The sequence below is a fragment of the Erinaceus europaeus genome, chromosome 9, assembly GCF_950295315.1.
Source record: "Erinaceus europaeus chromosome 9, mEriEur2.1, whole genome shotgun sequence".
Lineage (NCBI taxonomy): Eukaryota > Metazoa > Chordata > Mammalia > Eulipotyphla > Erinaceidae > Erinaceus > Erinaceus europaeus.
In genome coordinates this window covers 117,637,035-117,709,123 of record NC_080170.1, presented here as the reverse complement: position 1 = coordinate 117,709,123, position 72,089 = coordinate 117,637,035, and the positions used below count along the sequence as shown (strand labels likewise).

General features: G+C 38.4%; 3 protein-coding genes across 3 annotated transcripts; 2 read left to right on the top strand and 1 right to left on the bottom strand.

Moving 5' to 3' along the window:
* Positions 1-29,908: 29,908 nt before the first annotated feature.
* Positions 29,909-41,181, top strand: LOC103123003 (uncharacterized). The gene is made up of 3 exons (XM_060197124.1): positions 29,909-30,045; positions 32,488-32,654; positions 40,592-41,181. The coding sequence occupies exons 1-3, from the start codon at positions 29,909-29,911 to the stop codon at positions 40,981-40,983; spliced, it is 696 nt and encodes a 231-aa protein (XP_060053107.1). The 3' UTR covers positions 40,984-41,181.
* A 12,085-nt stretch (positions 41,182-53,266) lies between these two features.
* Positions 53,267-55,873, top strand: LOC103123001 (keratin-associated protein 6-3-like). The gene is made up of 3 exons (XM_060197123.1): positions 53,267-53,273; positions 54,216-54,321; positions 55,188-55,873. Exons 1-3 carry the CDS (start codon positions 53,267-53,269, stop codon positions 55,549-55,551), a joined length of 477 nt encoding a protein of 158 aa, XP_060053106.1. The 3' UTR covers positions 55,552-55,873.
* A 13,889-nt stretch (positions 55,874-69,762) lies between these two features.
* Positions 69,763-70,026, bottom strand: LOC103123000 (keratin-associated protein 6-5-like). Its single transcript, XM_007533615.2, has one exon. The coding sequence runs from the start codon at positions 70,024-70,026 to the stop codon at positions 69,763-69,765; it is 264 nt and encodes an 87-aa protein (XP_007533677.2).
* Positions 70,027-72,089: the final 2,063 nt, after the last annotated feature.

The following is a 72,089-nucleotide window of genomic DNA, read 5'->3' as shown; positions in this document are numbered from 1 at the left end:
CTCCATACAATTTTTCTGTCTCTACTAATGGTTGATGTTTATTTTTTAACCCTGAGACACAAATGCAACTCCGCTCCCCAGCATCCAGAGAACCCTCCAGAGTACCCTCCTGGTGTACTGTCTCCCTTAGTCTGAATCATTTCACTTCTCTTAATCTCCTCGAGGAGTGTCTAAAATTTCTCAAAGTGTAATATTCCATTTTTTTTTTAGAGCTGAGTAGAATTCCACTGTTCATCTAGCTGACCCTTAAAAAGCATGTATTTAAGGTGCTGACCTCTCCAACACCAAAATAAAAGAGCAATCAGAACAAAACCCAAAAACTCTGTATAGCTTGTGAATTCTTCAGATCTCAACTTGTAATTATCTGCTGTTGACAGAAAGTCTTATGTGTAGTGGTAACTTAAACAGTAAATCAATATACAATATGCAATTTATGGACCATCTGTTTATAATAAGGTTAGCTAGGAGGAAGAAAAAATATTAAGAAAATTATAGGGAAGAGAATACATTTACAGTAGTAAACTGAAGTACAGTCTAATTTTACAGGAAAACTCATGAAGAAGTAGACCAACGAAGTTCCAACCTGTGTTATGCAAAGATCAACGAGAGATATCACTTCTTCATCCACTCATTCATCTATTAATGGTCATTCAGGCTGTTCCATATCTTGACTACTCTGAATCCTGATGCAGTGAACACAAAGGTATATGGACGTTTTGATTTAAGCTTTTCATTTTGCTATTTGTTTATTTATCTATTTATTTATTTTTACCAGCACACTGCTTAACTCTGGCTTATGGTGATGCCAGGGATTGAACCTGGGAACTTTGGTGTCTCAGACATAAAATCCTGTTGCTCTGCCTGATAACACTATATTCTCATCCAAAACAGCATTTATTTTTCTTTTTAGATAAACCTCCAGAAGAGGAATAAGTAGATCATATGGTATCTTTATGCTTAATAATTGTGAATAATCATACTATTTTCCACAGTGCTGCATAAATTTATCTTCCCACCAATAGTTTGTAACTGTTCTTTTTTCTCCACATTCTTGCCAAATACCACAAAAGGCTCTCTAGTCATCATTCAGTGACACACACTTAGATCACTTCTATTTTTTGACTATTTTAAATAGTGCTGCAGTAAACACAGGAATCAAGAGAGAAGAGGGAGACGGAGTGAAAGACACCTGCAGCTCTGCTTCACTACATGTGAAGCTTACTTCCCCCTCTATGCTTCAGGTTCAGGCCAGGAGCTTGAACCTAGGTCCTTGCATTTTTTAATTTTTACCTCCAGGGTTATTGCTAAGACTCGGTGCCAGCACTGCGAATCCACTGCTCCTGGAAATTATCCTCCCCCCATTTTTATTGCCCATGTTTTTATTATTGTTGTTATTAATGCCGTTGTTGTTGGATAGGACAGAGAGAAATGGAGAGAGGAAGGGAAGCCAGAGAGGGGGAGAGAAAGATACCTGCAGACCTCCTTCACCGTCTGTGAAGCGACTCCCTACAAGTGGAGAGCCGGGGGCTTGAACCGGGATCCTTACGCAGGTCCTTGCTTTTAACCCACTGCGCTATTGCCCGACTCGGAGGTCCTTGCATTTTACTGGGTGTTCTACTGGGAGCTCTCCCCTCTTCATTTATTTATTTTTTAAACATTTATTTATTTTCCCTTTTGTTGCCCTTGTTGTTTTATTGTTGTAGTTACTATTGTTGTTATTGATGTCATTGTAGTTGGATAGGACAGAGAGAAATGGAGAGAGGAGGGGAAGACAGAGAGGGGGAGAGAAAGCCAAGACACCTGCAGGCCTGCTTCACCACCTGTGAAACGACTCCCCTGCAGGTGGGAAGCCAGGGCCCGAACCAGGATCCTTCCACTTTGCACCATGTGTGCTTAACCCGCTGTGCTACCGCCCAACTCCCGCTCTCCCCTCTTTAAAGTCTTTGTGTTTGGAGAAAAGGGTGGTGGGGACTGGAGGTAGAAGTATGAGTATTTACTCTTGTCTGGTTTAATGTTAGAAGCCCCATGCTCTACCAAGTGGGCTTTTCATCAACATTTGGCCTGGATTTCTCATTTCTTTTTGCTATCCAGGGCCTCATTTCTTGCTAGATGTAAACTCAATGATTAATCAACACCTTTCTATGCCTGTGTATATTCTGTTCTTCTTGCCTGGTATTTTCTTTGCTTCTTTAATATAACCAGGAATCAGTTCAGATGTTATCTCTTATAAGGACATATGTAGTCTCTCCTTTTTTCTACCATCCTTGTTTTTGGATGTGGAATGATCCTTTGAATCCTTGCTTCACCACTCCACTACCTGTCAGGTTGTAGAATATTTTTGAGAGAACATGTCTCTGCTGGCTTATATGTGGTCACATTTGTAATGCTAAGGTCTAGTGAGAAATCTTAATATTATCTATTCAATAATTCTGGCTCATGAGTTTTTCTTTTCAGCTAAGCACTGCTCTATTTTGGTTCATCATGATGTTGGGGATTGAATCAGTTTCCTCAGAGCCTTGAAACTTGTTTGCACTAAAAGGTGATCTTATATAGTATATTTATTTCATAAATAACTATTGGCTAGCTGATATAAAACAGCTAAAACTGGCCATGTTAAATAAGTAAGTTGAATGGAAAACTGAACCTGTAGCATCTTATTCATTAAACAAACTAAAATGGAATTTACCTGATATAAAATCATGAAAAAAATAATATCAATTTGAAAGAGAAATGTGGTTAACCTAAAACCATGATGTGGATGTATGTGAACTTAAGAATATATCCTGGCTGATGATTAGAATTACTCGTTAACAATTCATAGTGAGTATAACCACAGCAGTAAATAATACATTCTCACAAGACAGTAGACTTAGTGGCAGATACTTTTCAGTTGATGCAAGGGAACTAATATCTAGGCAATAATTAAGTCAATAGTAAAACTCATACTTATCATAGTCATAGCTAAATCTAATAGCATCAAAGATTCTTTTTTTAAAAAAGGATTTTATTTATTTATTAATGAGAAAGATAGGAGAGAGAGAGAGAGAGAAAGAAAGAACCAAACATCACTCTGTTACATGTGCTGCCAGGGATTGAACTCAGGACCTCATGCTTGAGAGTCTAGTGCCTTTGCCACTGTGCCACCTCCTGGGCCACTGTATCAAAGATTCTAATGACACCAAACCACAGGGAAGAAAAATATCCATAGTCATAGTCCGAGTCTCTGTGGTACTTGCAATAGTCAGTAGTATATTATGTCAGGGTATATATCTTTAGTCTAAGACAAAACCCATAATTTGAATACATAAAACATTAAATACTTTCTTTGTTATTGCATTTTAATCATGGTCCAGTGAAATCACTCACTTGGATCGTGTGTTTCTTTGCCATGTCCACGATGCAGGTTCGAGCCTGGTTCTCACCAGAAAGAAGGAAGAAGATTTGGTGCTTTGATCTCTTTCACTTCCTCTTCCTGCCTTCCCTGTCTCTATTAAAAAAAATAATCACATTTCTTTGGGGGCTGGGTGGTGGTGCACCTGGTTGAGTGCACATGTTACAATGTGCAAGCACCCAGGTATGAGCCTCCAGTCCCCACCTGCAGGGGAAACCTGTGTGAATGGTAAAGCAGGGCTGCAGGTGTCTGTCTTTGTATCATCCCCTTCCCTCTCTATTTCTGACTGTCTCTATTCAATAAATAAATCAATAAAGATAATACAAAAATTAAAGAAATCAAAGAAGTTCTTTAAAAAAATCACGTTTCCTTAATTCAATCAAAGACTCTACCAAGTTGAAATTGTTTCCTTGGCATGTTAATATCTTCCTGAACAACTGATATACTTTAAATGAAATAGCAAAAGGAAAAAAAAAGCTATATTTAATGGTCTTGCTCACAAATTTACCCTTTATAGCATGTATGGCATCACGTGGAGCAGGTAATGGCTTCTCCCTCCAGTGATTTTGCTAATGATACCCTTCATCTTCTATGTAAATTTAATCAACACAGCTGTGATGTTATCTATATACATCACAGGAGCAAACTATCTTTTATACAAACCACCACTCAAGCCCAATCTCACTTCATTCTGTGTTTTTTGTATTGCTGTGTCATTTGTGTCTTATGTCTATCACCCAGCCCTACCCCATCAAGTCCCCATGACTCAAAAACTTTTTTTTAGTTGATTCTTCTGTGCCTGTGACAGGCGATTGAATGTCTTTACATAAAGAAAAAAAAGTTTGAATATTATTTTACTCCAAAACTATAGAAATCTAGAGAGCATAGCTATTTTGAAAGTTTTAAAATTTGATTTTACAATATTATGTTTTTTTTCAGACTTACACTCGTGTGTGTGTGTGTGTGTATGTGTGTTTTCAGTCTTACACTCGTGTGTGTGTGTGTGTGTGTGTGTGTGTGTGTGTGTATGTGTGTATGTGTGTAACTCACTGAAATTTCCACCAAAGTTTCTGAATAATCATGCCAGTGGTGACCTTCCACCTGTCACCTCTACCCCTTCTAACCTTCCTCTGATGATCACCATAGCTTTTGGAGAGTCTTAGAATCCACTTGCCTACTACCATGGTTTTGCGTCTTCATTTTAGTTATCTATATTCTCCATGAATGAAGCCCTCTGGTTGTTGTCTTTCAGTTTATTCATTTCAGTGATTCCAGTTCTAGTCTACACATATGCTATTCTAAATGGGTAAGTAATAGTCCATTATGGAAGGGGTATGTGTATCCCCAAACTCATAGCTTCATTGGTCACAACAGTTAACATGCTTCCAACCTAGATGTCTACAAATAGATGCCTAGGAGAAGTTGTGGGCACAGCTGTTTTGCCATGTGTGTGACTCAGGTTTAAGGATGGCCTCCACCACATTGGAGAAGACTTTGGTGCTGTGGTCTTTGACCCTCTCTCTTTCATTTTCTCTAATTCTATTTGAAAATAACGCCTGGGAGCCAGGCGATGGCACATCTTATTATGTGCACATATTAAAATGCACAAGGACCCAGGTTCAAGCCCCAAGTCCCCACCTGTATGGGGGAAGCTTCATAAGTGGTGAAGCAGTGCTGCAGACTCCTCCCCCCTATAGATATCCTTATTTCTCAATTTCTCTCTGTCTCTGTACAATAATAAATAAATATAGCCTGGAGTAGTTAAGCCCTAGTTATAAACCAATTAAGGATATATATTCAATTTGAGAAAGAGGGGATTAAATCAGAAGAGTGGAGATCATGAGCTCTATAAATGGTGTCCATTAAGATATAAAGTCATCTTCAAACTGTGATTCTATAAGTTTCTCACTCCCATTCTCTTCTCTATTCATAATCTAGAAATTAATCTAAGTCATATTTAAATGTTCTAGTGCTTGATGACTCTAGTATTTTCTGTGCAGGTAATGCAAATCTTGATTAGTCATTAGTCATTAGGTGGCCAGTTGCCCTAACATTCTCTAACTGATGCAAGAAAATATATTGATTTTCAGTTTGTTTAGGTTTGCTTTGTCAAGATAGGATTGACTACTTTTTTATGTATAAAATGGAAATATTGACAAGACTATAGGTTAAGAGGGGTATACTTCCACACAATGACCACATCCAGAGCTCCAATGATTCATAAACTAAACCAAACTAATCACCAAACAGAACTCTGCTGCCTCTTTCCCCCGCGGCAGCGCCAAGAACTCTCTCTAACTCTGTAACTCTGGAACCCTCTCTCGAACTCTGCAACTCTCCAACTCTCCCGGGGTTCCTAGGGGCAGGGCCAAGCAGGCCCGCTAAACTAACAGGACTGATCCAATTCTCTTGGCGGGGGAGAGCTAGAACAAACCAATGTAAAGCATACAACAGTATTGACTACTTCTAAGATGTTTATATCCTGGAGACAAAATTGACTGTTGCTTATTTGAACAGAAGGATACGTTCTAGTTAAAGAACTAACTTTCTGGACCAGAGCAAATGACTGTGGCAGGGAGGAGTAAGAAGGGGTGAGAGAAAGTAGAGGATTTTGTGCAAAATGGTAAAACAGGTTCTAAGTTGGGTATGAGAGTGTTTTGCAGGCACATATCATGGGAAGGTGAGAGGTTATACCATATGGCAACAACTACTGCCCCAATCAAATGATTTGGAAAAAGGAGACAAGTTATCTAAAAAATAGCCTGCATGAATTATGAAAAAAAAGAAAGCACGTCATTATAAACATGGTTTAAGGATATGCATACAAAAATTTACTAAAATTAAAATCAGTTCGTTGATTCTGAAAAGGAGAGTTTACCTTCAAAGTATTTTTCATAAGAGGTATTGAAAGTAGGAATGTGTAGCTTTGCAGCATCAGAGTCATTGCTAGAGGTAAACATGTTCAATACTTATGTATCCAAGACTTTTGTAATATATCTGCAATGGTGTATGTAAGTCAGCATGAACTCGTGAGAATACTTGAAGAACATTTGAGTCTACAAGGACAAGCACTGAATGCCCTTATTGTCCCTAAAGTATAATAATTAACTAGGTAATTTAATCTTTTTGTATTGAATGCTGAAGCACATTTATTTTATATAGACCCAGGAAAAGCATTTTGTGGTATATGTCTATTGTTGAATTGTTTCTTTCTAACTGGATATATATTTTCAAATCCCAGTGGAATGCCAGCCACCTTGATGGTCTATGAAAATTAATCAAACAATACATATCATTACAGAATAGTTATTTCTAAGTCTATTTCAAGGAAAGTACAGGAAAATTGACATCTCTTGTGTTTGGTAGCACAATTAGGGAGATAGATAAAGGTTTTAAAAAGCTATAGTCATTGTTCTGTTTCTGAAAGACAGAAAAATTGTAAATTCAGTATTCCTGAGAGAGAGGAAGGAGAGGTCCAGTTTGCCTTGACCTCATTCTCTAACATGGCAGTACAGAACATGTGTTTAGAGAATTTTGTGGACAAGAAGGGCAGACAACCTACTCTGCCTGAAGTGACAAGATAAGGGGTAGGTTTTAAATGCTTTGCCTTTTTAGCTGAAAGGAGTAGATATGACATATGTGAATCATTCAGCTGGAAAACTAGAATGCCATTACCAATCTAAGGGGAGGCAAAAAAAAATCTATAGCTTGAGACACCCAGAAAGTTCAAAGATAAAAGAATGGTCTATGGTTTTTTATTTTTTTAAATTTATTTTTATTTAAGAAAGGATTCATTGACAAAACCATAAGGTAGGAGGGGTACAACTCCACACAATTCCCACCACCCCATCTCCATAACCCACCCCCTCCCCTGATAGCTTTCCCATTCTCTATCCCTCTGGGAGCATGAACCCAGGGTCATTGTGGGTTGCAGAAGGTAGAAGTCTATGGTTTTTACAAATGATGAATTTTAACCTTACAAGATATGGATAAAGCAGAAGTTGTATATGCACAAGAATCTAGAACAACAACATAATTTATAATAGTTATGTAAAAAAATAGGTAATGCAGCAATTTCAGACACTCTCAAATGCACAATATAAACAAACAGACAAGTGGTAGGTATAAATCAATGTAAATGACAGATTGTACTGTTTATAGGAAAATTGATTAAAATATAATTTTATTTTTTAATTAATTTCATCAATTATCTTTATTTATTGGATAGAGAAAGCCAGAAGTCGAGAGGGAAGGAGGTGGTAGAGAAGGAGAGAGAGACAGAGAGAGACCTGCAGCATTATTTCACCACTCATAAAAGCTTTCCCCCTGCAGGTGGGACTGGGGATTCAAACTCTGGTTCTTGCACATTGTAACATGCATTCAGTCAGGGGCACCACAACCCGGCTCCCAAATTTTCTCACATGGCAGTTACTGTGTTGTTGCTAACAAAAGCATGGAATATTTACTGATAACAAAGGAACCATGATTAACATGTGAGAACCCAGATAATTTTGATTATTGGGATTTAGACCTGCCAAATTTAAGCTTAGTTTTTTCATGTATCCTTGAGTTTACATATGGATATTTGTATGTGGAAAGGGCAAGATAATTGATCTGGACAAAATGAACCAACTTTTAAGGTTGGGGCACTGGGTTTGGTATCTGTATGTGTGTTTAAGTGTTTTTATTTTTAGATGGTCAGGTAGTAGTGCACCAGGTTGTGTTATGATTTCCCCAATGCTTTTTAGGTAATTTAATTTAACTTTTTTCCCCCAGAAATCCCTTTATACCTGTGAATGAGTTTGTATATATGAGTGAATGTTCCTTATTCTCACTCTCTTAAAAGAAGTCCTCTCAATTTCTTTCTCTATCTAATAATAAATAAATAAAATTAAAAAAAAAGAAATGTTCAACTCTGATGAAGTCTAACTTATTGATATTGATTTCATGGCTAGTGCCTTTTATAAAATGAATCCTGGTTCATGCCTTGAATAAAAAATGTATCTTATTTTGATTCAAGGCATGAACCAAGAGTCATTTTCTTTTACATTTGTCAAACTTGCTTGGTATTTTTTATTATGGAATGACTCCTTTAATCTGTTTTAGGATTTAGAGAGATAGCTTCGTTGGTAGGGTGCCTGCCTTGCCTTTTATGTGACCCAGGCTTCAGCCCTTGTACCACTTGGGGGTATTATGGCAATGGTAGTAATTTTGGTGCTATGTTACCTTTCTCTTCTTGTATGTTTCTCCACATGAATAAAAAGCATCATTCCGGGAGTGGTGAAATCACACATGTATAAACACCCAGTCCATCAAAATAGTCATGCTTTTTTTTTATATATATGTGTGCATTGAATTAATGTTTTAAGATAATTCTAAAAAAGTAACTTCTAAATGTTGATACTGAAGAAGTCCTGCCAAACGAATGACTAATATAAATCCAAGGTTCCTGTTAGAACAATCAGCATGTTGAATGGAGAACATGTCTGAATCTTGTATTTCCTGAATGGAATTTTCCTTCTACTTGTTAATCAAAACAAGCTTTCAGAGTTAGTTTATGGTGTCTGATATCTGTCAAGTCTCCTACTTTACTCACATTCTCATGAATGAAATTTGTAGACCGAAACAGGCACATGAACATGCAATTATAATTAAATATATGGTCCGTGAGATAGAGCATATGTTCACACGTATCCATAAACTAGGGCAAAATGTATACCTGAAAGCAAAAGTACACAATAGTCTGCAGTGAGTACCCCCCCAACACTTCATCTGCACTATTGCAGCCTTTAGGTCCATGATTACTCAAAAATTTGTTTGGCTTTGTATATTAACTCTCTTTTCAGCCACCAGGTTCTAGATGCTAGCAGGATGCAACCGGATGGACAGATGATCCCACCAATGTGGCCTGGAGCTCTGCTTCCCCAGAGACCCACCCTACTAAGGAAAGAGAGAGGCAGGCTGGGAGTATGGATCGACCTGTCAACGTCCATGTTCAGTGGGGAAGCAATTACAGAAGCCAGACCTTCTACCTTCTGCATCCCACAATGACCCTGGGTCCATACTCCCAGAGGGATAAAGAATAGGAAAGCTATCTGGGGAGGGAATGGGATATATAGATCTGGTGGTGGGAATTGTGTGGAGTTGTACCCTTCTTATCCTATGGTTTTGTTAATGTTTCCTTTTTTAAATAAATAAATAAAAATAAATAAATAAATAATGTTCAGAGTATTTAAGATTAAAATATAAAGTTTATTGGGACATAAAACCATTTTCCCACTGGGTACTTAGGTGAAAATTAAGGCAAAATGATTACAGTATCAGATAGAAACAGCTTTCTAAATCCTGAAGGCTTGTATGCGATTTCAGTTGATCAATTCAGAGCGTATTCAATTTGCTGTGTTCATTCTGAAGTTGAAGTGCTCTAGCATAGAATTTTCAATAGTTGGGGAAAGAAGTATATTGGTTGCTTCTGGATTCTGTTTGTGTGCTTGTGTTGCTTGCTATGTGTTCTGTTTGCACTTCCACTGTTGGCTGGACATCCCCCCTGCCTCCGGGATATTGGGTTGGTCTCACTCCCCCTGCCTCTGGGAGATTTTGGTTTAGTCCTCACTGGTTCCCACTCTTTCCTTCTCCACAACCCCTATTCTACGTATTTGGGTGGTTTCTGACTCTGCCCGAGGAGAAATGGAGGACAGAATTGTGTTGTGATTAGGTTTTTGAACTACATCCCCAGTCGCTTGTGAATAAAGAGATACTGCTCCCCAGCTCAGCCATGAGTCTCTGGTCGTCTGTCTCCCGCCGGCAAAGCGGTGCTTCTAGGTTTTCCTCAGTAGAATCCATAGGTCCAATATAACATAACATCTTCCATAACAAGGTAGATGGAAGCACCCAAAGCCACAACTGCCATAGCCAGAGCCATAACCACAGCCCAGGCCGCCATAGGAGTTGCCATAATAGCACACGGTGTCTGATTCATTTTCAGTGAGCAATAGGTTGTCAGTTTTTTTGAGTGTGGATATCCTCTTCAGTTGCAGGCCATTTATATACCCCCTTAGTGGGTGAGATGAACCACGGCAGGAATTAACTTCATATTTGACATTAATTTGCAATTTATCCTCTGGAATCTGGGAGGCCTCATAACTATCAATCCTTTGCTATTATATCAGTAGGCCCACAACCAAAGAAAATGTCTTTATTAACAAGCAGCCATTGCTCTATTTGGAATGTCCTCTTTACCATGTTTTTGTTAGCTTCAGGTCTATCACCAGTTTGCGCAAGAAGCTCCTGTTTCTCGTGGCCTTAAAGAGTACTATTTTTGTTGTTGCCCTTCTCATCTCAAAGCGAGACATGTGATTATAACTTATGAAGCTTCATGAAGTAGACGCTTTAGTGAAATCACACACAACCAAATCAACTAATGTTTTTTTTTTTTATCTTCTAAAAGTAAGCATTCATTCCCCCTGGATTATGTCTTCCTTCAATTACTGACAGTGAATGACTGTGTAGAAAGTCCTTTGCTGTTTGAATGTCATCTTTTCTTGCAGCGTGTATTAAATTATTACTCAGTATTGTTTCCTTGGTCTAGGTGTTTCCACCATTGAAGTACATAACTTGCTATATACTTACTCGTTTCCGCTTAAATACATGAAATATTTGGAGTAGGCATACAGTTTTCTTCTTATGAACCTGCAGTAGCAGAAAGCTACAATGATTACTGTGATGTTGAACTGGCATCATAAAATGTATGATTTTCAGTATATTTATCTGTGTAGATGTAGAGTTAATATAGAAGCACATGTGTATCTTCATATTAATAGTACATGTACGTGTACACAAACTTATGTTCCTTAGCTTGGTAGCTTCTTCTTCTTCTAGTGTTTGCCCTTCTTCTGTAGCCAGTCAACAGCGTCAGGTTGAGCCTGATGTAAAGTTTCGAGACCTCCTTTGAATCTGGAGAGGTGGCAGTCGTTGACTATGTGGGTCATAGTCTGTCTGTAGCCGCAGGGGCAGTTTGGGTCGTCTCTGGCTCCCCAGGGATGGAACATAGTGGCGCACCGGCCATGGCCTGTTCGATAGCGATTGAGGAGGGCCCAATCATAACGTGCTAGGTCAAAGCCGGGTTGACGCTTGCAGGGGTCTGTGATGAGGTGTTTGTTCTTTACCTCAGCTGACTGCCAACTCTGTTTCCAAGAGTCTGGAACAGAGAAGTTCAGTGTAGGCGTAGGGGACCAGATTGGGTGACGAGACGTCAAGCGTTGGACAGGGTGGGTGAAGATATCCGTGTATATTGGCAGGTCCGGTGGAGCGTAGACGTGGGAAATGAACTTAGATGATGCTGCATCCCGACGAATATCTGGCGGGGCAATGTTGCTAAGAACTGGCAGCCATGGAACCGGGGTGGAACGGATGGTTCCAGAAATTATCCTCATGGAGGAATATAATTTGGAATCAACCAAGTGGACATGGGGGCTATGGAACCATACTGGGGCACAGTATTCTGCAGTGGAATAGCATAATGCCAGAGATGATGATCGTAGTGTGGAAGCGCTCGCGCCCCATGAGGAGCTGGCCAGACTTGCAATGATGTTATTCCTCGCACCCACCTTTGCTGCAGTTTTTATGAGATGTTCGTGAAATGACAGGGTGAGATCGAGAGTAACGCCAAGATAGACTGGCTGGGCTTCATGCCGGATTCTCGTATCGCCAAGCTGCACATTAAGCTCACGCGAGGCCGAAGCATGGTGTAGATGGAAAACAAATGATACCGTCTTGCAGTGCTAGGGATTAGTCGCCATTTTTTACAGTAATCAGATATCAGAGACATGTCTTTTGTGAGTGTTTTCCTCGTGAGTGTTTTCTCAGCTTGGTAGCTGAGAGTAAAGCTCTAATTACACTGAGTACATCTATGCCCAAATGTAATTTATAAATACTTTCATCCAGAATGAAAAATTAGCTCTCTGGAAAATAGGTTGTGGGCTTGGGTAGACAGCATAATGGTTATGCAAAGAGACTCTCATGCCTTAGGCTCCAAAGTCCCAGATTCAATCCCCTGCAATACCATAAACCAGATTAAGCAATGCTCTGGTGTTTCTCTCTGTGTCTCTCTCTGCATCTCTCTCAGAAATAAAGTAAATACTTAAATTTTTTTTGAAAAAAAAAAGAAAAAGAAAATAGTTTGTTACTAGCATTAGGGCAGACAAATTAAAAGATACTCAGTGATAGGAAAATTCAAAAGTTGTCAGAAAGACAGAGATGCTGACTTGAATAGTTTCCTATTGCCATGACTGAGTAATAATTAAATAGTGATAATAGGTTATTTAAAATATTACAATTCTTGACTAAAATGTTAATCTATGTATATACATGGGTGAAGGTGCATAAGTAAATGGGAAATGCAAAATAATTTTCTCCTAGTGAAGTCAACTGATGCAAGTAGAAAAGACAGTAGATTTTAAATATAACATCACTTTGCCAACCACTGTAGGAATAAATATTTCAGCACAAAAACACCAATAGATACAAAAACTGGTAGGTGAAACTTTGCTGAGAATTAGGGTATTTACACAGTCCCAAAATAAGTCCTAACAAATTAATGGTTAATACAACCATGTGTAATATCATTACAGTGAATATTCCTGGGAACTGTCACCAAAATCAAATAATTTTTAGTAAGTAGACACATGAAAATCATGTTTTAGTACAATCACTTTTAGTAAGTAGACACATGAAAATCATGTCTCAAACAATGTAGTGGTAAGAGAATGCAGCACCATTTCTGTGGTAATTTTACTTAAAAATGAAAACCCAAATTTAGCCATGAGATCACAGTAGATGAAACAATTTGTAGAAAATTCTTAAAAACAACTGGATTGTTATCCTCAAGAGTGTCAAGGTCATGAAAATTAAGAAAAGCCTAAGTGATCGTTTTTGAATAAAGGAGACTGATGAAGCACAGTGACCAAAGGTGACATATGATCTTGAAGTGAGTCCTTGGACTAGAAATAGCTTTATTGGGAGGGTAGTGAAACTAGAATGTGTCTGAGCACTAGATGGAAGCAATTTATCCCTGTTACTTTGTCTGAATTTGATGGTTGCTTTGTGGTTTTGGAAAGGGATGTCCTTGTTTGAAGAAAACACGTGCTTAGAATATACTCAAAGGTGATTGTGCGCCATGCTTTCAAATGACTTTAAAGTGCATTGAAGAAATTCCATCGTATTCTGGTGGCAGGAGAGGTTTGCCAGTGGGTTAGAATGCAAGCTTTCCATGTGTGGCGGCTCAGTTCTTGGCACTGCATATGCACCAGTGGAGTGGTCTCCCACTCATAAAATAAATAAAATTAAGATTTAAACATTAAAATAGGGGTGGGGTTGGAGAGATAAAGTGAAATGTCAACTACGAATGGTATATAGGACAGAGCAAGAAACTCTGGGGAAGGAAGGGAGGTTGAAAGGATGGATAAGGACTTCGGGGGCTTCCTGCATAATGAAATTCTCCTCATGTACAATGACTGCATTGTAAAGCATTAACCTCTTCAATAAAAAAACATTTGATTTGATATGCGGACTCTCTCAAAAGCCTAGACCAAGTAGATTAGAAGCATCCAATAGCACAGCTATATACAAGATACGGGATACTGTACAGCAAATCCTAACAAAAGGACTTTTCAAAGTTAACCCAATTACCAAATAATGTGATGATAACATTAACTATCGATTGTCTTTTTGAACCCTGAGACAGCAGGAACCTCACATCTCCACTATAGAGCCCCTACTTCCCCCAGTCCTGGAACCCTTGGATAGGGCCCACTTTCCCATATGCCTCTCCCAATCCATACCAAATAATATTGCATCCGCCGATCACAACCTAACCAATGCAACGATTGCCACCTCAACATGCTTCACCTCAGACTGTGTCCAGAGACTTCACTTATGGAATGAGAACCCTTCAACTTCATTACTCGGGTGAGACCTTTCCTTTTATAGTACACTCTAATTTCATCTCAGGTGGTTCACTTTCTAACAAAGTCCCATAACCTACATATTCACCATTTTCTGTGAGAGAGAGCGAGCTTATGTTCACACGTATCCATAAACTACTGCAAAATATATACCTGAAAGCAGAAGTACACTAGATTTGCAGTGAGTACCTCCCTAACACTTCCTCTCCACTATTCCAAGCTTTGGGCCCATGATTGCTCAACAATTTGTTTGGCTTCGTATGTTAACTCTCTTTTCAATCACCAGGTTCCAGATGCCACCAGGATGCTGGCCAGGCTTCCCTGGATTGAAGACCCCACCAATGTGTCCTGGAGCTCAGCTTCCCCAGAGACACACCCTACTAGGGAAAGAGAGAGGCAGACTGGGAGTATGGACTAATCAGTCAACGCCCATGTTCAGCGGGGAAGCAATTACAGAAGCCAGACCTTCTACCTTCTGCAACCCTCAATGACCCTGGATCCATGCTCCCAGAGGGATAGAGAATGGGAAAGCTATCAGGGGAGGGGGTGGGTTATGGAGATTGGTGGTGGGAATTGTGTGGAGTTGTATCCCTCCTATGGTTTTGTTCATTAATCCTTTCTTAAATAAAAAATTTTTTAAAAAAGAAATACAGTAATTAAAAAAAAACATTTGAAAAAAATCAAAATTGTATTCTCTATACTTCTGGCAACTTTTATCTAACTCTGAAATCACTTTAAAACAAAAATGAAGTGAAAAAATTAACATGTTGACAAAAACGACAGTTAGAAGAGAATATATGCATAGACATCTCAGCAGGCGCACAGAGAACATTTAATACACTTCAAGGACAAGTCGTGTAATTCCTGTCTAAGTAGAAATAGATCAAAAACTTATTCTGATAATGTAGACCATAAACTATTAATAGTAAAATTTGAATTTAATGATGAGAAACTTGAAGTGTTCCTCTTGAGATGATAAATGAGAATCACTAGAACACAATCTTTCTACTGTAGAATCTTGTAGTTCCAATTTTGATCAACTAGGCAAGAATAAAAAGAAAATCAGGTTAATGTGTGCAACAAAATACAATTATTATAATCTGAAGATGACATAGATAATAACAAATCTAAAAAGTGATTATATTTGATAAATAAAGTTAGCAAGGGGTCTTATACAAGGTCAAGATATAAAGAACAATTTCATTTCTGAAAGCAAGTCATAAATAGAATGAAAACTAAACACATTTTCAAAAAGAGCATCATATACATTAAATAACTAAGAATGCACACAGTGAGAAATATTAAGAGTGACAAAATGAATCCCACAAACCATTAATAAGATAAAGTAAAGATAAATGGAAGTATAGATAGAGGGTAATGAGAGAAAAGACAAAATTTTGTGATGCCAGTTCTTTCTAAATTGACCTACACTGTTGTACAACACCATTAAAAACATAAATAATTTTTAAAAAAATCTGTTATTTAAAATTACTTAATTTCTTATTGGATAGAGACAGAGAGAAATTGAAAGGGGAGGGGGACATAGGGTGAAACAGAGAGATAACCTACAGCCCTGCTTCACCACTCATGAAGCTTTCCCCCTGTAGGTGGGGACCAGGGTCTTAAACCTGGCTCCTAAGAATTCTTTTTTGTGTGTTTCTGATGTCTTTTTTTTTTTTCTTGGTAAAAATTGACTAGAGAACTCTAAAAGCTGCAAAGGCAATACACACACACACACACACACACACACACACACACACACACACACACATATTTACTTGTTCTGTTTTACCATACCACTGCTCAACTCTAGCTTATTGTGGTGCGGGAAAGGAGCATCAGGCATGATAGTCTTTGAGCATAACCATTATGCTATCTAGCCTTGCCCTTATCATGGCATTTTGAAGGCCATAGATAGAAAACTGACACTGCCTGATGCCAAAGTTGATTATCATGATCTGATGTTTGCTATTGACAGAAGATAAACTAAGATCGATGAAGTAAATATGAAGTCCCAAAATATTAATAAAACAGTCACCTGGAGTATAAGAAATAAATGCAATGAAAGGAAATATGATCATTTATGTAAGAGGTACTGAAAATTCATTTAAGATATTATTTTGAATCTCTATACCTTGTCATACACAAAAAACAGTTTTAGATAGATGTTTATCTAAATATAAAGCTTAAGAAATTAAAACTTTTGCCTTTGAATGACAAAAACATATAGATAGGATTGAAAAAATAAATAAAGCTCATTGAGATAGACCAAAAAAAAAAAAAAAAAAAAGAAAGAAAGAGAGAGAGAGAGAAAACACTACAGAGCTGGAAAAGTAATTTGTGGTTTTTATGTATGAAATCCCTCCAAGAACAAATAGCATGCTTGGATTAGAACTTTTCAAAGTGACCTAATCTAGATGGCAAGCAGGGGAAACCTACTAAATTCCAAATGGCTGAAAACACCCAGATGAACAAGGATGAGGTGGAATTAGAAGCAATTGGTGGACCCCACCAATGTGTCCTGGAGCTCCACTTCCCCGGAGACCCACCCTACTAGGGAAAGAGAGAAGCAGGCTGGGAGTGTGGATTGATACCCATGTTCACCAGGGAAGCAATTACAGAAGCCAGACCTTCTACCTTCTGCAACCCACAATGACCCTGGGTCCATATTCACAGAGGGATAGAGAATGGGAATGAATACTATAAGGGGAGGGAGTGGGATATGGAGATCTGGTGGTGGGAATTGTGTGGATTTGCACCCCTCCTATCCTACTGCTTTGTTAATGTCTCCTTTCTTGAATAAATTAAAAAAAAAAGCAATTGGTGGAAGGGTTTAAATTAGAATAATTCCTTTGGACAATAGTTTGACTTCAATACTGAGAATGAAAACATATCCACTCCACCCCTAGTAAATTACTTCTAGGTTTAAACCCCACAGAGAAACTTTCCAGGAGAAACAGATTTCTTAAAAAAAAAAAAATCCTTCTCAGTTGCTTGTTAGGGAATATACTGGGTATTTTTAAAAAATATTTATTCCCTTTTGTTGCCCTTGTTATTTTATTGTTGTTGTTATTGATGTTGTCATTGTTGAATAAGACAGACATGGAGAGAGGAGGGGAAGACAGAGAGGAAGAGAGAAAGACACTTGCAGACCTGCTTCACCACCTGTGAATAGACTGCCCTGCAGGTGGGGAGCGGGGGGCTCGAACCTGGATCCTTCCTCCTATCTCATGTGCTTAACCCGCTGTGCTACCACCCGGCCTTCAAGGAAGATAATACTTTTAATGAAATTTATGTGTTTTATGATAATTTTGATAATTTTAATTTACTAGATATTTGCTATTGATATGATTGCAAATGTTTTCTATAATAAACATCTGTGTTCAACTTTGAATATGCTGATTGGCCTATATTTTTTGAGAATAAACAAATCAACAACCATATTATTTCTGTAATATATTTAATACATTTAATGTTTTGAAAGACGTTTTTAAAACTTTGTTGAAAAAAGATGAGCTTTATTTAATATAGTTTTTGCTGTGTATTTGATTTGTTTTTAATAACAAATACATATTTTAAGCATTTTATTTATCTTTTTTGCTTCCAAGGTTATGACTGGGGCTCAGTGCCTGCACTACAAATGGAGAGAGGAGGGGAAGACAGAGAGGGGGAGAGAAAGACAGGAACCTGCAGACCTGCTTCACCACTTGTGAAGCAATTCCCCTGCAGGTGGGGAGCTGGGGGCTCGAAAGCCTGTCCTTGCGCTTTGTGCCATGTGCGCTTAACCCGCTGCACTACTGCCAGACTCCCTCTCACAGTTTCTTGCTAGAAGCATTTAAAGGATTCCAATGACAGGCTTTTTTGTCCAAGATTGATCAAGAATGCTTAAAGAGGAAGAGACACCACAATATAGGATATGACTTGGTGAATGTGTGATCTTTCACAAGGAATATTTTTATTCTGAGGACCATCTGTACTTCTTGCCCTGTCTTAACTCATTGGATGAGTCAAGTACTTTTTTTTTTAAAAAAAAATTTTTTTTTTTATTTATTTTATTTTATTTATTTATTCCCTTTTGTTGCCCTTGTTGTTTTATTGTTGTAGTTATTATTGTTGTTATCGTCGTTGTTGGATAGGACAGAGAGAAATGGAGAGAGGAGGGGAAGACAGAGAGGAGGAGAGAAAGATAGACACCTGCAGACCTGCTTCACCACCTGTGAAGCGACTCCCCTGCAGGTGGGGAGCCGGGGTTCGAACCGGGATCCTTATGCCGGTCCTTGTGCTTTGCGCCACCTGCGCTTAACCCGCTGCGCTACAGCCCGACTCCCAAGTACTTTTTTTTTTTAATCTCTTTATTGGGGGATTAATGGCTTACACTCTACAGTGAAATACAGTAGTTTGTACATGCATAACATTTCCACATAACACTACAACTCCCACTAGGTCATCCTCAATGACAGTACTTTTGAGCATTGTAGAGAGACATTCCTTCCCCTTTAGAACTCCAGAACTCAGGAGGCTGGATGGTGGCACACCCAAGCAAGCACACATGGCATTATGTGCTGGTTCAAGCCTTAGGTCCCCACCTGTAGGAGGGGAAACTCAGGAGCAGTGGAACAGTGCTGTAGGTATCTTTATCTCCTTCTAATAATAAATAAATAAATAAATAAATATTAAATAAAGAGATAGCGGTGGTTCAGTAAACTCTCCTAATTAACTCTTCTCTTGTCTTCAGTAATCCTTCAAACATTTTGGTTTCACTTGAAAGTCCTGGTTGGCACACTTATCAATGTCTTGATATATATACATGTTATAGACACAGTGTTACTGATGGGACACAACAGGTAAAAATCACTGTAAGTTAATGCCTATATTTTTATTGTGCTGCAAAATAATAATTATTTTTAAATAAAGAAATGGCATACTCGAAGTTCTACATAAACAACTTTCAGTGAAAACATATAGAAATTAGGAATAAATGAGTCAATGTTCAGAACAACAACAACAAAACCAAAACAACAACAAGAAAAAAGAAAACACTGTGGAAAATTTTCCCCAATAAACTTGTAAAATAAACACTAAAATGAATTATTTAGGCAGAAAGAAATGATTGCTTAATGGGAGTCGGGTGGTAGCACAGCAGGTTAAGCGCAAGTGAGGCAAAGTGCAAGGACTGGCATTAGGATCCTGGTTTGAACTCCGACTCCCCACCTGTGAGGGAGTCGCTTCACAGGCAGTGAAGCAGGTCTGAAGGTGTCTTTCTCTCCCCCTCTCTGTCTTCTCCTCCTCTCTACATTTCTCTCTGTCCTGTACGACAATGATGACATCAATAACAACAACAATAGCTACAATAACAATGAAAAACAAGGGCAACAAAAGGGAAAATAAATAAATAAAATTAATTAATTAAAAAAAATAATGATAGATAGCTGTACACCTGCTTCACTGCTTGTGAAGTGATCCCCCTGTAGGTGGGGAGCTGGGGGCTTGAACTGGGATCCTTGTACTTTGTACTATGTGCACTTAGCCTGGTGAGCCACTGCCTGACCCCCTTTCTAGTTAATCTCTATGATCAAAGTAAGATAATACACAATCATCATGAAAATCCAAGGGAAATATAATATTTAATACTAGTTCAAAGAAGGAGCAAAAACGTAATTTGAAAATAGAATGTAAGCCCTATGGAACAAAAATGAAACAAGTAGGATGGATATAGATAAAAGCCCCAAATGTGTATAATACAAATAACTTAAATATTTTAGTAAAACTGTAGAGCTTATAAACCTGGAAAAGTAGTGATGTGCTTTAAAAAAACATGTACGAAATGCATGGTGCTTAAATTAAATCATCTCTAGTAGCATGTTACAAAAAGCTTGAAATTCAAGCAACACCCTGGGAATTTGTGTAAATTTCATAACACACCAAATATAATGGTCAAACCGAAAAGACAAAACCTAAATCTTTGATGGTAGATATTATGTGGTATATGCAGATTTTAAGACTTGAAGCTATTCAACTAAATCTTACACTGTGTTGGAAGCCAATGTTACTTTAGTAAATACACTATTTTCTTGTGACTGAATCTGGAATTACTGCTAGCAAGGGAAGTTAGTCAATGTATTAAGTTTGCTTTCATGGAAGTCATCAGATGAGCATCTCTCACAGCACAATAAATAGTTAAACTTTGTAACCATATTGCAGTAAATACAAATACAACCATTTCCCAAGTCTCCTTACCTGTCACTGTGCTTGCATGATGTGCCAATACATGGTGTCATAGGAGTGGAAGCGTCAGTTGAGTACAACTTTGTACATCCACAGTGTGCAAAAACCACAGTGAAAAAGCCACAGGCAACGTAGCACCCCACATCTCACTTCTTCTTCTAGCGTTTTCCCTTCTTCTATAGCCAGTTAATGGCTTTGAAAGTGACTGGGATCCATGTGGATTCAGTCGGCTAGGAAGGATCGTCAGTTTCCCCAATGAATGGGTACTCACGGGATGCACCATGGGAAGGTCGATCCAATGCATCCCCCACATCTCACTAATGTGCTTGATTTACTGGCAAAATAAAGACTTCATAAGTGAGATGATTTTTTTTCTTATGCCAAGATTACATCATCAATTTATAGGCCTTTAAAAAGGAACTCTTGTTTCATTCTGGGGACTATACTTCACTCTACTTTATTGAGTAAGTATGAGTTGATTGCAAGGTATGATGGAAAGAATGAATATAGGGATCTCTCTCTCTCTCTCTTTCTATTCTTCCACAATGAGATGGGTTTTAGAATATTATTATTGACTCATTTTCATGAAATAATGGGTATATTACATATTCCTATAAAACAATTTTTTTTCTAAGTTAGTGTGACTAGCTGCTGGTTATGTTACTGGGAAGATGGTGACAACTTCATGTCCAATAAAGCATGTCTACCATTTATGTCTGAGCCCTAATTTTGGTATGTGTTATACTGATCTTTCCATCATATAGTCATAAACTCTCTAGGTTTTATGCTTGCTTTTATCATTAAATATGAAGTTTCTGTAGATACAGCCATAAGACAGAGGTTTTGGAGCTCAAGGTAATGTGTACCAAAGCAAGAGGTCATGAGTTTAATCCCCACACAGCATATGCTCGAATGATGCTCTGTATCATTCTCTCTCATAAAAAAATCTTAAAATGCATATATATGATATGAAAGAGGTGGAAAATCATGAACTTGTTCTTCATTCCTTCAGTTTTCAATTGGTAGGTAAAGTAATATGGAGATAGACTAAGTTAGCTTAAAAAGAGACTGTGATTCAGGCTTATTCTTTGGCTTTTTAGTGAACTTAATTTGGGAAGTTTATATAAAGCAAGTTAGGTCTACTTAAAAAGAATATGGCTAAGTGAGTTTTGAAAGATTATTATGAATAATATGTCTTCATTATTTTTTTTTAAAAAACTCATTTACTTATTATTGCATAGAAACAGAAATTAAGAGGGATGGGGTAGATAGGGAGGAAGACAGAGGGACATCTGCAACACTTCACCACTCTGGAAGTTGTAGGTAGGGATATGGGTAAGAACCTTGTACACTGTAATAAGTTCCACAACCTGGCCCCAGGCATTTTTTTTAGATCAAATATATATCTAGCACTTATTATATAATTATTCTTGCCATAAAGATAATTTTTTTGATATCCAAATAATGCTTGATGTCTATGTTTAGAATTTCATTGATAATATTCAATATACAGATATGATGCTTAAACATTTTTTTGGATAAAATATTTTCATTTTTGGAAATTAAACAGAATATTGACATAAAATCCTTTTGTCTCTTTACCTTGAGATATCATTGGACATCTTAAGAAAAATACAGTAAGTGGACATGCTGACTTTGGGTATTTCATTGGAGAATTGGAGCTACAAGAACAAAGGCATTGTATGCAAAAGGGTAACATTGAGTCTGCACTGAAGATTATGAAGCTGAAGAATGAGCAGTAAACCATTTTTTTTATCCTGAGGAATTTCAAGATCAAATGCTAAGAAGTCAACTGCTACTAGAGAAGGACCGTGCTCTGATCTATTCTTTGGATGATATTTAACTATAAAGCAGGAATATGTGAAGTCTGAGAAACAAACTATCTGTTTTCTAAGGCACAGTTTTAAGTAATTCAAAGTAGGGTATTTAGACATAGTCAAAACCAGGGGTAGTTAAATGCAATACTAGCAATAGAACTATTTTGGAGGGCCTAAGTATTAAGATGCTTCCGAATGAACTCAAGTAATCCAAATTAGATGTAGCAATGGCTGTTGAATCACATGGAAATCTAATTACATGCAATTTTAAGGGTCAGGTGGTGGCACTCCTGGTTAAGAGCACACATTACAGTGGGAAAGGACATAGGTTCAAGCCCTGGTCACCACCTGCAGGGGGAAAGCTTCCTGAGTGGTGAAGCAGTGCTGCAGATGTCTCTCTGTCTCTTTCCCTCTCTATCTCCTCTTATTTCAATTTTTCTGTCTCTATCCAATAATAAATAAATAAATAAATAAAAAAGAAAATTTTATTAGAAAATTATTTATAATTATACATATAATCTCATATACAGCCTTTGAAATTTTATATGCATAAAGATCTCAGAGTCACACAATAACTATGCTTTTTCTTCTGTTACTGTTTATTTCTCTCATTCTGTCTTTTTCTAATTTCTCTATTTTATTCTGTATCTCACAAAAAGGAACATAAAAAAATAGATGAAGACAAGAAATCAATGCAAGTGGAATGAAGCAATATTTACAAGGACAGATATTTTATTTTTTAAAATTTTATTAGTGATTTAATGATAATTAACAAGATTTTAAGTTAACAGTGGTATAATTTCTTTTATTTATTTATTTATTTATTTATTTATTTTTATTTAAGAAAGGATAAATTAACAAGTCCATAGGGTAGGAGGGGTACAACTCCGCACAATTCCCACCACCCAATCTCCATATCCCACTCCCTCTCCTGATAGCTTTCCCATTCTCTATCCCTCTGGGAGCATGGACCCAGGGTCATTGTGGGTTGCAGAAGGTGGAAGGTCTGGCTTCTGTAATTGCTTTCCCGCTGAACATGGGCGTTGACTGGTTAGTCCATACTCCCAGTCTGCCTCTCTCTTTCCCTAGTAGGGTGGGTCTCTGGGGAAGCAGAGCTCCAGGACATATTGGTGGGGTCTTCAGTGCAGGGAAGCCTGGCCAGCATCCTGATGGCATCTGGAACCTGGTGACTGAAAAGAGAGTTAACATACAAAGCCAAACAAATTGTTGAGCAATCATGGACCCAAAGGTTGGAATAGAGGAAGTGTTAGGGGGGTACTCACTGAAAACTCTAGTGTACTTCTGCTTTCAGGTATATATTTTGCAGTAGTTTATGGATATGAGTGAACATACGCTCTCTCTCACAGAAACTGCTGTATATCTAGGTTTTGGGACTTTGTTAGAAAGTGAATCACCTGGGATGGAATTAGAGAATACTATGAAAGGAAAGGTCTCACCCGAGTAATGAAGCTGAAGGGTTGTCATTCCACAAGTGAAGTCTCTGGACACAGTCTGAGATGAAGCGTGTTGAGATGGCAATCATTGTGTTGATTAGGTTGCGATTGGCAGATGCAATATTATTTGATATGGATTGGGAGAGGCATACGGGAAAGTGGGCCCTATCCAAAGGTTCCAGGACTGGGGGAAGTAGAGGCTCTATAGTGGAGATGTGAGGTTCCTGCTATCTTAGGGTTGAAAAAGACAATCGATAGTTAATGTTATCATCACATTATTTGGTAATTGGGTTAACTTTGAAAAGTCCTTTTGTTATGGTTTGCTCTACAGTACCCAGTATCTTGTATATAGCTGTGCTATTGGTTGCTTCTGATCTACTTGGTCTAGGCTTTTGAGAGAGTCCCCGTATCAAATACACAATCTATATATTAAAAAGACTCAGTCTGTGTTTTAAAAACTTTGAGACATACAATTAATTTTCCCCCTCTCATATTAATTAACTAGTGATTTATATGACTACACGTTACTAGCAGTGTACATAAACACCATTCCCCACACCAAAAGACTGTGACCCATCCCTCCATCCCACTCCCAGCCCCCACTGGCCCAGGAAGCTGCATGTCTACCCCTCACCACAAGGTTTTTACTTTGGTACCCTACTTATAATTTAGTCAGGTCCTGCTTTTAGTTTCCCTTTCAGATCTTCTTACTCAACTTGTGTTGATGAGTGGGATCATCCCATACTCATCTTTATCTTTCTGACTTAGCTCACTTAACATAATTCCTTCTAGCTCTGTCCAAGATGGGTCAGAGAAGGTGGGTTCATTGTTCTTGACAGAAACAAACCAATGGGACTACATCAAATTGAAAAGCTTCTGCACATCCAAAGAAACTATTAAACAAACAAAGAGACCCCTCACAGAATGGGAGATCTCCACATGCCATACAGCAAACAAGAAAGTAATCACCAAAATATATAAAGAGCTCAGCAAACTTAGCACCAAAAATGCAAATGACCTCATCAAAAAATGGGCAGAGGATATGAACAAAACATTCACCTCAGAGGAAATCCAAAAGGCTAACAAACATATGAAAAACTGCTCTAGGTCACTGATTGTCAGAGAAATGCAAATTAAGACAACACTAAGATACCACCTCACTCCTGTAAGAATGGCATACATCAAAGGGACAGCAGCAACAAATACTGGAGAGGCTGTGGGGACAAAGGAACCCTTTTGCATTGCTGGTGGGAATGTAAATTGGTCCTGCCTCTGTGTAGAGCAGTCTGGAAAACTCTCACAAGGCTAGACATGGACCTTCCATATGATCCATTAATTCATCTCCTGGGATTATACCCCAAGGACTCCATAACACCCAACCAAAAAGAGGTGTGTACTCCTATGTTCATAGCAGCACAATTCATAATAGCTAAAACCTGGAAGCAACCCAGGTGCCCAACGACAGATGAGTGGCTGAGAAAGCTGTAGTATATATACACAATGGAATACTATGCAGCTATCAAGAACAGTGGTATAATTTCATACAATTTACATCCCCAGAATTCTGTTTCCTATACCTATCCCCTCTTGGGCATTTCTTTATCCCTATTCTTTATCCCTATTCTTTATCCCTCTAGGAGTATGGACCAAATTCTTTATGGGGTGCAGAAGGTGGGAGTTCTGGCTTCTATAATTGCTTCTCGCTGGACATAGACATGGATGTAATTCATTGTGCAAGCCTTGAATAGTTCTTCCCTTATAATTCATATTAATAACACAAGTACAATGCCATCAACTATCACACATGTGAATTAATGTCCATTTGCACATAATGAGCTAATTTATTTTTCATTTGTGTTAAAATGTCATTGCAATTTATTTTATTTAAACATAGTTTATTTTGGCTCAGTTTTGTTCAATTATAAAATTGGCCATGAAAATAATCAATATGTACATAATATTTATCATAGTTATAGGAATTTCAGACAAGATATCAGAGCAACTGAGCTCCAATTATCCAAGATATTGTATGCAGAGTCACTAAGACCACTACACAAAATATCTTCATTTTGACATTAAGCATTTAGAGATGACATAGGTATATTATGCACTTATGCATATACACAAATGAAAAAATATTAAGGTGACTCAAGAAGATGATATTACATTGAATTGTTTTAATTGGTACTCCCAAAGTTGAGTTGATAGACACCTTCAATGTATTTGCACTAGGGTAATGGGGGTATACATCCCCACCACAGATGAAAACACATAAAAAATTATCAGAATCTGCTAATAAAGTGCCTATTTCCTATGTGAAGTATTTGAACTAATAAGTATTGAGAATTTCTTTATAAATAAAAGATTGTGTGTTTTCCTTATACAGGGGTCACCTGGGGATATATCCTAAGGAATCAAACACATGATTTGTAATAACCTAGACATGAAATCAAACAAATGTCCAACAACAGATGAGTGGATAAGAAAGTTGTGCTATATATACAAAATGGCATACTACTCAGCTATTAAGAATGATGAAGTCATTTTCTTCACCTCATCTTGGATGCAGCTTGAAGGAATCATATGAAGTAGGATAAGCCAGAAAGAGGATGAATATGGGGTTATTTCTCTTATGGAAAGAATCTGAAAAATAAGAACTGAAAGGGGAGACAAAAAAATAGAACTTGGACTAGGTTTGGTTTTTTTTTACCAAGGCAAAGGATTGTGAATAGGGGGAGTTTTCAGGTCCTGGTACATTATGGTGAAGGGGTACCTAGGCTGGATGTGAGAGTGTTTTTTAGAAAGCTGATAATACATTTTATCCATGTACTAATAACTGTAAGTACTATAAACCATTAATCATCCCAGCTGAAAGGAAAAAAAAAAGTAAAAAAAACCCAGAGGTAATTGAACACAAGGCAGTAAACATAACCATGACTATATAAGGACTTATCCTAAAAACAAAACAGTGAGAATTAAACAGAAGTTATCTTAGTAGAAAAATTATAAAGGGCTGAGTGGTTGAGTGCAAGTGTTACCAAGTTCAAAATCCTAGGCTTGAACTCCCCACACCACCTGCACTGAAGCAGGTTAGTAGGTATATATTTCTCACCCTATATTCACCTCCCCTTACCCTCTCAATTTCTCTATCTCCTATAACAAAAATGTATGGAAAGGAAAAGTACAAAAGGAAAATGACTGCTGGGAGTGATGGATTCCTATGGAGTTCTGGCACTGTGCTATAGTGATAATCATGGTGGCAAAAAGCATGAAAGGAAGAAAATTAGTAAGAATAGACTTGAAGTTCTTCTAACTTAAGCCATTGCTAAGAAATTTGGCTTGGAAACAAAGAGGAGTTGCCTTTAAGAAATCAAAAATAGAAATCTCATTGACTTGTGAAGCTCATCTAATATGCCTTATTTTTATTTTTTTAAATTATCTTTATTTATTAATTGGATAGAGACAGTCAGAAATAGAGAGGGAAGGGAGGGATAGAGAGGGTGAGTGACAGAGAGACACCTGCAACACTGCTTCACGACTTGTGAAGCTTTCCCCCTGCAGGTGGGGACTGGGGGCTTGAACCTGGGTCCTAGCACATTATAACATGTGTGCTCAACCAGGTATGTCACCACCTGGTCCCTCTAATATGCTTTCTGACTCCTCATATGTCTATAACTAATTTTCAGTTTGCTCATCAGAGTGAGTTTGGCTGTGTGGACATTGATATTGCTTCTACCTGGTTTCTGGGAATTACCTTTGATGTGATAGTTGCTCTGCTGACTGCTGCTTCTGTGATCAATCTTTTCAAAGTGTTTGATTATTCATGGAGATACATGCACAGCCTGGATAAACATTGACCTTCTTCAACTCTAGACTGAGAAGATCAGTGCTTTTTGAAGATGGGTCTTATGGGTCTTTACTTAGAGGATACTGTGCAACAGGGTTTGCCTTAAGATGAACATTTAGGCTCTGGTAGATGAAATTCTCTTTTTGTGTGGACAAAAAAAAAAAAATAACAAGCACATCAAAGCATCAAATGGAGTGAAATTCAGGTCTAGATGAATAACTTATCACTGGAATTGCAAATACAAATATATCCTTGAGTTCATATATTTTATTATGCATTAAGTTTCAATTCTGCTTTACTTCAGGCTTATAAATATAGTCTGTCAGATCTGATTCTCTCATCAAAGATACCAAAATTGTACCTAACATGATGTATAATTTACTTGGCAAATATGTGTTGTCCAGCGCAATTTAGTATGCTTTGTAGCAGTGGATTATTAGCTTCTATAATTCAAGATGAGATTGTAAAATTTATGGAAAGAGGATATACTTTAAAGCAGCTCCTTCTGAAAGAACTTCAGGAAGAAAAATAAGATATAAATATTAGCATTTATTTGTAAGCCAATTTCTAATTTACTGTAATTTGGGGAAAATTGTATATTAGTTATACAAATGGCAGCCATAGTGTGAAATTCTAAAACTAACTTTGGAATATTGCTTCCGGCTTGACCTTTTTTTTATTTCATAATGTTCTTAATAATGCTTCCATTTATTATGAATAAGCACATTGTATCTTTTGTTCAAAGCATTACAATTTCTTACATGACAAATAAGAAAGAAATCTTTCATTCAAAATGAGACTACCAGATGATTATCTCATCAAATATTGAGAGAAAATCCAATTTCCCATTGTTCATTGTTGGGTGGAGGGACTGGTAGAATCTGAAGTGAACTGTAAATGAAGTTTTGCCACTTCAGAAGAAAAAACTGGAATAAAAAATTAGGAATAAAAATATAAAAGGTTTATAAGTAGAAATGCAAAGAGAGACACAGAGAGAAGGAAAGACCCAAGAGAATTGTTAATGGAATTTCCTCTAATGCCATTAAAGGTTTTATGGTGTGGTGCTAGGGTTCAAATCTTGATCCTTCCAGATGGTAATACATGTACAGTACTAAATTAAGTACCTATCAGTCCTGTAAACATTCTCACAGTCATACACATGTCATCAAACCTAAGACATCACTAGTTATAAGGTGTATAGTTTTATGTACCACTGATAAAGTAAAAATCATTGTAAATTCAATGTAAGATACCATTAGTTATGTGAAATTAAAATTTAGGAATGGTAAAATATGTTTTAAAAGTTGTAAAGACACCCTTTATTTTCATTTCTTAATATAACATTTCTGAAGTAGAATTACTGCTAATTCAAATGATGTGACTACTTATAGGGTCTAGATCCATGTTAACAATTTATATTGCCATAAATAACAGAGAATCTATTCATAATAGCACCAAAAAATCTAGTTTTGTCAAAAACCAACACAAAGTTTTGTTATAAGATGGACAAAATAGTCTTTTGCTTTTAGTTTACATTCTTCACTATAGAGAACAAACATTTACTATGTTTCATTGTAAAAAAAATAAAAATGCTTAAATATAAATAAATATACACCCATGTAATATGATAACCATATGTATTAAGTATTTAATTATGTGTAATGATCATAAGACACAAATGTGTATCATGGATCTAGAAAACATACAACAGAAGACATTGCTTGACATTTTACAACATTATATCTGTGTCTGCAGGAACAGGAAAGCCAACAGTGTATAATTCTTTTGTAGAGCTAAAACTTGAGGCTGGAAATGCTAAAGTCCAAGGGTAGAAGGAGATGACATTATCAGAGTGACATCACCCCTCCATTTTTTTTTTTTTTGGCCTGGTCAGTCTCTCAGTTGACTATAGGAATACAATTATATAATGTCCTAAATGAATTCATACACGGATATAATGTTGTAAAATGTCAAGCAATGTCTTCTGTTGTGTGATGATCACATCCAATGAGGAGGGAAATCTACTTTATTCAGTTCACTGATTTAGATGTCGCTATCTTTAGAAAAACTTTCACAAGGATGCACAGAAATCTAGGTAGTCTCAGTGAAGGAGATCGATTGGCTGAATTTCTCAAGAAGGTTTTTTTTTTTTAGTAGAACCCATATGTCCAGTATCTTCCACAGCAATATGGATGACTGTAGCCATACCCATAGCCACCATAGCCTTGGCTACCACAGCCACAGCCATAGCCACCGTAACCACAGCCCAGGCCACCACAACCAAAGCCAAGACTTCCACAGTAGTTGCTGCAGTAGCACATGCTTTCAGGTGAGTAAGATTTGACTGCAGAGTAGGAAGGAGTCCTCTGTCTGAATACCACCATGCGATGAAGTCCTTTTTATATGCACCCTCAGCTGTGGGTAGGACATGTCACAGGACTTGCTGATCACATATTTTCTATTAATTTACATTAATCTACTTTTTTGAATATTTCTTTCATTAAATAATGGGATGTTTTCATAATAAACAAGAGGACCTTGTCATTAAGGTCCACATTCCAAAGCCCAAATCATCTGCCTTTCATTTATTTTTCTCATTTAGAAACCTTTACTCACCCTCAACATATCTTATAATGTATGAGTGGCTTTTGTCTAACTTTATCAGTGAATTGACTCTAAGATGTTGATTTTTAAAATTGTCTCATTACTGCATATTTTATGTGAAGACCAACAAAGAAAAATATGCTGTCTTAACTGCACGGTTTATTCAATAGAATTGGGTAATCTTCTTTGTCTATATTTTCACTTTCATAGATATATTTTATGTAGGCATAAAATATCTAGAATTGTATTTTGAAGCTACATAAACAGCCTCAAGATGCATTCACTGTCAGTATTCTACCATACGTTCTTCATCTCCTGATATCTATTTGTGTTGTTATTTCCAGTGAATATTTTAAAATAAATCCAAAGCAAGGTAGGGTTTTCCACATAGGTACTTCATAGTAGAGTATATCCATCAAGAAAGTAAATATAAATATATGTATACAAACGCAGGTCAACAGAATAGTATTTGAGTGGGACATGCACCCGTTCAGTGTGATTATGCTTGGGAACATTGGGTGTCATTTTTGGTACAGACTGAGAAATATTCCCTGTATATATGAGGTTATGATCAAATTTTGCATTTTTAAACAGTTAAGTCTCTTATATAAACTGTTTTCTCAACAATTATTAGATCAAAGTGTAAAATAAAGGGGGTGTATGCATGTGGCATGCATCACTTAGAGCACTACCATACATGAACATCTGAGAGAAATGATGTTTACCCAACTATGTGTAAGAATAGCTTGAACTATGTAATTAGACATCTGTAAGCACACAAAGCAAATTTGTCACCACATTCATCACAGGGTTCCATGTCGTGCATTCACCTTTCCTTTATTCTTCATCATAGGGGTATAAGGAATGGTAGATTAGAAGCTCCCTATTTTCCACTGCTACTCATCTCATCTTCCTCCTAGGCTTGCCTTGAGGAGTACTTGAACAACACAAATTGAACTTTATATAATCATTGGGGGGCTGAGAGTTTAATGAGACAAAACTCCATATGTATATGAACAGTCATGTTATCTTATTATTATTTTTAAATTTTTATTTATAAAATGGAAATATTGACAAGACCATAAGATAAGAAGGGCACAGCTCCACACAATTCCTACCACCAGAACTCTGTATCCAGTCGCCTCCCTTGTTAGCTTTCCCATTCTTTATTCCTCTGAGAATATGGACCCAGGGTCATTATGGGGTGCAGAAGGTGGGAGGTCTGGATTCTGTAACTGCTTCCCCACTGAACATGAGTGTTGACAGGTGGATCTGTACTCCCAGCCCCCCACCCCTTTTGCTAGTGGGGCAGGGCTCTGGGGAAGTAGGGCTCCAGGACACATTGGTGAGTTGTCTGTCCAGTGAAGTCAGGTTGGCATATGATAGCATATGATGTTCTCTTAATTTTATATCTAAGCTTTTAATTTTAAAAGTCATACAAAACAGTAACAAAGATATTTGTTAATTCACTCATTTTCCTTTATTTCTCTAAAACATTGATTTTTCATGTGAAAAGAGAGAAAGAGAGGGAGAGAGAGAGAGAGATTTTAGCATAGCACAATTCTGACATTTAGTAGTTCTAGGCATTAAACCAAGGACCTATAGAGTGTCAGGCATGAGAGTCTAGTATTTTTTTTTAATTACAGAAACCAAAACCAAGATTTTATATTCTTATTGTTAATAGTCACTTCACTAGGTAATGAAATCTTGTGAATTCTATCAGTGTATTATATTGTGAGTTTGATTTGATTTTTCTGTTGTAATACAGTTTGAAGGATTTTTAGAAAACCATATGAAAGAAAACTCCATTACACTAATGGATAGTTACATAGATTAAGATATTTTACATATTGAGAAAATGAGGCACAACTTTGTATACTTTAAATATAGCAAAGCATAAATGTTCCTAATCCAATTATCAATTTTCTAAATATATGCACATTTTTGTTTTCCTTCTAATGGGCTCTGGAGACAAATAGTGTTTGACAGACAAATTTTGCTGTTCTTAAGTGGATCATTGAAAACATGCAATACACAACCATTCTTCCACAAAAGCACTGGCCTAATTTCTTATGCCTGATGCAGGCACAATCCTACAGTGGAACTTCCAAGATATTCTCAAAAATAAGTGTAACATACATCCTCATTTTGCATATGATCATCAAAGCGGAGAAATGGGAGGTCCTTTAAAGGATGTGGAGTGGAATTCCAAGTACAACCCCAACAAACACAGACTTAATGATAAGGAAGCCATCCACTACAGAGACATAAAGATCATGACCAAGCAGTCACTCTTTCAGGAGCTATCTAGAGATGAGAAATATGTCTATTTTTGTGAGGATTTAGTCACATATTAATTTTCATATATGGATGTTTTATTTAATTTTTAAAAATTTCTTTGTTGGAGGATTAATGGTTTACAGTTGACAGTAAAATACAGCAGTTTGTAAATGTGTTACATGTCTCAGTTTTCCACATAACGTTTCAACCTCCACTAGGTCCTCCTCTGCCATTGTGTTCCAGGACCTGAACCCTCCCCCCCATCCCAGAGTTTTTTTTTTTTTTTTTTTTTTTACTTTGGTGCAATACACCAACTCCAGTCCAAGTTCTGCTTAGTATTGACCCTTCTGATCTTGTTTTGAAAATTCTGTCTATGAGACATATTGGATGTTTTATTATCAGCAGGAGTAAATGGTGACACCGATTTATAGGTTTACTTACAGCAAGTTCCTTCCATTGGAAACTGTAGTAGTTCTCCCATGGTCACAGATATGAGTTGACTATTATTCCTATAACTATCTCTCTCTCTATCTCTCTCTCTATATATATTTGTCCAATTTTCCCTGTGGTCTTGGCTGTGAAAAAATATTTTAATCACAGGAAGAACTATGCCAAAGTACTAATGCATCTTAATATGATTCATTGGTTCAAAGAAAATATGTCCCATCAACACTATCCTTGATAGGCTGCCATAATTACATGGATGCCATTACAAAAGTCACCTGTGTTTCAACCTGCAATTACATTATTTTCTAAGAACAATTTATAACTTCTTAATGAAATGAATTTTAGACTTAACGTATGTATATTTTTATCAAGTGTCAAATGGATGCGGAGAAATTGGAATCTTGCTTTCAGTTGATGAGAGTGTAATATGGTACAAACTTCATGAAAAAATAGTATTACAGCCCCTCAAAAAGTAAAAATAGAATTACCATGTAGTCACATTTTTGAGCATAATTCCAGGCATGTATCTAGCATAGCTATAATCTGGACCTCAAAGTCTTATATCTTTTCTTGTATCTTCACAATATTAATTATTCATGATAACTTCAAGTTGATCAATTGAAGAATCATAATATATACATCCCATGGAGTATTATGTAACCATAGAAATTAATAGGTCTTTGCTATTTGTGACACTATTGATGAACTTGAAGGACCCTGTGTCAAGTGAAATTAACATGTTACTGAGGGGAAATTAATACATTAATTCTTCACACATGGCATCAAAAATAATTAGAGTAGAATAGTAGTTGACATGAAGCAGGGAAGGAGAAATATAGAGTTCCTGTGAACAGAGTTTCAGTTGTGCGAGCTGGATAGGTTATAGAGAATTATTAAACAAAATTGTGCCTGCAATTAACAATATTGTATTGTTTACTCAAACCATTTGTTAAGAGGTTAAACTTCATGTAAAGTATTCGTACCTCATTTATAAGTGGACTTCAGGAAGAAGCTTTGGAGGTGATGAAGACATGTATTATCTTGAATATAGCAATATTTTGCATACATAATTATATGCAAAATTCAGCATATGGACAAGTCAAGTCCATACAATTTTTGATACTTCAATTAGCTCAAAAATAATCTTTTAAATGGATTGATATTTTTACAGAGAATAGGCAGAAGATGAGAAGAGTCTACATTTCTTTGTTATAGCATATCAGACCATTTCCAACGATGATTTCAACAGTCCCAGTAGAAGTCTGGAGGGTTCTGTATCCATTATTCTCCACCATCTACACCTTAATTCCTCACAGTTACTCTAGAGATCTGACCAAAAAAGTCTCCTCACAAAGCTGTGTATCAGGATAGGGGCACAAAATAGCTTTTTCAGCTCTGTTCTGAAAGTGACTTAAAAGATGGCATAGTGCAGATAACACACTTAACTTAGGAAACACTTCATGCTCAATTTAGGAGATACTAGGAACCCTACTGGCTAGAAAAATGTACATTTAAATCCCATATTTGAAGTGCTCTTTACTAGTAATGAGTGAGAACTAGAAGAAAGAAGTCCAAAAGGTTGTGCTGTGAAGACCTAAAGGAAGAAGACACTGTGAGGTAGCTACTTGACGAAAGCTTAGCTACACAGTGATAGAAGAAATTTCTCAAAAATTGCTTAGATTAAGGTGGCTGAAATCATGCATTTAGCCCATTGTCTATTAATAATAGTTCATTCTGTTTGTAAAAAGCTCTGATCTACCGATGTGAGCACTCAAGCACAGTCATCCAAATTACTCACTTTTCCTCAGTCTCTTTATGGTGATATTAGAGTTTAAAGAAGGACAGAAAAGGGGCCTTCTCCATTTTTGTAAATAATTTTTATTTATAAAAAGGACACACTGACAAGAACCATAGGATAAGAGGGGTACAACTCCACAGGACTCCAATCACCAGAAATCCATATCCTAACCCCTCCCTTGACAGCTTTCCTATTCTTCATCCCTCTGGGAGTATGGACCCAGGCTCATTATGAGGTGGAGAAGGAGGAAGGTCTGGCTTCTGTCATTGCTTTCCCCCTGAACATGGGAGTTGACAGGTCAATCCATACCTCCAGCCTTTCTTTCTCTTTCCCTAGTGGGGCTGGGCTCTGGGGAAGCGGGGCTCCTGGACACACTGGTGGGGTCGTCTGTCGGGAAGTCCTGTTGGCATCACAGTAGCATCTGAAATCCGGTGGCTGAAAGAAGAGTTAATATATAAAGCCAAACAAATTGTTGACTAATCATGAACCTAAAGGCTGGACTAGTGCAGATGAAGATTTGGGGGTTCTCCGTTTTGTAGATAGTTAGTAGGCCTATTTTAGGTATATTCCAAAGGGCCCATGACTATACTAGTCTATTTTTTTCTGAGCCTGATATCTGACATGCAGGTGGACCCAAGTTATTGTCTGGGGAGATAATATCATGGCTGGAAAAAGGACCAGAAAGCTGGATCAGGAAAGAGAGGAGCTTCCAAATATGGGAAAGGTTTATAGATATTGTTGACTCTAAATCCCATCAATTTGATCTGATCTGGGACCTATATTCAGCTTAGGAGCCTATGTGACCTCTGCATCCCTGTAGGTCTGAGCTCACATTCTGTGGTCATGAGTAGGAACATTCCAAGCTGCCCCAATTTCAGAACCCATCTTCCTAAGGTTGAAGATAGAGTATATTGTCTAGCCTCCCTTCGGAGGATGGAACATTCTCTACTGTGTTTGATCCATATCGAGAGCAAGATCTTATGGGGGCCTACAAAGGGGCCTAGTGTGTTGTTCCTGATAAAGATGACCGGTAACAGTTGAGATAGGGATTTATTTGAGGTCTAGGCCCATCTTGTCTATTTGGGAATCTCAGGACTCCATGAATAGGGCCCCAGCTGATAAGGGGTGGCCTGATAGTGACTAAAGAGTCATCATTAAAGTATGCCAATATTTTGTCCTTATTCAGCTTTTGCAGTCGCCACCTTGATAAGGTTAGCTTTGAAGTGACTGAGGGAAGTGTAATAGGAGGTAGGTGAGGAAGTTATCTACTTTTTCTTTTTTTCTTTTTTTATATTTTTAAAATATTTTTTCTATTATTTATTTATTTATTCCCTTTTGTTGCCCTTGTTGTTTTATTATTGTAGTTATTACTGTTGTTACTGATGTCATCATTGTTTGATAGGATATAAATGGAGAGAGGAGGGGAAGACAGAGAGGGGGAGAGAAAGACAGACACCTGCAGACCTGCTTCATCAACTGTGAAGGGACTCCCTTTGCAGGTGGGGAGCCAGGGGCTGGAACCGGGATCCTTAGGCCGTTCTTTGCGCTTTGCAACAAGTGCGCTTAACCCGCTGCACTACTGCTGGACTCCCAGGTTATCTACTTCTAAGTAGACACTATTTCATTAGGAACTTTTTGGTGTCTTTTTAGGTCTTTCTACTTGCTTGCTGCATATACTGACTCACTGAAGATTATTGTGCATTTTTGTTTTCAGGTATATATTTTTTCCCAAATTGTGGATACATGTGAACATATGCCCTAACTCATGGGACCTGGTCTATATCTAGGTCTTGGGACTTTGTTAGGAAGTGAACAACCTGAAATGTAATTAGAGAATAGTATGAAAGGAAAGGTCTCACCGGGGTAATGAGGCTGAAGGGTTGACATTCCATGCCTGACGTCTCTGGATACAGTTTGAAGTGAAGCATGCTGAGATGATACTCCTTCAGCTGATTAGGTTAAGATCAACTGATGCAATGTCATTTGGTATGAACTGAGAGATGCATGCAATAAAGTGAACCCCACTCTAGAGGTTCCAAGACTGGGGTAAATATAGGCTCTATAGAGGAAGAGGGAGTTTCCTGATGTCTTAGGATTTAAGAAGGCAACAGATAGTTATTGCAATAATCAAATTATTTGGCAATTGAATTAACTTTAAAAATCCCTTTGTTAGGATCTTCTGTATCATACACAACATCACCATAATATATATCCTTTGATATTATTTGTATATAACTCTGTCTTATAGAGTAGTGACACCAGTTGCTTCTGTACTCCATGGTCTAAGCAGTTTAGAGAGTCAAATTTGAAAGACTCAGCCTATGGTCTGTGCATTAAAAAGTTTGACATATTCGATCAATTTCCCCCTCTCATATTAATAAAATAGTGATTTATATGACGACAAGTTAATAGGCGTGTGCATAAACACCATTCCCACCACTGAAAGACTGTGTCCCATCCCATTCCCTTCCTATCTGCCTTCCCCTCCCAGTGAAGCCGAACATCCACCCTCATCCTCAAACCAGATATTTTTACTTTGGTGTCCCACTCCATACTGAGTCAAATTGTGCTTTGAGTTTCCCTTTCTGTTGTTCTTTCTCAACTTTTGTTTATGAGTGGGTTCATCCCATACTCATCTTTGTCTTTCTGACTTAGCTCACTTAACATAATTCCTTCTAGCTCCATCCAAGATGGGTCAGAGAAGGTGGGTTCATTGTTCTTAATAGCTGTGTAATATTCCACTGTGTATATATACCACAGCTTTCTCAAGAACTCATCTGTTGTTGGGTTTGCTTCCCAGGTTTTAGCTACTATGAATTGTGCTGCTATGAAAATAAGTGTACACATTTCTTTTTGGTTGAGTGTTATGGAGTCCTTGGGGTATATCCCCAAGAGAGGAATTACTAGGTCATATGGAAGGTCCATGTCTAGCCTTGTGAGAGTTATCTAGACTGCTCTCCATAGGGGTTGGACCAATTTACATTCCCACCAGCAGTGCAGAAAGATACCTTTGTTCCCACAGCCTCTCCAACATTTGTTGCTGGTGTCCATTTTGATGTATGCCATTCTCACAGGGGTGAGGTGGTATCTCAGTGTTGTCTTTATTTGAATTTCTCTGACAATCAGTGACCTGGAGAAATTTTTCATGTTTGTTAGCCTTTTGGATCTCTTCTGTAGTGAATGCTCTGTTCATATCCTCAAAAACTAGTTGGGTCATGGGCCTCTTGGAATATACCTAGCTTTTTCCAAATTGGAGACCCCAAATCTCCATAGGCAATATTCTTGCCTCTAGTTTCATGATTAGCCAACAATTTGCTCTGCCTTCTATCTTAACTCACCAGGTTCCTGATGATGCCATAATGCCAACCAGACTTCCCAGGGAAGACGACTCCACCATGTGTCCTGGAGCCCCGCTTCCCCAGATCCCAGCCCCACTAGGGAAAGAGAGAGACAGGATGGAAGTATGGATCGACCTGTAAATGCCCATATTCAGTGGGGAAGCAATTACAGAAACCAGACCTTCCATCTTCTACACTCCATAATGACCCTATTCTCCCAGAGTGTTAAAGAATAGGAATGCTCTGAGGGGAGGGAATAGGATATGGAGTTCCAGTGGCAGGAATTTGTGGAATTGTATCCCTCTTATCCTATGGTCTTGTCAGTGTTTCCATTTTATAAACAAAAACTTAAAAAGAATTATTTTCAGTGGAGTGCACATAATCAAGACCTTCCAAAACAACATGGGTGTCAGCCATTATATCTGAAGCCAGCATACCCTTGATAACCACAACATAATTTCAGCCACAGTCAGACCCACCACAGTCACACTTCCCCACGGACTTTTGTTTCTGTATTAGGACAAGTTGTCATGAATGAGTTGTTGAGGGTTAGGAAGAGAAAACTATTTCGCTGAGTTTATACATTAACATCCTCACTGTCATTGTTCCTTGCCATTAGGTGTGATAGGTCACAGGCAGTGTTCTCATTAAAAAATTATTTTGCATTAACTATAAACAACACAAATAGCAAAGCACTCATAAATCTCTCAATTCATTAGTCACAGTGAAGCCTTCAGAGTCAAGATTACTCTGGAGTTGTGTCAAGATTTTCACACACACACACAAAATATATAGTCATGTTTTTTGAATAATAGCTAATTGACCTGGAGTTAAAACTCTTCTTCAAAAAGGATTCAGCTTAAAATTCCCAAACAAGAACCTATAAAAAAATCATACAAATATACAAACTGAAATTGGTGCTCATTGTTTGAGGTCTAATAGTACTTTCAAATTCATCTGTTCATTACAATTCAGGACACTACTCTTCATTGGGGAAATAAAAGTGTTAAGGTTTACTTAATATGTGAGATGAAAGAGTTCACTGGTACAATGCTTGCCTTGTGGTACAAGTCGTCCAGATTTGAGGCCCCTGGCACCACAGGACAATGAAACAGCATCAGCAGAACTTTTAGCACAGTGGTATACTTCCTTCTCTGTGTATCTCTGTTTCTGTGAGCATTCCACTGGCACATGTGTGAGACCCTGGCAACATCATAAACATTGAAAATGAAAACAATAAACTAGGGGCCAAGGTGTGGTGTACCTGGTTTTGTGTACACATTACAATGTACAAGGACCAGGGTTTAAGCCTCCAGTTGCCACCTGCAGGTGGAAGCTTCACTGGCAGTGAGACTACGCTGCAGGTGTCTCTTTCTCCCTCTATATCTTCCTTAGATCAATTTCTTTAAAGTAAATAAATAATAAAGGAAAATATAAAAGAACCTGCTTTCACAAAAATAAAAGAGAATGAAAACAAACTTGAATATATGTTATGTTTCTTAATATCTCTCTATAGATCATTTATTTCATTATCAATATATCAATATATAACTTTAAAAATATTTATTTCCTTTTTTGCCCTTGTTTTTATTGTTATTGTAGTTATTATTGTTGTCGATGTTAGATAGGACAGAGAGAAATGGAGAGAGGAGGGGAAAAAAATGCCTCCAGGGGCAGGGGATTTATAATGCTGGCACTGAGCTCCAGTGATAACCTAGAGGCAAAAAACAAAACAAAACAAACCCATGAAATTAAATATCACTATTTTGTTATCCAGCTATAGAACATAAATTTGAAATCACACACAAAAAATAATAATGGGTATTTTAAAATGGAGCCATACAAGGAGATATTAATTTAAATGGAGAAGAAAATATATTTATCAGGTCTTATACTTCAGAAATTCAAACGTGTGTGTGTGTGTGTGTGTGTGTGTGTGTGTGTGTAGAATTTTTATATAGTCTCATGAAATAAAAGTGATACCTTTTGGCTTTTCAGAGTAAACTCTACCTCATATGGGAAAAAGTATAATCTGTAAAGAGAATTAAAAGATGAAAGAAGGGGAACTTGAATCAACAAAGGAAAGAAGCAGCATCTCTGTTTAAGGTATATGATCATGACCTGCTGAAGGTCAGCCAAGATAAAGTAAATATTGAATTTTCGGGTGTCAAGACTAAAAATACTATTTCTCATTAGGCTAGTTCCTGTCCATTAGATGAGTTTACAAGAATAGGTTCTGAAGGAGACAACTGATACTTACTCATGACTTCTAAATGATTCAGATGTGACTCAACAGTAGCAAGTGTCCTCATTGCCCCTGAGGCTATGTCTTAAAACAAGGAGTTAACCTATTACTGAGAATGGTGTTGGAAATTGACCAATGACATGTTTTGTGTGATGGTTCCCAGCCTCCTGGAGGGCATATAAAAAGCCCTCTGTAGGTGCACTGTCCATACTGAAGTCAACTTCTCTCCTTCTCTACCCAAGAACAACCTCAACAATCAACACCATGTGTGGCAGTTACTACGGAAACTACTATGGAGGCCGCGGCTATGGATGTTGTGGTTATGGAGGCCTGGGCTATGGCTATGGAGGCCTGGGCTATGGCTATGGAGGCCTGGGCTGTGGCTACGGAGGCCTGGGCTGTGGCTACGGAGGCCTGGGCTGTGGCTATGGCTCCTGCTATGGCTGTGGCTACCGCCGACTGGGCTGTGGCTACGGCTGTGGCTATGGTTATGGCTCCCGTCCTCTCTATGGCTGTGGCTATGGCTGTGGTTCTGGCTACGGTTACTACTATTAAGGACACCATGAGATAGTCTCATGCCATTCTCCTGGACAACAATAATCATCATTTTGAACCCATGGACTCTGAGCCTTCATGAAGACATACCTTCTGCTGCCCTCTGGATTGGGTGATGGTGTTACAACTGCTTTGATGTTTTCATTCTAAGGCCTGTCTCTCTGTTGATCTAATAAACTTGTTCAATACAAACAGAAATTCTGGTTTTGACATTGATCATTTGGTGTTCTGTGTTACTTTTATTTTTTGTTTCAGTTTTCAAGAAAGCAAAAGCGCTTTCTCTGTGAGACATATTCTTTTACTATTTTTAGGTCAATTTCATTATCAATTTAAACTTCAGTTATCTTAGAAAGGTAATTTCTATTTACTTTAGTCTCCCCTCTTTTTCAGGGGGGTATTGGTTTACAATAAATAGTAAAATACAGTAGTTTATACATGTGTAACATTTCTCAGTTTTCCACTTAACAATTCGACCCCCCCATCCTCCTCTGCCATCATGTTCCAGGACCTGAACCCACCCCAGAGTCTTTTACTTTGGTGCAATACACCAAAACCAGTCCAAGTTCTGCTTTTTGTTTTCTTATTTTTCAACTTTTTAATAAATTATTAGTGATTTAATAATCATCAACAAGATTGCGGGATAAGAGGGGTACAATTCCATAGAATTCATACCACCAAGTACCATACCCCATCCTATCCATTGGAAACTTCCCTATTTTTTATTTATTCTCTTTTTTATTAGTTATTCAATATTGATTTACAAAATTACATGACAACAGTGCTACAGTTCCACATCATTCCCACCACCAGAGTTCTGAATCCCTGATTCCTCCATTGCAGTCCACCATAGTTCTTCCAAGTTTGCAGACATGGGTTAACTATCATCTATAAAACTCTCTACATTTGTACATAATTGCCCCCTTTTCTTTTAGGTCCAGTCTTCTTTCCCCTCCAAGCCCTCTTTCTACACATAGACATTTCTCCGCTTTTCCAATGTTTATTTCATCTTCAGTAGTAGCTTTCAAAATGCAGAGAGGGCAGTGCTATATAAACTGGCAGATGAAATAGACTTTCATTCTGTAGTGACAGATGTTCTTTTAAAAAGTCATAGTACATCGGGCCAAGTGGTGGTGAACCTGGTAATGTGAAAATGTTACAATGTTCAAAGACCCAGGTTCAAGTCTCTGGTTCCCACCCGTGGAGACACTTCAAGAGCCATGAAGGAATGCTGCATGCGTCTCTCGTTCTTTCTCTCTCTCCTTCTCTAGCTCCACCTTCACTCTAGATTTCTCTCACTATCTGAATAAGTAAAGTACATTATCCTTTCCTTTTATAAGTCACACTATATAGATTTGCTTCTCAATGTACACAACTGAAAATACTACTTCTGCTTGAAGCCATGTGGAATAACCAGTACTTCTTGTTTCTCTCTTACTGTAAATCACTAGACTTTATCCCTCTGGGAATATGGACCAAATATCTCTATGGGGCACAGAAGGTGGGAGGTCTGGCTTCTTTAATTGCTTCTCCACTGAGCATAGGTGTTGACAGCTCAATCCATACCCCCAGCCTATTTCTATCTTTACCTAGTGGGGTAGGGTTCTGGAGAGGTGAGGTTCCTGGATACATAGGTGAGGTCGTCTACCCACAGAAGTCAGAATGGCATCATCCTTTAAAAAATATATATTATCTTTACTTGATAGAGACAGCCAAATATCAAGGGGGGAGAGGGAGATAGAGAGGAAGAGAGACAGACAGACAGACACCTGTAACACTGCTTTAACACTTGTGAAGTTTTCCCCCTGCAGGTGTGGACCAGGAGCTTGAACCTGGGTCTTTGTGCATGTATGATCAACAAGATGTACCACCACCCAGATCCTAATGGATTTTTTAAAATATTTATTTTATTTATTTATTCCCTTTTGTTGTCCTTGTTTTATTGTTGTAGTTATTATTGTTGTCGTAGTTGTTGGACAGGACAGAGAGAAATGGAGAGAGGTGGGGAAGACAGAGGGGGAGAGAAAGATAGACACCTGCAGACCTGCTTCACAGCTTGTGAAGCGACTCCCCTGCAGGTGGGGAGTCAGGGCTCGAACAGAGATCCTCATGCCAGTCCTTGTGCTTTGTGCCACCTGCGCTTAACCTGCTGTGCTACAGTCCGACTCCCCCTAATGGATTTTTTTTGACCTAAGATAGATACCACAAATTTTTGCTAAAAAGAAGTGATTTCTTGGTCCTTACTGCACAGTATTGAGCCTCTATCATGTTAAGGTAGCAGAAGAAGGATGGAAGGAACAGGTTGTAACTCAAGTGGAGCAAAATTCACTAAATCAAGGTTCATTTGCTTCAGTTAAGTATTTCTTCATTTGATGTGTGCCTTTCTTTATAAAAAAAGGAAAGCTTTCTTTAAAATTATCTATCTTGGGAGTCTGGCGGTAGCTAGCAGGTTAAGCGCACATGGCGCCAAGCCAAAGACCAACATAAGGATCCTGGTTAGAGCCCCTGCCTCCCCACCTGCAGGAGAGTAGCTTCACAGGTGGTGAAGCAGATCTGCAGGTGTCTATCTTTCTCTCCCCCTCTCTGTCTTCCCCTCCTCTCTCTATTTCTTTCTGTCCTGTCTAACAATGATGACATCAATAACTACAACAACAATGAAAAACAAGGGCAACAAAAAAGAAAAATAAATAAATAAATAAATAAATAAAAGTTAGCCATCTGTATACTTTGATCTATCACTTTCTCTACCCATAAACTGTCTTTGCATGGATCACGTATAATGTTATCAAGTTCTGATGCTGATCATAAAAATTAAAATTTATCATCACTTTATATTTTCTCACAGCTTGTTATTACTAAGAACAATATGAAATGGAGTAAGTAGAGAAAAAATTTATGAACATGTTTGCTGAACATGAACCAGCTTAGAAGGGATGAAATAGATTTTTCAGCCTCTGGTTAGGGTCAGACTTCTGGTTTTGTGGATTTGATTCATTTGTGGCCCTAAATTCTGAAAGATCTTTGACTTCGAAGTAGGCAAATACTGAACTCTGTGAAAGGTTCTCTAAGTTTGTGGTATCTCTTTAACAACTTGAAAATGATAAACAAAACAGTGATGTTTAACCAAAAAGAATGAGTTTGCAAAAGTATTTTATCACTGAGTAGAAAGATAACAATATTACTAAAGATATACAGTGAAAACTAGTCAGAGTAGGGGCAGGGCAGTAATACATCTGGTTGAATGCACCTGTCACCATGAGCACCTGGGTTCATGCCCCTGGTGTCCCTACTTGTGGAAGCAGGGCTACAAGTGAAGTAAAACTACAAGTCTCTCTTTCTCTCTCTCTCTCTCTTTCTCTCCTTTCCATCTAAGTTTTTCTAGGTCCTATCAAAAGTACATAAATAAATTTTTTTTTAAAAGTGCTAAAGTGTTAAAATATCTGAAAATTGTTTAAAAAAACTATTCAAAGTCACATATTCAACTATTTATTATCAAAAAAAGAATGAAATACAGTAGAAAAAAGGATAAAATGTTGAGGCAAAGAATACCGTTTATGCCGCTGGCTTCAGTCAAACGGTGATTATACTGAAGATGAGGGTTTGATAGGTGTGCTATAGTAACTCTGGAATATGCTCATTACATTGCATTATAAAAGTATTTGATGAGGGGAGTTGGGCGTAGCACAGCGGGTTAAGCATAGGTGGTGCAAAGTGCAAGGACTGGCATAAGGAACCCGGCTTGAGCCCCCAGCTCCCCACCTGCAGGGGAGTCGCTTCACAGGTGGTGAAGCAGGTCTGCAGGTGTCTCTCTTTCTCTACCCCTCTCTGTCTTCCCCTCCTCTCTCCATTTCACTCTGTCCTATCCAACAACATTGACAGCAATATCAACAACAATAAACAAGGGCAATAAAAGGGAAAATAAATAAATACCAAAAAATTTTAAAAGTATTTGATGAATATCAATAACAACTATATCTACATCATCAAAGGTAGATTGTCAAGTGCTAAGAAATTCAGTTTCTCACACATGTACACTCATGCAAAAATACATATACAGTCACAACTTTAGTGACAGATTAAATATAGGTAATATTTTGTTTAATCACATGCAACCCTCATAAAACACACACCAATTTAGCCTGAATTCTTGAAAACTCTATACATATGACTGAAGAAGCTGTGATGTGGCTTTAAGGACCAAGACCTAGTTATAAGATTTTATTGTCTGAACAGAACAGACAACACTTTTGTTTACTGTCAAAGGAAGGGAATATGCATGATACCTCAGAAGAGAATGGTTTAAGGAAATCAGCACTCTGAAATTTCTTAGAAGTCAGATGACCTATCTTTGAGCTTAGAAGGAAGCATTGGATGATAACAGACAGATCTAAAGTTGCCACAACCTCATTAATTTCCACCATAACAATGTTCATAGCCTCAATGCCTCAAGCCTCCATGCACATAGCTCAAGCTGTCATTGTAGTTACTGTCAGAACTCACGTTGTCATGAAAGAAAAGCTCAGTTAAAAACAGAATCTTTCTCTGAAATTAGAAATTTATAATCGACATGAGACTTTACACAGCAACTGCATGGTATGTGGGACAAACCGCAGGAGCTGCTGAATTACTCTTCCAAACCAGTAGGAATTCAAGCTATCTCAAGAATTCCTCATAATCAACATAGCCAAGACAACTTTGCGATGTGTCAGAATGCCTGTTGTGGTATCATATGTCTTTACTGAGAGATTGGTCTCCTAATTTGGTGACTTATTCTATATGCCAAATTTGAACAGTGTCACTGTCTTGATATATTACTAAAGCTGATTATACTTGTTGAAAATTATAGTTTCTTTTTAAATTTTTATTATCTTTATTTACTTATTTTTTGGATAAAGACAGCCAGAAATTGAGAGAGAAGGGGTGATAGAGAAGGAGAGAGGTAGAGAGACACTTGCAACACTGTTTCACCACTAGTGAAGCTTCTCCCCAGCAGGTGGGGACCGGGGGCTTGAACCTGGGTCCTCGCGTGCTCAACCAGATGCACCACCACCCGGACCGGACCCTATAGTTTCATTTAATAGTATTCTCCTTATGTTTGAATATGTGCAAGCTTGGGAAAAGAAGTGTAATTGCTATCCTCCTCCTCCTCCTCCTTCTTCCTCCTTCTCTTCTTGTTCTTTTTTTTTGTTGTTGTTGTTCTTCTCCACCTTTTCCATTTCCTCCTTCTTCTAATTCTTCAACTTCTCCTCCTCTTCTTTTTTTTTTTCATCTACGTACTGTTTTGAAGTCTAGAATCTAATCCAGGATCTAAATCAGGGATATGGCTACTGCTGAACCACCTCCATTCTCCCCCCCTTTTTTGTTGCCCTTGTTGTTGTAGCCTTGTTGTGGTTATTAGTGTTGTTGATGATGTTGTTCGTCGTTGGATAGAACAGAGAGAATGGAGAGAGCAGTGGGAGAGAAAGAAAGACACCTGCAGACCTGCTTCACTGCCTGTGAAGCAACTCCCTCGAAGGTTGGGAGCCAGGGACTCGAATCCTTATGCTGGTCTTTGGCTTGGCGCCACGTGCACTTAACCCTCTGCACTAGGACCCGACCCCCACCACCTCCATTCTTGAGGGAAACTAGTTTTAAAGGATAAAGAAAGAACATAAAGGTATAGCAAACAGCATTGATGATAGCACTGTCTTATTAACATGATGCTACTGAGTATTTTTTTCCTCCTTCTTCTAGTGTTTGCCCTTCTTCCGTAGCCAGTCAACAGTGTCAGGTTGAGCCTGATGTAAAGTTTCGAGACCTCCTTTGAATCTGGAGAGGTGGCAGTCGTTGACTATGTGGGTCATAGTCTGTCTGTAGCTGCAGGGGCAGTTTGGGTCCTCTCTGGCTCCCCAGCGATGGAACATAGCGGCGCACCGGCCATGGCCTGTTTGATAGCGATTGAGGAGGGCCCAATCATAACGTGCTAGGTCAAAGCCGGGTTGATGCTTGCAGGGGTCTGTGATGAGGTGTTTGTTCTTTACCTCAGCTGACTGCCATCTCTATTTCCAAGAGTCTGGAACAGAGAAGTTCAGTGTAGGCATAGAGGATGCGAGGCCGAGGCATGGTATAGATGGAAAACAGATGATACTGTTTTTGCAGTGCTAGGGATTAGTCTCCATTTTTACAGTAATCAGATATCAGAGACATGTCTTTCGTGAGTGTTTCCTCGAGGATGTTGAACTTGGATGCCTGAGTTGCACAGCAGATGTCATCGGCGTAGATGAACTTCCTTGAAGAAGTTTCTGGGAGGTCATTGATGTAAATATTAAATAGCGTAGGAGCCAGAACAGAGCCCTGGGAGAGGCCACTTGAGACAAGTCTCCATCCTCTAGACTTGTCACCCAGATGCACCCGGAATCTTCTGTTTTGGAGAAGAAACGATATAGTGTTGGCCTCCCATGGAGGCAGGCATCTTGAGATCTTGACTAGGAGACCACGATGCCAGACCGTGTCATAGGCTGCTGTGAGATCAACAAAGACAGCACCCGTCTTTAAATTCTTCTGGAATCCATTTTCAATGTAAGTTGAGAGGGCCAGGACTTGTTCGCAAGTAGATTTTCCTGGGCAGAAACCAGCTTGGGCAGGTGATAGCAAGTTCTCTGTAAGAGGAGAAATTCGTGACAGAAGCAGCCTCTCAAGGAGTTTGTAACACACGGAGAGGAGAGAAATTAGTCTATAGCTGGCGGCCAGTGTTGGGTCTTTCTTTGGTTTCAAAACTGCTATTATCTTCGCACGACGCCAAATTTTGGGCATAGATTCCGATTCCAAGATGTGGGACAGGAATGTAGTGAGCCACTTCTTTGCCACGGGGCCCAAGTTAAGAATGAGTTCTGGGGTGATGTTATCATACCCAGCAGCAGTTCCCGGTTTAACCCTCTTCAAAGTGTCTTCCAGTTCAGACCGTGTAAAGGGAGAGAGTTTTGGAGATGGACAAGATAAACGGAAGTGGGATGACCACTCATGGGAAATTTCTCTTTTCCAGACTGGGTCGATCTTAACACATCAAACTTGAGTTAGGTGACTGGCCACTGAGTTTGGAGATACGGGATGGGAGACAGGAGAGGGTTGGCTACCGACACCCAGACTATGAAGAAGCTTCCAGGCCTTCCTACTTGAGTGGGTGAAGTTCAGACTTTCCGTGAGTTGTTGCCAGCGGGCTTGGCATGATGCATCCAGGGAGGCAATGGGATGGTCGGCCACATCGCCCGACTCATCATACTGCTTTAGTAGTTGCTTGCATTCAGCATCAAGACAAGGTGTATAGTTAGCACGTCTCCCACGAGGAATATCTTGGGAAGCTGCTTTGAAGATGGCTTGGCGGAAGCGCCTGTAGGAATCTTCAGAGGGGATAGAGTTAATTGGGATTGCAGGAATAGATTTATTGGTAAGATCACTGAATAGACGCCAGTTTGCTTTCCGAAAGTTCCATCTTAGTTTCTCCGAGCATAGAATCAGTGGGAGCTGGAGACCAATGTGGATGATAGCTGGGCAGTGGTGACTGTGTGGGAAGTCCTTGAGAACTTGTCTTGTAGCGGGAAAGGCTTGGCTGTTGACTGTGCTAATCCAGCACAGGTCAGGTGATGAGTCTTTATTCCATCTAGCACTGTGAAAAGAGCCTGGCTGTTTGGGATCGTATAATAGGGAGAGGTCATTCGCTGAAGCCCAGTCGGCTAAGATAGAGCCGTTAGCATGAGTGGAGGAATATCCCCAGTCTTGGTGATGACTATTAAAGTCTCCAACGTAAACGGCTGGGTGATTCGGGCTAGGCAGGACCTCATTATCCCATGAGGCACTTCTTCTTCTAGCATTTGCCCTTCTTCCGTAGCCAGTCAACAGCGTCAGGTTGAGCCTGATGTAAAGTTTCGAGACCTCCTTTGAATCTGGAGAGGTGGCAGTCGTTGACTATGTGGGTCATTGTCTGTAGCCACAGGGGCAGTTCGGGTCATCTCTGGCTCCCCAGTGATGGAACATAGCAGCGCACTGGCCATAGCCTGTTCGATAGCGATTGAGGAGGGCCCAGTCATAACATGCTAGGTCAAAGCCGGGTTGATGCTTGAAGGGGTCTGTGATGAGGTGTTTGTTCTTTACCTCAGCCGACTGCCAACTCTGTTTCCAAGAGTCTGGAACAGAGAAGTTCAGTGTAGGCATAGGGGACCAGATTGGATGACGAGACGTCAAGCGTTGGACAGGGTGGGCGAAGATATCCGTGTATATTGGCAGGTCCGGTCAAGCGTAGACGTGGGAAATGAACTTACATGATGCCACATCCCGAAGAATATCTGGTGGGGCGATGTTACTAAGAACTGGCAGCCATGGAACTGGGGTGGAACGGATGGTTCCAGAAATTATCCTCATGGAGGAATATAATTTGGAATCAACCAAGAGGACATGGGGGCTACGGAACCATACTGGGGCACAGTATTCTGCAGTGGAATAGCATAATGCCAGAGATGATGATCGTAGTGTGGAAGCGCTCACGCCCCATGAGGAGCTGGCCAGTCTTGCAATGATGTTATTCCTCGCGCCCACCTTTGCTGCAGTTTTTATGAGATGTTCGTGAAATGACAGGGTGCGATCGAGAGTAATGCCAAGATAGACTGGCTGGGCTTCATGCCAGATTCTCGTATAGTCAAGTTGCACATTAAGCTCACGCGAGGCCGAGGCATGGTGTAGATGGGAAACAGATGATACCATTTTTGCAGTGCTAGGGATTAGTCGCCATTTTTTTACAGTAATCAGATATCAGAGACATGTCTTTCGTGAGTGTTTCCTCGAGGATGTCGAACTTGGATGCCTGAGTTGCACAGCAGATGTCATCGGCGTAGATGAACTTCCTTGAAGAAGTTTCTGGGAGGTCATTGATGTAAATATTAAATAGCGTAGGAGCCAGAACAGAGCCCTGGGGGAGGCCACTTAAGACAAGTCTCCATCTGCTAGACTTGTCACCCAGATGCACCCGGAATCTTCTGTTTTGGAGAAGAAACGATATAGTGTTGGCCACCCATGGAGGCAGGTATCTTGAGATCTTGACTAGGAGACCACGGTGCCAGACCGTGTCATAGGCTGCTGTGAGATCAACAAATGAGGCACTGGGAGGCTTATATACATTGACGAGCTGAATAGTTCCAATAGTAATGTAGTCGTAGAAGGTTGAAGAGGCCGTATGGTAAACATCCACAAGGTACAATTTGGTGTAGATGGCTCGGCCGTGTTTAGGATGGAGATTATAGCATATTAAATCGAACCCACTGATGGTGAATTGAGCAGCTTCATCAACTGCTATATATGTTTCTTGTAGGCAAATGACATCTGCCTGATGCTGTATCGCCAATTGACCAATAAGAACGCGTTTGGCAAAGGACAGCCCCTCAACATTAAGTTGGACGACTCAAAGAGCAGGACCAACAGCTTGAAAGCTGTCAGGAGCTGCTTGTTTCTGGCTTTGAAAGTGACTGGGATCCATGTGGATTCAGTCTACTAGGAAGTATCGTCAGTTTCCCCAATGAATGGGTACTCACGGGATGCACCACGGGAAGGTCGATCCAATGCATCCCAATGCATTTCCTCCTAAGGCTGTATTACTCACTTTGGTTTATATTTTACATACATGTCTCTATATTTTTACATAGTATGACTGAAAGCTATGGCAATGATATTTAACTTGCTGCAGTGAGCCTAAAGAAATGTGGTTGTATTAGAAGCCTGAGTTTCGAAATAATTCCAAAAACTCTCAAAGATTTATTGACATTTTATCTATCCTCCTACCCCCAAGTCTTATTAGAAAACACACATGTCTTTTGGAATTCTTGCTGAAAATACATAACACACATTAAAAATATGCTACAGTATATCCAGATCATTAAAATTGATAAAACAGTGAAATTCAAGGGAAGATGGAAGAACTGTCATTTATTGGAAAATAATAATAAAAAAAGATAATGTAATCAAGTGTACAATGAATTAGATTCTGGAAAAGGAGTGGCATGAATAAAAATGCAATAAAATAAACATTGCAGTTTAAAGTCTTTTGCAGAGTTAATAAGTTTGATTTGATGACTGTAGTAAGGTTATAAAAGAATGAATAGCAGGCAACATTGAGTAGTGATGAGTATTGTGATATATGTATATATATATATATTATTGTGATATGTTGTATTCCTTTAATTAGTTTTTCATATGTTTAGGTTTCTATTTATTTGTTTGTTTGTTTTTGCCATCCAGGGTTATTGCTGGGGCTTGGTGCTGGCACTAAAAATCCATTGCTCCCAGTGGTCACTGTTTTTTTTTTTTTTTTTCTATTTTATTGTATAAGACTGAGGGAAATTGAGGGAGGAGGATGAAAGACAAACACCTACAGAACTGCTTCCTCGCTGGTGAAATATCGCCCCTGCAGGTAGAGAGTGGGGACTTGAACCTGAGCCCTTACACATAGTAGTGTGTCTACTTGACCAACGCACCAGTGCCCAGCCCCCTATGTTTAGTTCTTAATTTTTTTTTATGACTCTCATTCCACCCCCCACCCACACACTCGAAACTTGGCAATTTTTTGAGGTTGGAAGTGGTAAAACTATCTATTGATATGTTTATGAAGGTGACTTTTAGAAAACATCTCATGATGGGAGTTATTACCAAGAGAATTAGCCCTGTAATTTAAGGATTGGGCACTTCTTTTTTTTTTTTAAGTTTTATTTATTTATTCATGAGAAATGATAGGAGAGAGAGAAAGAACCAGACATCACTCTGGTACGTGTGCTGCCAGGGATTGAACTTGGGACCTCATGCTTGAGAGTCCAGTGCTTTATCCACTGCGCCACCTCTCGGACTATAAGGATTGGGAACTTCTAATCCCAGCCTCCTGATCACTGGGAAGATGAGAGATGATTTCTCTCTTGTCAATGACAAATTAGTTTATTAATTATGCCTATGTAATGAATTCTTCAGAAAAGCCACCAAAAGAGAGGTTTCAGAGGACTTCCAATGGGAATACTGGATAGATTAAATAAGATAAGTCTGGAGAGGATGCTGAAACTCAAGCCTCACCCTCACACATGTGCCTTGACCTATGAACTATTTCTATCTGGCTCAACGTGATCTTTTATGCACACAACATCATTTTTAAATTTTATTTTATTTAATGAATTTTTGGGTAGAGACAGAGAGAAACTGAGAGTGAAGGAGGATATATATATATATATATCCCTAGCCTCACTGTATTCTTCAGTCTCCTTTGTAATAAATCAACAATCTAATGAGTATTCCTGTTTCTTGAGACTTGTGGGCCATTCTAGTTAATTAATTGAGTCTACTGAGGACATTCTGAGAATGCCTGCTTCATTATTTTTTAAATATTTTATTTATTTATTTTTAATGTCAGGGAGAAAGATATACAGAGACAGTTATCAGAGCAGTTCTCAGCTCTGGTTTATGGTGGTGATGGGGTTTAAACCTGGGACTTTGGAGCCTCAGGTATAAAAGTCTTTTGCATAATGATTATGCTGTCTCCCCAGCCCTCTTACTTTATTCTTAATGAAACTTCCTCACGTATAGCCTGGATTTTTAAATAAGCACCTTAAGTCTCATGATGAAGTCATGGGAACCTAATGTTTGTGGCCAGTTTACTAGGTCAGAAGGCAGTCTGGGTTTGTGTCTTGCATCTGAGGTAGAGGGAGGTCTTGAGAGTTTCAGCCCTTCTGTGAAAACACTCTATCTTAGTAAATTTCTATATAACAAAATAATAATAACATAATCTGGCTGGAAACTAGAATTTTGGTAACAATCATAATGTAGTGTATACAGATGTCAAGTTATAATGTTGTTTACCTGCAAGCTATCAAAATGATGTAAGTTAATTTTACATGAACAGAAATTAAATGACACTCTGGTGGTGGGGATTGTATGAATTGTACCCCTCTTATCCCACAATCCTGTCAACCATTATTAAATCACAAATAATAAAAAAATAGAAGTTGAAAAATAATAACATACAAAGTAGAACCTGGACAGGGTTTAGTGTACTGCACCAAAGTGAAAGACTCTGAGGTGGGGGGGGTGGGGGCCTCAGGTCCTGGAACATGATGGCAGAGGAGGACCTAGAGGAGGTTAGATTGTTATGAGGAAAACTGAGAAAAGTTACACATGTACAAACTACTGTACTTTGCTCTCAATTGTAAACCATTAATCCCCCCAATAAAGAGAAAAAAAGTGTCCAAGTTTTTTGAACTCTGCTCCACAGCTTTCTACCTGTATGATGACGGGTAAGTTTTCTGACCATGTGGACTTTTTTCCAGACTTGCCAGTCCGTGCATGAATTAAATGAGACAATGGGGGCTGGATGATGGCACGGTACATGGTACCATGGGATGCACTGGATTGACCTTCTCGTGGTGCATCCCGTGAGTACCCATTCATTGGGGGAAACTGACGATCCTTCCTAGCCGACTGAATCCACATGGATCCCAGTCACTTTCAAAGCCAGCAACAAGCAGCTCCTGACAGCTTTCAACCTGACGCTGTTGACTGGCTATGGAAGAAGGGCAAATGCTAGAAGAAGATGGTACCATGAGTAAAGACCAGGGTTTGAGCTCAAGGTCCCCACAGGCAGAGGGGAAGCTTTACGAGCACTGAAACAGTGCTGCAGTTGTGTCCCTTTTCCTCTCCCTCTCTGTCTTCTCCTTCCTGCTCACTTTTATTCTCTCTCTACCCAGTAAATAAGTAAGTAAATAAACATCTTTTAATGAGACAACTGAAAAAAAGTGTATACACCAAGTGGCACATCTGAAAACTGTTCAAAAACAAATGCTGATTGAACAGATGAATGCAATGTTATCATTAGTATAGAACCTTTTCCCGTCTTATTAAGATGTTATTTTATTTGTACTCATTTAAAATAGGTAGAATGCTTGGTAATTTTGAAAACCCCATGTCCTTACTCAGCTGACATCCAAAGGGTTTTGATTTTCTTAAGCTATATTCACGACAGTATTAAGTAGTCCCAAATCCTATCCTAAAGTTTGCCTAAGGTTATCTCATGTTATTTATAAAGAATATTATTTTTACTAGTAAACATCACTGAAGTTCAGAAACCTGTATGGTTACTTAGATAATATTGTCTTCTCAGAAACATTTTCTTAATAACACAGAAATAGATTTTTAAAATTTATACTGTAAAAACATCCCAATTTTCTTTGACTACCCAGAAATTAGGATGAGCTGTTACACTGATTTTAATTCATCTTATTATGCAAGAGTTGTGGATGTCAGGCAAGAAAAGGTGCTGACTGGAGGTTTTGAGAAAAGAACAAAGTAATTTTCAGCCAAAAGAACTACATGCTGGTAAGTCTACTGGCCAGTTATTGACTAGTAACCATATGTTCAATTAGGAAACAAGGAGATATAGAAATTGCATTGCAGGTGGTCCAGGAGGTGGCACAGTGGCTAAGGCACTAGACTCTCAAGCATGAAGTCTTGAGTTCAATCCCTGGCAGCACATGTACCAGAGTGATGTCTGGTTCTTTCTTTCTCTCTCTCCTATCTTTCTCATAAATAAATAAATAAATAAAATCTTTTTTAAAAAAGAAATTATATTACAGGTAGCACTATTTATGTTTTGTCCTTTTTCCAAGAATGGAACATAAATGAGAATTAGGCTTATTGGTATATGCAATAAAGTATAACATATTTGGTACAGACCTGGATCACTTGAAATTTTAGTGTATTAATTATTATCAACATTAAGTACATGAATAATATCTTATGGTTTCAGTACAGAAAAAAAACATGAAATATCAGAATAAAGTAGTTATTTGAATCATGAGAGAAGGAAAAATTTTGAGTCAAAAGAACATTATTTGTAAAATATTGACATAACATAACCATTTGGAAACCAACAGTCAAACATATTCTTTCTATTCTTTTAAAGTATAGTCTTTTTTTTTTTAATATGGCTACAGGAGATTAAAATGCAATTCTAATTTGGGGCCCAGTTATGAAAGTTGTGAAGACTTGTGCTTCCATCATTCAAAACTTTGATTAAATATGAGGAGTGCAAATTGGTGGTTCAAAACAGCATACCTCCTGCATTTTTCTAAGTCTTTATCTTGGGGTTGAAGAACAATAAACTAATTAGATGAGTCATAAAATTAGCCAATGGTATGACACGTGGGATGGCTCCCACCCACACTGACAGCATATAAAAGGCCCTCTGTAGGTGCACTGTCCATACTGAAGTCAACTTCTCTCCTTCTCTACCCAAGAACAACCTCAACAATCAACACCATGTGTGGCAGTTACTACGGAAACTACTATGGAGGCCGCGGCTATGGATGCTGTGGTTATGGAGGCCTGGGCTATGGCTATGGAGGCCTGGGCTATGGCTATGGAGGCCTGGGCTGTGGCTACGGAGGCCTGGGCTGTGGCTATGGCTGTGGCTACCGCCGACTGGGCTGTGGCTACGGCTGTGGCTATGGTTATGGCTCCCGTTCTCTCTATGGCTGTGGCTATGGCTGTGGTTCTGGCTATGGTTACTACTATTAAGGACACTATGGAAGACTCTGATGCTATGCATTTGGACCAGAGAATTCACCAGTTCTGAAACACTTGGGTTTTAAATCTATTGACCATTCATCTGATGAGTATCTTCTGATGCCTACTGGATATGATCCATCAACCTCTCCTTTGTCTTAACTTACAAAAAGTGATAAATGTGAAATCCATCCTGAGAATCCCTGCCTGGGTTATTCTGAATGGTGATGTCACAGATCTTGTTTGGAAACATTCCTGTCAGAATACTTTCTCTATTTTTCTGATGTACCTTTAAATTATAGAAAAATAAACCTTGTTTTCTTTTTCCATTCAATGTTAGTATTTGTTATTTTCCTCTGTGTTTCAAATAAAGGGAACAATTATCTTATATGGAAGTTATATTTTTTTAAAAAATTATTTATAAAAAGGAGACACTGACAAAAACCATAGGATAAGAGCAGTACATTTCCACACAATTCCCACCACCGGAATTCTATATCCCATCCCCTCCTGTGATAGCTTTCCTATTCTTTATTCCTCTGGGAGTATGGACCCAAGGTCATTGTGGGATGCAGAAGGTAGAAGGCCTGGCTTCTGTAATTGCTTCCCTGTTGAATATGGACGTTGACTGGTCGATCCATACTCCCAGCCTGTCTCTCTCTCTTTCCCTAGTGGGGCGGAATTCTGGGGAAGCGGGGATCCAGGACACATTGATGGGGTTGTCTTCCCAGATAAGTCCGGTTGTCCTCACTATAGCATCTGGAACCTGTTGGCTGAAAAAGAGAGTTAACATATAGAGCCAAACAAATTATTGACTATTCATGAACCTAACGGCTGCAAAAGTTCATATGAAGAGTTGGGTGGTCTCCCTTTACCATTTCTGCTTACAATTGTTCTAACAATTGCTTGCTTTGAGATAAAAAGATAGTGGAAAATTTTCAGCTTCTAGTTTCTACAGGTAAAGCACTGATGATATATGTCATTTGGTTCCATTACAATTGGAGAAAGTAGTAATATTTGCCAGTGTAGTTAAGCATTGACTAAAGACTATAGATCTCCAGTGCCATTGTACCCAAAATTTGCTGTGTGAAGTCATTTAAATGACAAGAATTATGACACAGCATTCTTTAAGCCCAATTGTCAATGTGATCATATTGAATCAGTACTTCCTATGCTTGCTTAGCTTAAGAAATAGAGAAGTTGAAAACTACTTTGTCTTCATATAATTTTCAGATGCCTTGCACCACAGTGCATTTTAATGTTTTTCAGAAATTGATACCTTTTCTAGCAGTCTTTGTATATTTAATTTAGAGCCACTTGGCATTTGATGATCTTGTTTATCTTGAGATTTTCATTTCTAGAGACCTGTGTGATTGCACGATTTTAGCTGTGATAGTTTGCTTGCTTACTACTTTTCTGTGACTAATCTGTAAACTTGTCAATGAATTTCACTGACCAGGAAATGCTTGAATTTTAGAACTTCTATTTAATACTTATTAATTAAGTTTGGATGACTTTTGCATTTCCATCTCAAGAAGTGGACAGAGTTGTGAATATTGACCTTGACCCACTTGCAAATGTGTCAGACATTATGACACTTCATTGTTAAGTCAAGAGGGCTATTTACCCAAGAGATTGCAATCTGATAGTCACAAAGGGAAGGCAGTTTGATATGCTATGAACTTATTGGTACTTCAGTTTTTCAATTATATTTTGTATATTTATTTTTTATTCATTTTAATTTTTTGACAATTTTTATTGAACAGTTTTTTTTCTATTTTAGAAAAAAACCTTGCTTTAATATTTTAAGGTGTACTGCAGGTATGCTGTGCTGCCAGTTACTGTTGTGGCACCAAATACCCTCATCAGTGACCCAGGTGGCTGGGAAAATGCACAAATTCATATTTTCAGAGGATGTAGAACTGGTATTTACAGTTTTTCTTCTTGACATCACCCTGGGACATTTCAAGTCTACACAGGTATTGCCATAGCTCTTACTTTGAATATTTATTTATTTTTGTATTTGAGCATGAGAGATTTCAATGTTTACTGACTCTTTTTTCATATATATATGTATATGAACACACACACACACATAGAGAGAGAGAGACTAAGAAAGTCAGACAGACAAAACAGACTGAGAAAGAGAGGGAGACACCACAGCACCAAAGAAAGACTCTCTTTCCTTCCTTGGCATAATAGACTTACATGGTGTTCCAAACTTCTGGAACCTTGATCACTAATATAACACACAGGGAAGGAGCCATACCAGGTGAGTTATCTTGTTGATCTCAACATAAATGCTATTTCATTATACTATATAGTTGATTGCTAATAGTCATCTAGCATTTCAAGAAATTTAAAGCAGTTTCACACTTTTATTTTATTTTTATTATTCCATGATACTAATGCATTATTGCATTTTAACACTCCACAGTAATTATTTATAAGTATCCCACCATTTTTATGATCTCATAAATTATAATAATTATATATTTCATAAACCAATATTTAAAGAAAGATTAAAATTCCTTGATATGCCAAAGTTTGGAAAAACCAAGCCAGCACTGAGTAAATATAAGGTAACTAGCCATATTATCTATAATAAAATCTAAGAAATAAAGTGTCTGATAAAAATATACTTGAACTATTATATAAGAAATAGATAATTTAAAGGTTTTATAGTTTATTTTTTTCCTGGCCAGGGGATTCTGGCTTATGGTGGTGCTGAAGGTTGAAGCTAGGACTGCGGAGCCTTGCCTATCTTGCAAATAATTATTTCCTTTAATGGAAAAAAAATTAAAAAATGAGAATCAATATAGTCTATATGTATAAGTTGGTTTCAAATGTTATGTTATCAAATGTCAGTCTTCTCTGTGTTAAACAATACAATTCATTTACTGATAAAATTTGGAGTAACTTAATAGACATGGTTTTAAATATTTATTTGAAAGAGCTACAGACAGAGGGAGACAGAGAGGAGACAGATGAGAAAAAGATGACGAGAGAGAAAGAGAGAGAGGGGAAGAGAGAACTCTAGAGTATCACATTGCTCTTAAATATGTGGTATTTGGAATTGAGCTTGGAAATCTATGCTTGCAAGTCCTTATATTTATTACCTGGTAACTCATTTCCTGAGTCCTGCAATGGTTGGTTAGCATAAACTGAACTATGTGATATTTCATTATATTCTAATGTTTCATTGACATTAATCCATTAGAGGTAAAGAAGAAAGACCATTAGACAAAGATCAAAGTTTGTCAATGAATTGGCCTTTCTCCTCCACTCCTGTGGTCTGTATTTGTACCAGCTGCTTCACATGTCTTACATAAAGTTGACTTCTAAGGGACTGAAGAGGTCTAGCTCAAACTAAAAGATACCCCAAGAAACCTACGATAGGTAAAGTGACACATCACTGTCTCCCACTGGAGGATATGGAGAGAGCGTTGTGAACTCAAGTCATTGGTCAGAACTTTGACCACCACCTCATCAGTTTCTCAGGGGACAGCTCAAAGCCAAGAGCTCCAGAGGATGGTAGCCCTTCCCTGGCCATGTCACCAGTCACAGTAAACTTTCTAACCCCCATCATCTCACCTGTAAATCAATTAACAATTAGGCTCCATGTTCCCAGAGGGATAAAGAATAGGAAAGTTTTCAAGGGAGGGAATGGGATATGGAGTTCTGGTAGTGATAATTGTGTGGAATTGTATCCCTTTTAACCTACAGTCTTGTCAACATTTCCACTTTATAAATAAATTTTAAAAGAAGAAATTCTGTAGTAAATATTACAGAAATTGTTATGGCGAATGCAGCAGTAGATACTGTGGCTGTGGAAGCCAAGGGCTGTCCTTAGGGATGTGGTTGTGACCATGGACTTACTTCTAGTTCTGCCTCTGGCTATGACTGTTACGGTTTATGTGGCACCATCACCATATGAACCTCTATTGCTTATGGATTCCCTAGTTTTGTCTCCCAGAAGTTCACTGCTTTGACCTCACTATAAATTTCAAGTATGACTTGCTTAGTCTAAAATTTAGATCATGTTAATACTCTCTATGTGTAAGATGATGAAATTCATCCTGTGAATTTGTGCTTTGCTTTGTTTTAGCACAATGCCAGTGCAACTCGATTGTAATCTTATGCAAAAGTTGCTTCTCTGTTCTTCTAATAAATTTTGAATTTCCTAGCAAAATGGAAAAGAAAATGAGTTTTGTATCTTTTCATATATTATGCAGAGTTTGCCTTTGATTTTGTTATTGTTGTTGTTGTTAGGAGGATAGTAATGATTATATGATGGGAATTTTTTTTACCTCAATATTCACATTTTCTTTCCTGTAATGAAACTTAGATATGTCACCTCAGTAAAATTTATAGACTTCAGCATTTCAGTTGTTCTTCCTGATAAAGAAAAAGGCAATTTTTCCTTTTTCACAAGGTGATTTTAGCTCTCCACATTTATTCTCCCTACAGATTGGCAGAGTGTTTCAATTGACCTTTCAGTATCTAGCAGGGACATGCCACCTTGGTCTGAAGTTGACCTTCACATATGTGACCAGAAATCTATCAGTGTTGATTCTGTCACCATTCCTCAGTTTCAGAGCTTGATAGGACATAGGATGACTTTTTTTTTTCAGGCTCTTACCACGATTGCCAGAGTCATTTAAACACAGACTCTATCAACCATTCAGATAAAGAAAGGAGAGCTATATTGAGAAGTGGAAAGGAAATCAATATGATTCAGGCTATTCATATCCTATATAAAATATTTAGAAATAGATTGGTGAAGAACTTTAGAATCTAGGGATGTGGGTTTTGGCACACTCAGCAAAGTGCACACATTACCATGTGCAAGGACCAGGCTTGGGTCCCTGCTCCTCAACTGCAGGCAGAAGCTTCACAAGTGGTAAAGCAGGTCTCTCTCTTTTTTCTTCCCTCTTTACCACTTTCTCCCCTCTCAGTTTCTATCTGTCTTATCTAATGAAAATATATAAAAAGGGGAAAAATGACTGCCAGGGATGGTGTATTTGTAGTGCAGAAATCAACCTCCAATTATAAACATGGTAGCAATTAAAGAAAGAGACAGAGAGAGAGAGAATACTTTAGAATCTTAACATATAAGGCATTTGTAAACTCAGTTCCATGGCAGAGGAAAATTATAACAAGATTAAATAAATTTGACCAATCAAAAAGAATTAAATGAGGGTAAAAAGGCAACCCAGTAATGATATTTGTGCATTAAACATCTGGCGAGATTGATATTAAGCATATATAAAGAAATTACGACTCCCCACCTGCATTGGAGTAGCTTCACAGGAGGTGAAGCAGGTCTGCAGGTGTCTCTCTGTCTCTTACCCTCTCTGTCTTCCCCTCTTCCTTCCATTTCTCTCTGTCCTATCCAACAATGACAACATCAATAACAACAACAATAATAATTACAACAATAAAACAAGGGTAACAAAAGGGAATAAACAAATAAATAAATATCTCAATGGACAGTATTTATTTATTAATTTATAAAATGGAAACATTGACAAGACCATAGGATAAGAGGGTACAGTTCCCACCACCAGAGCTCTGTATCCCATCCCCTCCCCTGATAGCTTTTCTATTCTTTATCCCTCTAGGAGTATGGACCCAGGGTCATTATGGGGTGCAGAAGGTGAAAGGTCTGGTTTCTGTAATTGCTTCCCCACTGAACATTGGACATTGGAAAGTTGATCCATACTCCCAGATGGTCTCTCACTTTCCCTAGTGGGGCCAGGCTCTGAGGAAGCAGGGCTCCAGGACACATTGGTGGGTTTATCTGCCCAGGGAAGTCATCATGGTAGCATCTGGAACCTGGTGGCTGAAAAAGAGTTAACATATAAAGCCATACAAATTGTTGATTAGTCATAAACCTAAAGGCTGGAATATTGCAGAAGAAGATTTAGGGTCTCCGTTTTGGAAATAGCTAGTAGGTCTATTTTAGGTATATTATAAAGGGCCCATGACTTTATTAGTTTTTGCCTGAGCCTGACATCAGATATGCAGGCTGACACAGATTAGTGTCTGAGGAGATGATGTCATGACTGGTAAAAGGGCTAAATAGCTGGATCAGGGAAGAGAGTGGCTCCCAAATATGGGAAAAGTGTATAAATATTGTTGACTGTAAACTTCATCGATTTGATCCGGGGCCCATATTCAGCAGAGGAGACTATGCAACTTATACATCCCTGTAGGTCTGAATTTGCATTCTGTATTCATGAGTAGGAATATTCCGAGTTGCGCCAGTTTCAGGACCCATCTTCTTAAAGTGGTAGATAGAGTATGTTATCCAACCCCCCTTCAGAGGATGGTCCATTCTCTACCGTTGTTGATCCACATTGAGGGTGAGGTCTTATGTGGGCCCCCAAAGGGATGCATTATGTTGTTCCTGATAGTGATGACCAATGATAATGTGGAGAGGGATCTATTCAAGATCTAGGCTCATCGGGTTTGTGTGGGAATCCCAGGACTCCCTGACTAGGACCCCAGATGTTGGGGTGGCCTGATAGTGACTAAAGAGTCATGGATTGGAAGAATAAATATCATCAAAATGAATATTCTCCCCAGAGCCATATACAAATTTAATGCAATACCCATCAAAGTTCCACCAAGCTTCTTTAAGAGAATAGAACAAACACTACAATCATTTATCTGGAACATGAAAACACCTAGAATTGCCAAAACCATCTTGAGGAAAAGAAACAGAAATGGAGGCATCACACTCCCAGACCTTAAACTATATTTTAAAGCCATCATCATCAAAACAGCATGGTACTGGAACAAAAATAGGCACACAGACCAGTGGAACAGAATTGAAAGCACAGAAATAAATCCCCACACCTACGGACATCTAATCTTTGATAAGGGGGCCCAAAGGATTAAATGGAAGAAGGAGGCTCTCTTCAATAAATGGTGCTGTGAAAACTGGGTTGTAACATGCAGAAGAATGAAACTGAACCACTTTATCTCACCAGAAACAAAAATCAACTCCAAATGGATCAAAGACCTGGATGTCAGACCAGAAACAATCAATTACTTAGAGGAGAACATTGGTAAAACAGTTTCCCACCTACACCTCAAGGACATCTTTGATGAATCAAACTGAATTGCAAGGAAGACTAAAGCAGAAACAAACCAATGGGACTACATCAAATTGAAAAGCTTCTGCACATCCAAAGAAACTATTAAACAAAGAGACCCCTCACAGAATTGGAGAAGATCTTCACATGCCATACATCAGACAAGAAACTAATCACCAAAATATATAAAGAGTCATCATTAAAGTATGCCAGTCTCTTGCCCTTAGTCAGCTTTTGTAGTCCTTACTTTTATAAGGTTAGCTTTCGAGTGAGTTAGGTAAGTGTAATAGGAAGTAGGTGAGGAAAGTATCTTGGTCTAAGTGGAAACTATTCCATTAGGTACTTTAAGGTGTCTTTTTAGGTCTTTCTACTTGCTTGCTTCATTTATTGAGTCACTGCAAACTATTGTGCATTTTTGCTTTCAGGTATATATTTTGCCCTAAATTGTGGATACATGTTAGCATATGCTCTATCTCATGGGACCTGGTCTATATTCAGGTTTTGGGACTTTGTAAGGAAGTGGACTACTTGAAATGCAATTAAGGAGTCCTATGAGAAAGGAAGGGTCTCAGGGTCTCACTGGAGTAATGATGCTGAAGGGTTGACATTCCACACCTGACTTCTCTGGATACATTCTGAAGTGAAGTCTGCCGAGGTGGTACTCATTGAATTGAATAGGTTGGGGTCAGCAGATGTAGTAGCAGTTGGTATGAATTGAGAGAAGAATGCTGGAAAGTGAGGCCCACTCTAGAGGTTCCAGAACTGGGGGAAATTTCAGCTTTATAAAGGAAGCGGGAGGTTCCTGCTATCTTAGGGTTTAAGAAGACAATAGATTGTTATTGCTATAATCAAATTATTTGACAATGGGGTTGACTTTGAAAATCCCATTGCTAGAATTTGATGTATCATATACAACCTCACCATAGTTTGTCCTTTGATGTTATATAAATATATATATATGCATATATATATATATAAATATTTATTTATTCCCTTTTGTTGCCCTTGTTGTTTTATTGTTGTGGTGATTATTGTTATTGTTGTTGTTGGATAGGACAGAGAGAAATGAAGAGAGGAGGGGAAGACAGAGGGAGGGACAAAGACAGACACCTGCAGACCTGCTTCACCGCCTGTGAAGCGACTCCCCTGCAGGTGGGGAGCTGGGGGCTCGAACCAGCATCCTTACTCTGGTCCTTGAGCTTTGCGCCACCTGCGCTTAACCCACTGCACTACCGCCCGACTCCCCTATATCTGTATTTTATAAAGTAACGCCACCAGTTGTTTCTGCTCTCCTAGTCTAAGCTTTTAAGAGAGTCAAATACACAGACCATAGGCTGTCTTTGAAATGGACAGTTTTTTCAAGACTATACATATATGCACCACAGAAACATGAAAAAATGCTCCACTTCCTTTATCATTAAAGAAATGCAAATTAAAACCAAACTGAAATGTCACCTTTCACCCTGGAGAACGGCCTACACAATCTAGAATCTTCTATTGCTATAGCGGAAAGTCAGTATTTTCAGAAAGGCATTTGACGTGACTTTTATGCATTAATCATGTACAAGAGGAAATGTATCCTGAGAACATCATGCATATGCATAAATGAATGTATAATATTTTACCTTAGACTTCAACCTTCTTGTTTGGCTCTAGTAAGCATTATTTTTTTTCTGTGTTTGTCTATTTCTTTGGAACAAGTAAACAATTCTACTATTAAGTCTACAGGGATGTTTACATATTCATGTTCTAGTTATTCTAAGACATTATGTATTTATTTTAATCTCCTGACACTTTTATTAATAGAATTGCTTTTTAAACGTTGGTTCATGAGATTTTATTCGTGTACCTTTGAAAATAGTAGGACGTGTGCTTCTGTGATGTTTCTAAGGATGGAGACGATTTTGATCCTCACCTAGTTTTCTTGCTGCTTTTGCCTTACTATGTGGATGAACAAAATTTTAACTGAGCAATATAGTCTATGCAGATAAATTGACCCCTTGAAGCTGGAACTGAGATTTATTCTGTCAGATTTTGTTTTCAGTAGTTACATTGTATTAAGAAACTTTCTAGTCGATTGTTTTGGCATTTATTTTTTAAACTTATAATGATTTTTAAAGATTTATTCATCTATCATCTATCTATCATCTATCTTTATCTATCTATCTATCTATCTATCTATTATCTATCTATTTATTTTTACCACCAGGATTATTTCTGAGAGTTAGTGGTGGTGGACATTTGTTCCTGTTATTTTTATTTGTCACATCTGCTATGATAAAAAAAAATTGAGAGGGGAAGTGGGAGCTAGAGAGAGAAAGAAAGATAAGTACTTGTAGCATTGCTTCACCCACTTCCCTATTAGTAGGAATTGAGGCTTTGAATCTGGGTTCCCTCCTGTCTATAACTGTTTCATATATTTATTTTATTTATGTGTTTTAAAGACATATATATATATATATGCAGAGAGAGAGAGAGAGGAAATCAGAGTACGCTTGGTCATACATGATGTCAGGAATGACAAGGATCTCAAACTTGCAAAGCATGTACTCTACTTGTTGAATCACCTTCCCAGAAGCAAACATATTTTTTAAGTAGTTAAATTCACTGAAAAAATGATCAGGAATTCAGAGAATCCATGACACCCCTCCCCACCAAATATTCTGCCCCAATACACACACAAAATTTCCTCCACTATTGACTCCTGGAACCTGAATTGTACAGTTTTACAGATAATGAAGCTTGCGGACACATTATTATCACTCAAAGTTTCAAAAGTTTATGTTAATATTCAGTCTTGATTCTGTAATTTTATTGGTTGTGACATATTTATTTATTTTATATGTTGTGTATGATACAGCAAATCCTAAAAAAGGGATTTTCAAAGTTCACCCAATTGTCAAATAATGTGATTATAGCAATAACTATCTATTGTCTTCTTAAACCCTAAGACAGCACGAACCTCCGACTTCCTCAACAGAGCCTATATTTCCCCCAGTCCTGGAACCTGTAGGGTGGGGCTCACTTTCCTGCATGCTTCTTTCAAGTCATACCAAATGATATTGTATCTGCCAATCCCAAACTAATCAATGCAAGGAGTACCACCTCAGCATGCTTCACTTCAGACCGTGTTCAGAGATGTCAGGCATGGAATGTCAACCCTTCAGCCTCATTACTTGGGTGAGACCTTTCTTTTCATAAGATTCTCTAATTCCATTTCAAGTGGTTCACTTCCTAACAAACTCCCAAAACCTAGATATATACCAGGTCCTGTGAGATAGAGCATATGTTCACATGTATCCATAAATTAGGACAAAATATATACCTGAAAGCAAAAATACTCAATAGTCTGTAGTGAGTCAGTATAAAGTTGATAATGAAATAGTGTCTACTTAGACTTAGATACCCTACTCATCTACTTCCTATTACAGTTCTCTCAATCACCCCAAAGCTAACCTCATCAAAGCAAGGACTGCAAAAGCTGAATAAGGACAAGAGACTGGCATACTTTAATGATGACTCTTTAGTCACTATTAGGCTATGCCATCACCTTGGGCCCTATTTGGGGAGTCCTGAGATTCCCAAACAAACATGATGGGCCTAGACCTCGAATAATTCCCTCTCTCCATTGTTACTGGTCATCTCTATCAGGAACAAAAAATAGACCTCTTTGTGGACCCCCATAGGACCTTCCCTTCAACTTGGATCAACAACTATAGAGAATGTTCCATCCTCTGAATGGGAGGCTGGGCAATATACTCTATGCTATACCTGAGGAAGACAGGTCCTGATATCGGGGCAGCTTGGAACTTTCCTACTTATGGCCACAGAATGTGAGCTCAGATCTACAGGGATGCAGAGATCACATAGGCTCCTAAGCTGAATATGGGCCCCACATCATATCACATCTATGGGGTTTAAAGTTAACAATATTTATACACCTTTCCCATATTTGGGACTTACTCTCTTCCCTGATCCAGCTTTCTGATCCTTCTGCCAGCCATGGTTGCGGCATATTTATAATGATTTGTATCTTCCACTGTAATATCATCTAGAATAGCTTCACTCTCTTGAAAATACTCTGTGTCCTTATTATTTATAAACTGCAATATTGTATTTGAAGCATTCCTACCCTTGTATTCTAAAATATAATTATGGCTTAACTGTTTCTGAAGAAAAATAAAACAAGCAGCTAACAAATGTGTTGTTAAAATTCGGAAGGCTCTTGTCGTGCGGGTTAGCTTCACGGGTGGGTAACAGAGACGCGGAGACAACGGCTGGGCAGGGCAGCTGTATTTCTTTATTCAGGAACAACGATTCATAAACTAAGACAAACTAATCACCAAACAGAACTCTGCTGTCTCTTTGCAGCGGCACAAACACCCTCTCTTACTCTCGAACTCTCGAACTCCGGAACTCTCTGAAACTCTGGCACACTGGAACTCTCTCTTACTCTGTAACCCTGAAACTCTCGAACTCAGGAACTCAGGAACTCTGGCACTCTCCAACTCTGGAACTCTGGAACTCTCGTACTTGGGAACCCTCTGAAACTCTTCCACTGTGGAACTCTCTCTTACTCTGTCACTCTCAAACTCTCGAACTCAGGAACCCTCCCTCGGGGTTCCTTGGGGCGGGGCCAAGCAGGCCCGCGAAATTAACAGGACTCATCCAATTCTCTTGGTGGGGGAGGGCTAGAACAAACCAATGTAAAGCATACGACACAAATGTTTTCTCAAGAAAACCCCTTAAGTTTCCCCTTTCGTTTACTATTCTTCATAGAAAGTGCCAGACTGTAGTTGGTACAATTCTATACAGTTCCCATCACCAAAGCTATGTGTTCCATTCCCTCCACTAGAAGCTTCCCTATATCTCATCCTTCTGGGAGTATGGACCATAATTCTTTATGGGGTGCAGAAGGTGGGAGGTTTGGCTTCTATACTTGTTTCTCTGCTGGATATGGACATTAGCAGGTCAATCCATATATGCAGCCTGTTTCTGTCTTTCTGTAATGGATTAGGGCTCTGGAAGAGGTGAGACTTCAGGACACATCAGTGAGATTGCACAGGAAGTCAGGATGGAATCATAGCAACACCAGCAACTTGGTGTCTGAAAGGCAATAAGATGTAAAGAAGGACGAATTGTTTAATAAACAGGAATCCAAATTCAGGGATAGAGGAGATGAAATCATGGTTCTTTGTGTGGGAAGAAGTTAGGAAGTCTATTTTAGGAAAGTTCCAAGGGGCCCTTGATAAAAATTAGGTGTTAAATGTGATAAACTAATCTGATTTATTAGAAAAAGAAATATGGTTGCTGTCTGGGATTGGACAGAAAGAAAAATATATTGACATTAAAAAAAAGCATAAATTTTTAGTGGTGAGGAGCATAAATTCTGGGTATTTCACATGTTCATAGCAGCACAATTTGTCATAGCCATAATCTGGAAACAAACCAGGTATCCAACAACAGATGAGTGGCTGAGCAAGTTGTGCTGTATATACACAATGGAATACTACTCAGCTATTAAAAGTGGTGATTTCACCATTTTAATTCCATCTTTGATGGAGCTTGAATTAATCATGTTAAGTGAAAAAATAAGTCAGAAACAGAAGGATAAATATGGGATGATCTCATTCACAGGCAGAAGTTGAAAAACATGATCAGAAAAGAAAACACTAAGCAGAACCTGGACTGGAGTATTGCACCAAAGTAAAAGAATCTGGGGTGGGTTGGTGGGTGGGGGGAGTACAGGTCCTAGAAAAGGGTGACAGAGGACCTAATCGGGGTTGTATTGTTATGTGGAAAACTAGAAATGTTATGCATGTACAAACTATAGTATTTACTGTTGACTGTGGAACATTAATCCCTCAAGAAAGAAATAAAAAAAAAGATTCTGGGGAGGGGGGTAGAGTACAGGTCCTGGAAAAGGATGACAGAGGGGATTATATTGCTAGGTGGAAAACTGAGACATATATTGCATGTACAAACGATTGTATTTACTGGTGACTATGGAACATTAATCCCCCAGTAAAGGAAAAAATTATAGGTATCTAATGTACTAATGTTGATGGGAATTAATGATATACCTGCATACAAAGTAATTGTGAGTATATACACCACACACACATACAAATATATACACACAAACTCATGGATTAACTATATTAGGTAATAGATATGTTAACTAACTTATTCTTGATAACTATTCCGCAATAAATGTATCTATCAATTTTGCGTATTGTTTACTTCAAACATATACCACCAATTAAAAGAGAGAGAGAGAGAGAGGAGGAGGAGGAGAGAGAGAGAGAGAGAGAGGAGAGAGGAATTCAAATCTACTATAGACTGCTTATAAGAAATTTTACAAGTCTTCTTAGGGATTGCTATTTTATTTTTTTTAAGATGACACAATTTCTATAGTGCTTTATGTATGACCATTTAAAATGACTTGGTGTCCTCCTACATTCTTGTCTTGTGCGATGTCTTCCCTGCAGTTTCTTATAGCAGCAGCTGAAATCATTTGCCTTTTCACAGACTTTCTGTGACACACATACTTGTTGTTAATAATCTTTTCTTGAAATGATACATCTAGAGTTAGGATATACTGAGTTTAAGAGCCATACTTACTTTAAGGTAATATATTTGGAGAGTAGAAAATAGCCAACAGCTACAAGGATTACTGCTCTTTTAATGTCACAAATCAAGGAACTAGGATAGCAACTGAACTGGAAACATAATACTGCAATTTTCTTTAATACAAACAAAATAGATAAAAAAGTAAAGTTATTGGACATTACATGAAAATAAAATAAAGTCTGTTATATTGATGAAATATGTTTATTAGAATAACAGAATTAAAATACCCTGTATGAACAATTTTGACATCATGCTAAAGAACTATCATACAAGAGTTTAGAGGACAAATTTCCCATTATCCTTCCTTACATCAAGAAATAAAGAGCCTGTAGATACAATTTCAAAGGTACCAAAAGGCAGGTCTTCAGAAAAATCATATCTGAGACTTGTGATGTAGGATAAATATCACCTAACTTAGAGCAGGTGGGGTACAGAATTGATCAATCAATCTTCCAGAAATAGAGTGTGAGAAATCTTCTATGGCATCTCAGTAGTAGTAACCGTAGCCAGAACCATATCCATAGCCACAGCCTAGTCGGCGGTAGCCACAGCCGTAGCAGGAGCCATAGCCACAGCCCAGGCCTCCATAGCCATAGCCCAGGCCTCTATAACCACAGCCCAGGCCACCATAGCCACAGCCCAGGCCTCCATAGCCATAGCCCAGGCCTCCATAGCCATAGCCCAGGCCTCCATAGCCACAGCATCCATAGCCGTGGCCTCCATAGTAGTTTCCGTAGTAACTGCCACACATGGTGTTGATTGTTGAGGTTGTTCTTGGGTAGAAAAGGAGAGACGTTGACTTCAGTATGGACAGTGCACCTGCAGAGGGCCTTTTATATGCTGTCAGTGTGGGTGGGAGCCACCACATGTGTCATGCCATTGGTTAATCTTATGACTCATCTAATTTGTTCATTGTTCTTCAACCATAAGATAAAGCCTCAGGAAGTTTCTGTGCTTGCCCTCTAATTTGCATTCTTCTTGCCCAATTGAGGGCTTGAGGGTGGGAGAGACTCACATGTAAATTGTTGTGTCCTCAATCACTTTTATTTTAACTTCTTCTGCCCATAGTTCAAGTCAAAATTATGCAAGTGTTAGTTTAGGCTCATCATTATATTTTAATCTTTGCTATTAGTAGTTTTTTACAAGATTGCAACATTACAATGTATATTTCCACACCACATCCACCACCAGAGTTCTCTGCCCCCACCCTCCCAGTTCACAAAGATAACCACCATAGTTCTCATAAGTATTGCAGTTTGCTTGCTTTGGTTTTGTTTGGATTTTTATTTTCTGACAATTTAATGTCAATCTGGTCTCTAGATAACAAATATGAGTGATAGTTGTCTTTCATGTCTTTATCTTGCTAAGCAGAATCATCTTCAGTTGCATCCATTTTGTCCCAAAGGACATAGTATCACCTTTTTTGATTGCAGAGTAGCATACCATGGAATATATATTCCATAACTTATTTAGCCAGTCATCTATTGATGAGCATTTAGGCTGCTTCCACACTCTGGCTATTGTGAATAAAGCTATGAACATAGGAGTGCATATGTCTTTTCAAATTAGTGCTTGAGTTTTCACTGGAAATGCCCAAGAGTGGTACTGCTGGTTCATAAGGTAATTCCATTTTTATTTGTTTACTGATTATTCATATAGTCTTCCAAAGGGACTTCATCAGTGTGCATTCCCCTCCCCAGCAGTAAAACAGGGTTGCCTCTCCTCCAAAGCCTCTCCAACACCTATATTTTCCTAGTTTACTGATGTAAGTCCTTCTCTCAGGTTGGAGATGGCATCTCAGTGTATTTTTAATGTTAATTTCTCTAATGATAAAGTCTAGCATTTCTTTATGTGTCTGTGGGCCATGCTTATCTATTCTTTTTTTAATTTTTTAAATTTTTATTTAAGAAAGGATTAATGAACAAAAACATAAGGTAGGATGGGTACAACTCCACACAATTCCCACCACCCAATCTCCATATCCCACCCCCTCCCCTGATAGCTTTCCCATTCTCTAGCCCTCTGGGAACATGGACCCAGGGTCATTGAGGGTTGCAGAAGGTAGAAAGTCTGGCTTCTGTAATTGCTTCCCCGCTGAACATGGGCGTTGACTGGTCGGTCCATACTCCCAGTCTGCCTCTCTCTTTCCCTAGTAAGGTGTGTCTCTGGGGAAGCTGAGTTCCAGGACACATTGGTGGGGTCTTCAATCCAGGGAAGCCTGGCCAGCATCCTGGTGGCATCTGGAACCTGGTAATTGAAAAGAGAGTTAACATACGAAGCCAAACAAGTTGTTGAGCAATCATGGACCCAAGCTTGGAATAGTGGAGAGGAAGTGTTAGGGAGGTACTCACTGCAAACTCTAGTGTACTTCTGCTTTCAGGTATATATTTTGCAATAGTTTATGGATACGTGTGCACATAAGCTCTCTCTCACAGAAACTGGTGTATATCTAGGTTATGGGACTTTGTTAGAAAGTGAACTACCTGAGATGAAATTAGAGTGTACTATAAAAGGAAAGGTCTCACCCTAGTAATGAAGCTGAAGGGTTGTCATTCCACAAGTGAAGTCTCTGGACACAGTCTGAGCTGAAGCATGTTGAGGTGGCAATCGTTGCGTTGGTTAGGTTGTGATCAGCGGATGCAATATTATTTGGTTTGGATTGGGAGATGCATACGGGAAAGTGGGCCCTATCCAAGGGTTCCAGGACTGGGGGAAGAAAGGGCTCTATAGTGGAGATGTGAGGTCCCTGCTGTCTTAGGGTTCAAAAAGACAATCGATAGTTAATGTTATCATCACATTATTTGGTAATTGGGT

Bases quoted from the DNA above. Each gene is read 5' to 3' on its own strand.
- LOC103123003 (XM_060197124.1), top strand. From the start codon at position 29,909: ATGACTGTAGCCATACCCATAGCCACCATAGCCTTGGCTACCACAGCC. The intron at 30,046-32,487 runs GTGAGTAAGATT...TGATCATCAAAG, and splicing joins GCAGTAGCACATGCTTTCAG to CGGAGAAATGGGAGGTCCTT. The intron at 32,655-40,591 runs GTGAGGATTTAG...GATGGTTCCCAG, and splicing joins TGAGAAATATGTCTATTTTT to CCTCCTGGAGGGCATATAAA.
- LOC103123001 (XM_060197123.1), top strand. The intron at 54,322-55,187 runs GTAATTTTCAGC...CGTGGGATGGCT, and splicing joins GGTTTTGAGAAAAGAACAAA to CCCACCCACACTGACAGCAT.
- LOC103123000 (XM_007533615.2), bottom strand. From the start codon at position 70,026: ATGTGTGGCAGTTACTACGGAAACTACTATGGAGGCCACGGCTATGGA.